The sequence below is a fragment of the Molothrus aeneus genome, chromosome Z, assembly GCF_037042795.1.
Source record: "Molothrus aeneus isolate 106 chromosome Z, BPBGC_Maene_1.0, whole genome shotgun sequence".
Lineage (NCBI taxonomy): Eukaryota > Metazoa > Chordata > Aves > Passeriformes > Icteridae > Molothrus > Molothrus aeneus.
The window spans coordinates 58,369,635-58,441,723 of NC_089680.1; positions in this window are offsets into that span (position 1 = coordinate 58,369,635).

A 72,089-nucleotide genomic window follows, 5' to 3' on the forward strand; every position below is an offset into this window, starting at 1 on the left:
TTGATCAGAGGAACATCAGGACAGTTAATGGAGAAATTTTTTTGCTATCTTTATCCTTCCTTTCTTTACAGTGTTGAGCATGAGCAGTATGGGACTAAAATCTACACGATGAAAGCAGCAAGGTCCACTTCATAAGAATTTTGCATGGAAAAATTTATTCAGTCACAAACCTATGCCTTGTGAAGTACCCAGTAGATGTCCAGAGGGCTCATTAAAAAAAAAAAAAGGAAAGATGTTTGCCTCAGTTTCTTTTTCTATTCAGCATGACATAGAGGTATTACTGATCAAATTTGTCTTTTTTGGTAGATATGGTAGGTTTCAGTAGAGGATTCCTGTAAATTGAAAATTGGTGATCGCTCTAATTTGAAAATTTAATAAAAGACACATTGCACAATGCGAAAAGCAACTGCACTGGAAGAAAAGCAGGAGAGGGCAACATGTTTGCCACCACAGGAATAAAATGAGTGAATAAACACTGATCTTTTGTGAGGCTGATCATCAATTCCTCAGGGTTACAATAATGAAAAGTTTCATTTAATTCAACAAAAATGGTGAGGGGAATCAGAGAAGGTAGCATATATCTTGTATAGGAGTTCTTGCACATCCTAAACGACGTACTCTCACAAAAGCTCCCTCTTTTAAATATATGACTTCCAGTACAAACTGGAAGCAAAGTAGCACACAAGTATGTGCAGTGGTATGAAAGCATATTTTCTTCTAGGAAGGACCAGTTTCACTGCAATTTATGGTTTCCAGTAGAGTAATACTCAATAGTAATAGTACTACTACAATTTGTGATTACAATAAAGAATTGTGTTATAATTGAGGAGATAGTTTCCCACAAGCCCTTGCCAGAGAGCTTTCTTTCATCAGACATCATCTTTCTGAAAGGGACTGATTTGTTTCCCCTAGTACCTTTACAGAGTGAAGTCCTATTAGTTACATTTAGCTCCTAGGACTCAAAATTTCTATAAAGAAACAAACTTGACTGATTTGCTTTTCTTGTGCTTTAGTATCAAACATCACCAAGTTTTTGCAAATGGCAATAATACTCCAGACTTCAAACCAGAAAGCTCAAATCTAATGTTTTTCCTTTAAAAAAAAACTTGAAAACCACATCTGTAGATTATCTTTTATCCAGTAAAAAGCCATACATCATTGAAAATTCTGTCCCTTCCCAGTCTTTAAAATTACTTCAAAAATCAGTAGCAGAGGTATTATCCCATGTACCGTTCCAAATGGAAGCAACTCTATTGCACACACCTATGTTCTTTCTTTAGTTTAATTGAATGGCTTAATTGAAGTGTTTTCACTTCCTGCACTAAAATCGTGTGCAACATCCCAGCTCAGATTTATCCACTTTCCTTCAATCAGCAGTGTGTTTCTGTGGAAATTCCATTATGTGTATAAAATAATTTGTGATCTCAGGTGCTATAGGCCACTGATCAAAAGCATTATTTAGATTATTCAAAAGCATTATTCAATTTAATAGAGTGGGCAGGATCATTGTCTGGGCTTTATGGCTTGCCAATGCTCCCAGTGACTCCAGCAAATGAGCCTACTCGAGAATTATAAAGAAACCTTCAACCTTTCACTTATTTAACATCCAAATAAATCAAACAGACATGGAAAATATTGATAAAGTTTGTGCAGAAAAGTGAGAGAACCAGAATTATTCTTGCCAGCCTTTGCCTACCAAACACATTAAGAAGTTATTTTACATCTAATATTAGAGAGTAGAATTGGACCTCTAGCTACAGTCTCCAGAAAGTCACTCAGCAGGAATGAATGTGGCTCCACGAGGGATGACACAAGAATACATATGTTGTGCCAGGCTATCTGTGAGCTTCAGATGGGTTATCAGAGATGATGCCGGAGGACGCATGCTGCCATGAGTTTTGCCTGTAGAAGGAGGGAAGTTGCTCCAATCAAGCATACCCTACCTACCATGATTTTGAAAAGGTCCCTTCAGTGTTTCAGGGGCCTTAGAGATGATGGGCTGGGGGCAGAGATAATAACTCATTAACTATTTCTCTCCAGTATATACCAAAAAATAGTTTCTAATTGAAAATTATCCCAACTACAGAGAAAATTATCTGAAAATAGCTCCTACTTCTTTTACTAGCTTCCCCCCCCCCCCTCCATATCTTCAAATTTCTTGGCTTTAAGACTTCCCACACTCCTCTCTCTGCTTCCCCCTCTCCCACCTCTCACCTCCTCCCTCTCCAATCTGTCTTCTCCGCCTCCCTTGGCAGGCTCTTTAGCTTTAATTCAATAGTTAAAAGGCTGAATCAAAACTATCAAAACTTGTATAACAGGCTTGAGCCAACTTTAATTCCATGTCAGAAAGGGAGAAGAGGCTAAGAACAGCCCAGATTTGATTTTGTGTCCATGGGAGGGAGCACAGTGACCCACCAATATTTTCCCCTTTGCGTGGATATATTATTTGCCAGGTGTTAGATATTGCCTGCATAGTCAAGAGCAGCAATAGGGGAATCTCAGTGACAGGTATGATGCACCACAGGTCTGTTCCTTAGGCCCTTCTCATCTGAGACATTTCATTAATGCTGTCATCTGAAACCCAAAACCTAGAGGCTGCTTTAGCTTTAGTGGAAGGCAAATTTCAGGGAGAAAAAAAAAGCAGAACAAGGGAAGGAAATTAGACAGATAGAATAATGAAAAAGCAGAGAAAGAATGTCCAGTTTTATTCTTTCTATCCAAAGCAGCTCAATTTCAGTTTAAATAAGTGCAGAACATGCAGATAGGCACTATGAGAAGTCTGCCATGCAGGGGAGAGCAGAAAATGCCTTGATTACCCTGATAAAAATGATGATGTGTGCTAGGACTGCTGAACGTAATTGTAAAGAATGAGCACAAGTCAGGGAGAAAATCCACCAGTGCTAGTAGACAGTATTAGCACAAAACCAAGTATAAACATGCTGTTGGTCAGCTTCAACACCCTGAATAATTCATATTATGCTGAGACCAGTAATAGGGTCACTATAACCTGCTAACCCCAATGCCTGATCCAGCAGCTGGCTTGTCGTAGGAGGATCACAATCTGATATTGATCAGGACTCAAGTAATTGGGTGTAATGAGGTTCAGGTATCAGAATAATGCAAACAAGGATCAGCAGGTGATGAGATAGCCATGTCTGAAACTGCTAGAAATGTATTAAATACCACTGTGGTTGATTTTATTTTTGCATAAACTTGCTATAAACCACTATGAATATGAGGAAGTCCTTTATTCTTTAGAGAAGTGGCTATGCACTGTAACAGATTACCCAGAGAGGTTGTGGGGTCTCCCTCAATGAAGATATTTAAGAACCGTCTGGACACAATTCAGTGCCATGTCCACTATGATGACTCTTCTTGAGGCAGAAAAGTTGCATCAGATGGTTAACTTTAGTACTTTCCAACCTGAACCATTCCGTGATTCTGGGATCTAGAAGATTTTGGGTAGAAAAAGAGAGAAACGAGCTTTACTTACTTGGGAGAATTGCATTGTTTTTAGCTTAAAAATTAGAAAAGGAAATAAATCATGCTTCTTTATAAAGCTAATATAAGGAACAAAACCACTACACAGATTTTTTCACCATGCCATGGAGAGTAGAATCAGGCTGGGTTTTTTTGTCAAAGGTCAGCATTGCACCATTTGATTTTCATGTAATATTAAAAAAAATAAAGTTACATATTATATGTGCTGGAGCCCAGGTACTTGTCTCATTAAACTATTTCCTTTAAGGTAAATCGTAACATTAGGAATAAGACTATATGAATTTATCCTGGCTGTACTTGGTGTTATTGGGTTTTTTTCCCCAGTAATTTAAGGATTTAAAAATAAATCAGCCATACTGCATTGCTTGAGAAGAAAAACTTAGAACTCAGATATAACTTCTAAAGAGAAATTTTAATTTTTTAAAATTAATCCTAGGGTCTAAAATCTGCAAAGCATGTGGGGAGTGCACACATATCTTCACATGCACTGAAGACAGACACTTGTACAAGGGCTAAATTTTAGTTGTAAGTGAGACTTACAAGGAGCTTCCGGGAAATGGGACACACACCACAGCAGCAGTGCCACACATCCCTCAGATCCTCACCACACACAGCCAAGTGTGTTTTGCATACAAAATATTCAAATTACACATACTTTAAAAAGCAGAATAAAGTTTTTGGCAAGTTGTAATCAGTGTCACAACTATTGCATATTTAGACTTTTCTTTGTGTTTGGATTTTTCTACCAATTCACCCTAGCTGTGTGTAGTGACAATATACATAACAAACCCATTATTTCTTTGTGATGGGAGAGAATAAAACAACTACAGCAATCAGAAAATACTTACATTAGTTCCCATCACCCAAAAACCAATTTTTTTTTTGAGACTGTGACTATATCCTGTTATTACAAGGGTGTTTTTTATTGCAAAGAAAAAGCCAAAAGTTGCATTCATTTCATCTCCTTCTCCCATGTTTTCATTTCCCCTTGAACATCCACATCCACCCTACACACAGTGCATGCATATGGGACATTGGAATTATTATTAGCTCGGTGTGGAAGCTTTGATGTGTGATTCTTTGCAGAGCTGCCAGGAGAATGACAGTCTACTTACCGCAATGCAAAGACTGTTCTTCATCTATTCAGCTCACTTCCCATAGTCTTATATCAGTGTCACAAAGAAGATTGTGCCTTCCAAAAGAAGAACTTGAACCCCTCAGGGTTAGTTCTTTCTCCCAGAGGATTGAATGTCAGTTCTGAAACTTTTTAGAATTTTTATGATATGAAAATAAGGGTTAAATGCAATAAATTAAGTGAAAACACACAGCCCAAAATATAATAAGTAATAAACTAGAATTCATGTTTCTAATACATTGTTTCCAGAGGTGAGAACTTGGTTTTTGTAGCATGGTGATTTTTTTGTAGCAGTGAAGCTGGGACTTCCTCTTTGAACATATAAAGAATATTGCACTATGAATTCAAATGTACAGATTGCAGCAGTTAAACATAAACTGCTTTCTCCTGAAAAATTAATTGCAATTTATTGTTCAATGAGATAGATTTGTTGCATTTAAAACTATAAATGATGCTACATATGGACACCAGAAGACCACGAGAAATACCTCAGAAGCTAACTCATCTCTTAGTACCTGTGTCTCCATTCTGGTACCAGCCCTCATGGCAAGCATAATTTTCCTTTGAGTGAGTTTGTGGATCCAAGGAGAGAAAGTGCCATGCTATTTGCCAAATATATTCTTGCTGAGATTATAGGACCACAATGCTAGGTGCTATAAAAAGAAAAAGGCATCTGTAAGACTTACAGAGAGACAAAATAGGATGGATAAGTAACCTCCTATATGATATAGCAATATAGTGTAGAGATAAGAACAAAGGTCCTCAATCTTATCCTAGCAGTTCCCTCCTCCCCACTCCATTTCCCATCATGGTATTAACTGTACATCTAAGGACTAATTTTTAAGGCTGTATTACCTGTAAGTGTGGGAGCATTTTGTGTGGAGGAGTGCTGCTAAAAGGCTATTTAAAAGAACAAAAATACCATATGCTTCCTGGATTAATTTTGAAGCCTCATTAAGGTCAACATAAAAGACTCAGATACACTACTGACTTGGTGTGTATTTTCATTCCATCAGAGAGGGGTGGTATTTTTGTAAACAAAGTTGCTAATTTAATCCGGTCCTTAATAAACTTGTGTGTAAATATTCTAAACTGCAATGTTGCTGTACCTTGGCAGAAGAAATGCCAAATAGATGCTAAGTTTACTCATCCTAAATAATAATGGCACTTCATTTATGAATACAACAGACAATAAAGAAAATTTGTATTATCTAGGAACTCCAAAGCTCTTTCCTACCAAACTAGCAGCCAGTTCTACAAACTGGTAATCCAAAACTGACACAGAGGCTGTGTCAGAAAGGGTGCGTAATGTTGTTCCTGTTAACAGAATATTATGTTTTAAATAAGGTTAACATCTTCAAATACTGTCATGCTATTCTTACTACTAAGAATAAATTAAATACTTGAGAAGCAAAGTCTGACAATCTACCCTGAAATATTCCAGTGATATCAAATTTATCCATGCATATTAAAAAAAGTAGCAAAATAACTAGACCCTTATAAAATTGAAATGCATGATTCTACCCCAGTATTGGTTCTGTAAATAAAGTAGTATTGATGTTATGAACATATAGTAGATTTTTTTCAGACTGAAAAATCTTTGCTTTCAAATTGCCAGCCAAAGGCCTATCATTCCATACTGAAAGCTTTGACATTTATTTTCATGTTAACAAAGCTTTTTTTGTTTTTAATTTCAGTTACCAATCAATGGAAAAAAAGGTAAAAAAAATTATTTCTAATCTGACAGAATTAACTGTTTTGCATAACCTTACCTTGAAACTAATATATTAATTATTTGAAGAACAACCTCTGCAGAAATTTCATATAATCCTACAGTCCTCAGAATTTTATTTGATGCTAAGAGAGAAGTAAGGACAGGCACATTTCATCAAACCAAAAGTATTTGTTCCTCTTTAATGCTATTGACTGAAAACTTGTATTCATAATTTGATTTTTAATAGGCAACTGAATCCAAATCATCTTAATTTAAAATCATCTTTAAAATGTACATTTTTAAGGTAACAATTACAATACTAAAGGCCAAAGGCTGGCAGGTTATATAAATAAATTTGATATTAAGGGAAAAATCAGACAGACAAAATAGTATATACAGCTGTTCAGCTTTTCCAACTTGCAAGTATATGCCTCTACTTACAATTTCTTTATGACCATATTTCCTTAAAAAAAAAAAAAATCTGTGCAAATCCAGTTTTCAGTCCTAAAACAGTCCTTACTTTCAGTCTAAAGAATGTTGAGTGACAAAAATCTTTAATTTAAAAAACCAATCAGTAACAAATGTGAAACTTTCCAAAGGGATATCTTGATTTCTTACATTGTTTGTAAGACCACCCTCTTTACTTCTAAATTTTTCTGTATTTTTCCCTATCTAATTGCTTCAACTGATGTTAATTTAGGATGTGTCCATTTGCTGCCAGAATTTGTACCAACATGTCAAAGCTATGCTACTTTAGTCACAGAATAATAATTATTCCATATAAGATGTTTAGGTGAAAATCATTGTGTAAGTGAATTTCACTTAAACTCAAGAAGAAGATCTGAATGTTGACAGGCCCTCAGGAAAATACTTCAACAGACCTACCCTATTGACTATGTGCTCTAATGTATTACATCCCTTTAAGTCACCTATGATGCAATTCAGAGTGTATTAGGACACCTTCTTTGAAGGAATTCTCAGCCAGTAGAAAAAATATAACTACTTTTATAAGGCTGAGTTTGAAACATATAAATATAGCAATGTAAAGTCAGCTACTTAGTTTGCTGTTAGGAACGTAGTAGCAGTAGGAGTTGTGGCAGGTCAATTGTTCTATGATGGCAAAAGCCCAATTCTCCCTCATCACACCTGGCACTTGTGTAAAATTTCCCACCTAAAGGCCTTTGATAAAAGATCCTGCCTGGAAAGGCTATGATATCTTTTCTAGTTTTTTTCTTTTCTGCTATCCCAATCCTAATAAACAGTTTAAATGTTTGCAGTTTAAATGCTTATTTTTTTATCTGCTCTTTGGGCACAGGGAAACTTTGTTAATCTTCTCACTGCAAAACTGGTGAATTATTAAACCCTTTGCTGTGGTAATATCATTCAAAGTTCCATAAGCTCAAACCACTCAGTCCTTCCTAGCAAATCATATTTTCTGGATCTCCAATCACTGTCATACAGCCATACTAATAGCCACAAATCCAGACTTTCATGGAGAAAGGCACAAATAATTGGACTTTTCTTCAACTACAATGTCATCAGACATAATAGAATGTTTTCTTTCTCTCTTATAGACAAATTTTTCTTCAGTAGAGATTTGAATATTTTGTCCTTTTTTCTTTCTTTTTTTCTAACACAATAATGCAGGCAACTCATTCCAGCTGCAAAGGACTGCACAGCCCTGTTTCATCCAGAGAGAAGGCATGTACAGATATTTAGCCTCACCCAAATATAGGTGTTTATACTTGTTCTTGTTGCATTGCATTAACGGTAGTCTTGACATCATCACAAATTTGCCAAGATTCTTTTTGTTTCTGAATGCCAGCCTGTAGGACTTCAACTTCCCATGTTATGCATAAAGCTAAAAAGACCACAATGGTAATCCAGGATTTCAGAGTTTCTGTTAATGACAGATCAAAAGTGATCCTTACAGAAACTTATTTTGACAGAAATAATTTGAAACAGCTTTGAGTGTCATTTTGCAAATAGATTTTTGCTTTTTGTCTTATGCTTTAATTTAGATAGATTGTAAGGAACTGTCAAAAACCTTACTATGTTAATGATATACATCTATGACAATTACCATGACTCTAAGTGCCATTCCTCTAAGCAAATAACTGGCTACCTTATTGTGGAACAGGAAATCAGAGAGAAAAATACCTGATTCCAAATTATTTGTTTAACTAGCAATCTGAAATGAATATTTTTTCTTATAAAACTGAAGATAAACAAATTTTAAGGAAAAAAAAATTCTTCCAATAATATGTAAACTCTTTTTGTACCAAGCATTACTGTGTTCTCTGCAATTTTGAGGAACCAGAAAATTGCTGATGGCATCACTACAAAAAGGGGAATGGAAAAGAAACACTCAAAATGTACATAAAAATGTACAGAACAGCTTTAAAAAGAACATGAAGGTTACTAATTGAGCATGTTCCAACAAATATAGGACAAGCTCATGGTAATGGGAGGATGATGGGAGAGGTGAGCAAACAATTTGAAGACCATACATCAAAGAAAAGCAGAACACATTACCACAGCATGAACAGGCAGTGCCTCACAGGAATTCTTTTTTTTTGTATGTACCTAAGACAATGAATAAATACATGGAGAATAGAACAATAATTGTTTCAATGCTAAAAACAAAAAAAAAAAGAGCAAAAGCATAACATAGCTTGTAACAGTCTGATGAGCTGATCAATCAGTAGAGTAGTAAAAGAAAAATAAATTCATATGCAAAAATTTCCTAAAAGTGCAAACAAAAAAAAATATTTAAAACACAATTAACACACATTGGGTATTGCATTCATATTTATTTTTTGATGAAAAGTAAGTGAACATGAGGCAAGGACTAATTATCTGGTTTTTTTTAGGCAAATCCCAAAGCCATTATCAGGTCTTGTTGAATTTAATCTTGATCAGCCTTTAAAATAGTGAGTGAGAATATTGTGTTTCCCATCCACATACCTGCTCAGCAGCACAGGAAGTCACTGGGCACACTTAACCATTATGTACATATAGAATCTCCTATATTAACAGATTTGGGGGCTGTTCAGGGGCCCGTCTAACTAAAGAGCAGGCACAATCTTCACTACATTTTGACTGCGACAGCAGAGCAGTGAACAGTAGGAGTCCCATCAACTTAATTTCCATGAACCCACAGTTTTCCCCTTCCATCCTCTGCTTGATGCAAACCATGTTTCTTTAATGCCAGTGTTGATCTTAATACTGCTTTAGACATTGACCTGTAATTTTTGCAAGAAAGTCTTTGCAATTCTCTGGAGCTATATAAACAATTGACAGCAATTAACTGCTGCTTCACCTGTGCAAAAAGTGAAGACAGTGATCTATCACCAGAAGTAGAAAATTACTGAAGGCACTACTTCAGCCAAGCTCTCCAAAAGGATGTTTCTATGTCCTTTTCTGTTGTGTTGTTTTGGGTTTTTTTTACAAAATATATATAATGAATGGTACTTTCTGCAGCAAAAATATTTCATTAGTGTTCAGAGATTTTCAGAGCTACAAGGAGCAGCTAGGGTGCTAATATCAATATGCTGCTGTTCATAATTCCTGCTTTTAACAATCAGCACAGTTCAGAGTTTGGAATGATGATTCTTTTACTTGATGATCTCAGAGGTCTTTTCCAACCTAGTTCATTCTGTGATTCTGTGTTTCTGTGATTCTGTGATTCTTATTTTACTCATGAGGAGTGCCAATTCTAAAAACACCACAGCATCTAACTTACATTCACACAACCCCGTTCCAGACATGAGCATTTATTAAACAGGTGATCAAGTGCAGCATCTTACCAGCAATAACTTTTCTTCTATGTTTGCATAGTCTAATGCAAGGAGATGTCATCTACAATTTTCTCTTGCCATAACATATTGCAAGTCATACTTGGTTAGAATGACAGCTGAGTTGTAGTTAGGAAAAATAATCTAACACCCTGCACTGAAAGAATAAACAAGCATCTATAGTTGGTCAAAATTCTAATTTCCAGCTGCTCTTGCCTTTCTTGTCAACTCCTGACCAGACAGATCTTGTAAGCACAGGTATAGCTGGCATGTCTATCAGGGCAATTGACACTTGAGATTGAAGAATTCCAAGTTTTCTTAGTAATTTAGACACAAAAAATGTGTATTCTCACCACAAATACAACAAAAGAAAAATATGAGACTCTCCTGTACTCTTTCCTCTGTGTTAATTTTGAAAAATGCTTGCAATCCTCCAGTACTAAAGACTAACAAAAGATAGATACAAAGTTATTTTAATTACTAGGAATGGAGAAAAAAACCCTTTGATATCTTTGAGGGTTGGGTGGTGCTTTTTCTTTTTTTTTTTTTTCTTAAGCAAAATTTCTGCGTTGGTGTAAGGCAGATTTTCCAGGCTTCAACAAACCAGATGGCCATCCAAAATTGTGATATGAAATTTTTATAGGAAGCTAAGAGCTGAACCCATCTATGGGAGAGATTTTTCAGAGATTCCAAACTTTTAAAAATAAATATTACAGCAAGATCTTATGTAGCTACATTTGAACTGCAATGAGTCAATAAATAACCACAGTGATAATTACCTAAATTCTATATTTAGAAGTAACAGAACACATGCAATAAACAATAGCACATTGTGATATTAATGAAGCACTTGCTTCCTCTAAATGCAGAAATTCAGCAATTATCACCAGAATTGGCATGTATAAAGGTGCTGGTGACAATTTTAAAAAGGCATATTGCTTATATGATAGACCAGAATGCATGCTTTGGACCCAGTGCATTCTGTTAGGAAGGATTCAGCGACACAGTCCCACACTGAGCCAAGCTTATGCTCAGCACAGCATTGGCTCTGGTGGAGAGGAAGAGGTGATTGCAAGCCTTCCTTCTGCTTGCCCCAACTATGAGTTGGCCAGAGGCCAACTCAGCCATCAGCACAAACTAGATCTGCTAAAAAGATGTTCTACTTTACATCAGCAGGTTTGGACCCCTGAGGAGCGCACCACTCAGGTATCAGAACATGTATTGAACTACAAACCTTTCCCATCAAACCTCTGTCAGACTCTTTCCCTGCTAAAAGGTGTCTTTGTGATGCTCTCAGGCATTTCTCCCACACAATTTAAACCCTGTCAGAAAAGCTGGCAGGGCTTGGCACACCAAGCTGAAATGTCTCTCAGGCACAGGACTTGCTCTCTTGCACTTTAGGGTCACTCTTAGTAACTCTCCTTTGTAGACCAAGATTTGGCCTGAACACCTGCAGTCAAAGAGATACTTCCAGGCAGCTTGCTTTTTCAGACCTGCATCACTGGCCTCAATGTGCACACAGAGGAGAGCTGCTTTGATGCCTGCACTTTGCACTGTGCCTTTCCAGCCTGCCTTTTTTTGTCCTTTCTAGCCTTTTTTTTTGTCCTTAACTCTATCCATCTTTTCTCCCTGGGTGAAAAATACTGCTTACATTTTTCCTTAGACATTTCCATACCATGTGGTTTCCTATAACCCCATCGTATTTCCCTCAAAGAAAGAAAATATACTTCACAGAATATAGAAAAGGGATCATTTACCACCTGGCTAACTGCAGGGTTTGAGTTTTGGCTTTCCACCCTATTACATGCCAAGAAAAGTCAGCCACAGAGCAGACATCTCAGTCAATGGATGAAGTCTTTAATTCTCTGAGCAAGGCTTCATACTCATACTTCTCCTTCACACAAGGAGAAGGCTTTATACTCATACTTCTCCTTCACACTATACCTGCTATGCAGAAAGCACTGCTGAACTGCTAGGAACAATTTCTTTACTGGGTACTACCTGGCCAAGGAATCTGCAGCAAAGCCTGCAGTGATCAGAAGGGTCTCCTTGTGTTTGGGAACTTGGTATAGGTTATAAAAGAGAATCAATTACTGAAAGGGAAGGCTAGCCATTTTCCAAATTACAGAATTCAGTTGTTTTGTTCATTCACCACCATTCTGAATGTGTATATTCTGCAATAGAGGTGTAAGTGACTCTGTGATTCTGCTCCTCTCAGTGCATCCTGAAAGATGAACTTCTGGACACTGCACACCCCTTGCACTCACACAGATGTGTGAAATGATTGCATACAGTCCTGATGAAGAGCATCAGAAGTCAGTCATGCTCTTTCAAACTCTCACCTCTGCCTCAGGAAGTATTGCCAGTAGTTGACTCCTATAGCTTCAGGGACATATTTGCAGGCAGATGCTCCCAGTCTCAGGGAGGTGACAAACATCACACATTGCCCGGATGGGAAGACAATTGCAATATTTTGGAGCATTATGTCACTGAACATACACAAGATCATATGGACAATATAACATGCCGGGAAGAATTCATATACCAGCCATGTCAAAAAAGGAGATGAATAAAAGGACTGTAGCTCGTGCTTTCCTTTTCTAAGAGATGATGCTTCCAGAGGATACAGGGTGTAGAAAGCTCTCCATAGGAATCAACAGAGTGTCATGGTTTAACCCCGGACAGTAACCAAGTTCCACACAGCTGCTCATTCACTGTTTCACCAGCAGGATCAGGGATAAAAACTGGAAAGGTAAAAGCCAGAAAACTCCTGGGTTGAGATGAAGACTGTTCAATAGGGAAAGTAAAACCCATGCACAAGTACAAATGCATGTACAAGTACTTTACACAAAGTAAAACCAGGAATTAATTCCCTGCTTGAGAGGAAGGAAGGTGTTCAGCCATCTCCAAGAGAGCGGGCCCCATTACATGTAATGGTTACTTGGGAAGAAAAGCATCATCACTCCAAATGCCCCCCCAGTGCTTCCTTCCTTACCTCACTTTATATATTGAGCATGATGTTACATGATTTGGAATATCCCTTTGGTCAGCTGGAGTCACCTGTCCCTGACATGTCTGATCTCAGCCTCCCAGGCACTTCCAACCTCTTCACCAGCATAGCAAGTATATGAGAAGCAGAAAAGGACTTAGTTCTGTGGAAGCCCTGCTCAGCAATAACAAAAACATCTCTATATTATCAACCCTGTGGTGATAATATCCAAATCCAAAACACAGCCAACTGTGAAGAAAATTAACCCTACCCCACCTGAAACCAATACAAGAGATAGCCTAAGCAGATTTTTAAGAGGAGAAATTGCATTATTTTCTTCATAAACTTGCAGAGATGATAGCATGCATGATAACATTCACATCACTGAGACTCTAAATATACCGATCTAAATGTCTGTTAACATAAACTGCTTACAACTGACCCCGCAGAATTAGAGCCCAGAAGATTGCAAGGTCTGTAAACTTACTCATTCAGCAGTTGTGCTGACTCTTACATCTCTGCTACTGCCATATAATGTCCTCCTCCCCAAAGGGCCAAAGACACCATAGTGAAAAAAATTGCCACAAGAATCATAGAATCATTAAGATTGGAAAAGGGTTCCAAAATCATCAAGTCCAACCTTTGACCAAATACCACCATGCCCACTGAACGATACCACAAAGTGCCACATCTATTCACCAAGGATGATAACTCTACCCCTGGGGACCCTGTTCCGATGCTGACCACCATTTCAGTGGTCATTTTTCATTTTTCCCAATATCCCACCTCAGCCTCTTCCAGTGCAACTCGTCCTGTCTGTAGTTGTGTAGGAAAAAATACTGAACCCCACCTTGCTACCACCTCCTTCAAGGTAGCAATAAGATCTCCTCCGAGCCTTCTTTTCTCCAAGCTAAAAACCCAGTCTGCAAGGACAGGAGAGATGTCCTTCTGACTTGGAAAAAGTAGTTGAAGTTCCCTTCCCAAACACTAAGCTGGGAGCTCCTATCACAGCAACCTGAAAGGGACTGCTCGTCTCACTCTCTCTCCATCTGTTTCCAAATAAAACCTGAATTCTTTCTTTCTTCCCATCAGTAAAGTGAACTCTTGAAAGTCATGTACTGTGTGGCATCTTGGTCAAATAACCTAATAAACACAGAATTTCTGTGTCTGAGAAAACATACACTTCCCCTCTGCCTGTGCTGGGTTGTAATGACAAAATACCTGCTGCAGGGGCATGTGTCCCAGCTATGACCATTGGGATGTATTGAATATGCATAGGCACTACTAAGTAAGTATGCAATATAACTCTGCCACTCTCCTCTTTGCTCACACAAACTCTTGTGTTTTCCACTTAGCAGTGGAAAGCACTGCACAATGACTCTACAAAAACATGAGCACACCAACTGGTTCTCAATACAGAACAGAGTAATTGGGTGGTGGAATGCACTGGGAAATTCCCCATCCTGCACCTTTCGTTCCAAGGCTGCTAATGTATTTTCCATGAGAATTTCTTCTGCAATGGAAAAAAACATTTTGGGAAAACAACTTATTTACTATTAGAATGGCAGGCAGAAAGCGGAGCATAACAGAGTTTTAAACAGAGATTCTGTGAGAAAAACATTTTAAAATGCAGAAACATTTCATGTTTCAACAGTAGACATATTTGATAAGAAGTGACATTTCAAGGCCTCACAGTCAAAATCTTCTGAACTGCATTCAGATTAGCTGAACCGCGGTCTGCAGCACTGTTATATGCATACAAAGTTGTAGAATCAAGTCTCTATTACTGCATATGGGACTAAACCACCTTAAGCATTTTTTCCACAATCAAACACACTGTCCCCATGAAGATGGAGCCATATACCTAGATGGAGCCAAAATTAAAATGGACACCACACTTCCTAACATGCCAGGCTACATTTAGTGTGCAATCTGCCATGACCTTATTGATGTTGCTCCTCTGAGGTCATCTAGTTGATGGATGAACACTAAGATGAGGTACCTACCTCTGGAGCAAAGTCTTGAAGCAGCCCTCCAAGAATTGCCTAGCTGTTGTTCAGCATCCTACCTATGAAAATTAAGCACAGCATGCAAGGAGAAAAAAATAGGAGAGTTGGTGAAATAAAAGGAGTAATTATGCAGCTGAAATGAAGTAGAGGAGGAGGGGTTGAAATGGAGATGAACACACACTTAAAAGAAGTGCTCAGAACTAATTCTGCAGTTAAAATACTGCCATTCCATGTGTTTTTCAAAACAGCCTTTTTGTAACAGATAATCTGTGACATTTGTCTCAATCCTCTCAGCATGCCTAAGCAGCATTGCAGTCTATTGAATCGCTACTGAATTGCTGCAAAACTAACCATAATTCCAATATCAACATCCTGCTACCTACAGCAGCCATAACCTCTGTAAAATAAAGTTCATGCACATAATAACATGTACAGGAGAATTACCTTTTAAATAACAACAGCTCTGTAAACATTCTATATGTTTGCACATAACTTTTAAACATATCTTGTCTGCAAGAAGTGCATAACTGAGGGTTACAAAACATCTTTTAGCCTTTTCTCAGTATTTGTGATATAGTTTTTTCCTCTGGCTATTTTCCTAAGGCACAATCTGTTTTTAGGCTATGCAAACAACAACAGTTTTTGGCTTTTCATTCAAGGAAGCAAGGCTTATAATGTCTGGAATGGCACCTGAAGTGAGCATCATTGGGCCCATCTCTTCTGCAGTGGCATAGTGGTTTTGCTACAGGGACAACCAAATGGAAAAATTGTATTAATAAACACAGTTCTATGCAATGCTCATTCTGAATATGTGACATAGGAGTCAAAATAATGGGACTGTACACTGTCCATAATTGATATTCTTGTGCTCACTCTGCTATACCCCAACCACATATCCTTTTACAGCAATCTTGTGTCCTGTTTACCATGCAAATTCAGCAAACATATACACAGCTGAATTCTTGTGCAAAACTTGATTTATGGTCACCAAATTCAGTTTTAATTAAAACTTTCCCAAAATATCAAGTGGTTTTGATTTTCCAAGAGCAGAAAGAAAAAAAACCACCAAAATCTTACTTCTTTAGCATGTCACAAATATTGTGTTTGCCTCTAAATTTGGACATAAGAGCTCATAGCATCAGCTTGCACGGAAAAGGCTACCTGTATCTTTAGCACAGCTACAGCCTTGGAAAAATATCTTCATCTTTCCAGCTGCAGGTTTGGCAGACAGATTTTAAGGGTGAAAGGATAAGAGAGGTACAATTAAGGAGTCACTAGCTAGTATTTTAAACTGCTGTCTTGCAGGGTGAGTAACCTGCCAAGGACTGGAGAAGATAGTTACTTACCATTGCCTAAGGTCACAGCATTTAAAATTTTGATTAAATAATGTAGCAAATTCTGAACAGCAGCTCTTTTCTGCTGTGTTGCCATGTTCATGGTCACACAGCCATGGATAGTACACTGAGGTCAAATCAGGATCTTGCTTTCTTGATAGTATTAAGACATAGTTTTTCCCCAAAGAGTCAAAATTAGATGAAGATTAAAGTTAATCAGAGTTTTTCCCCATCAAAGCTAGTTTATCCATAGCAAAACCTCCATATTTTCATTCTGATTATATTTCTTATGTAGAGTATCACTTGTTTGGTTTTTTTTTTTGGGGGGGGGGGAGGGGATGGCGGGAAGAGGACTACAGAAAAAAACCACAAACAGTAATTCCACAGGTTCCATAAAATTCAGGTTGGTTATACCATCTTCCAAGCAACAGAGCTCAGTCTATTCTTAAAAAGAAGGATCTTCTCAGACCCTCTCTGCCCCCATTATCACTACCCTGTCTCTCTTTTTTCTGACCTGAGCCTTTATCTGAGCAAATTCAGCTCAAAAGAGTTCCAGAAAGTTATCATTCTGCAGTTTTTCAGCAGGTCCCTGGGTTGAGATTACTCTGAGGAGAGTGGTAGTATAAAGCTCCAGAACAGGGCACTTGGGGATTTCATTCAATACAATATTCAAGCTGAGCACCATCTCTTATTGTCACATACCCATCAGTCCCCAGAAATTGAGTTTTTGGTTGTTTTTTTGTCAGTAATATTTGCACAGGTGGACAATATCTTTACAGAATCTATCGAAAGGACTGTGCTCTCAACCACAAAAGGACTCCACTGACAGCTTTGAAGAAAGGGAGGGAAGTGAATCTATCTAAGCCACCAGAACCTTGGCTGATTTCTGAAGCCCCAGGAGTTCATTGACTATCAGGTGCACTGTGCTGGGTAAGATTAGGGAGCATATCCCTGATCCTCATCACATAACCACTGTGAGGCTGTCAGGCAATACAATGAAGGCAGCACCTTAGAACAGAAAACAAAATCCTCTTCATCTGCTAAGACAGACTCAGATGTCAGGTTAAGGAAGTGCCTGGTAAACTGAGCTCATGGAAGAGGAAGTCTGACTTTTCTTATAGCTTTCTTGCAATCATATGCAGGATTGTCCATTGCCCTTCATTCGGGAAGGACTAAATTACTCTAAACCCTAATTTGACAAATCCGTTTTTGTTCCATGTATACCTTAAAACAGCAAGCAAAGAAAACAAACCCAGCAGTTAAAAAGGAGCCAGGGAGAGATCCTTGTAAGTAATATGACTATTATTCTCCTATCTAAGTAGGGTTATAGCTGCAACAGAGATAAAAAACAGCAAAAGGCTTAGCAATAATTATCACATCTTGGATGTGGCTAGGTTTTATTCAGGAAAAGTGCAACAACTTTGGGTTGCAAAGCACAGAAACAGGTTTGCACGAAATTAAAATTTTGTTCAATATGAATGATAAAGGAGTTAAAGGGAGAAAAACTTAAACTTTCCAGCTGAACTTGAACCTTAAATTAGTATTTTAAATATATTTAAAAGAAAAATTAATTCTAGTAAATGTATAGAATTTTGAAACAGGTGTTTTAATGGAGAATCAAACAGCCAAGAATTGCAGACCATCATTGTGCCAAAGGGGATTATCAAAAGCTATTCTTTTGGACAAGAGTATGCTTCTCATGCATGGGGAAAACAGCATGTCATCTTTTAGTATCCACTCCAAGACAGGACATGTAGTCATCTACAGGTTTTTCTTCAAAGGGAAGGATGACACACAAAAAAGTAGAAAAGCTCAGGAAAAATTATTCCATTGGGATTTTTTTCCAGAACTGGCAGGATGACCTTGGCTGAAAGAAGAGAGGATTTAGGACAGGAGCAACCTAAATCTTCCTTCCATCTCAATCCCTGTCTTTTTTTTTTTTAATGTTTCTTCTTACCTATTGACTTGAATTTCTCAGCTTTTTCTTTTTTCTGTAATTTGTTTGCTAGCTTATTCTGTTAGATGCCTAACAACTTGTGTGCTGATATGGCATTTTTGAATGCCTAGCCTCTTTTCTGATGCACAGAAGTTTTGCATTTGTTTGATGTGCTGGTACTTAGACTGTCTTAAAGCAAATCACAAATGTTTAATAAATAATAGAGTTCAAAATAATTTAGCACAGAAATTTAATTGTAAATACATTTTAGTAATATTAGCTTAGGTAGAAACAAACATTTGAGGGTGAATTTTTTCATTCTGTAATGCCAGTTTTGTAATTGCAGACAGGTTTTGCCATTGACGTCCTTCCCCCTTCTGCTGTATAGAACACAAAAGCAATATTTAAATATCTTATACCTGCTGGTCCAGGCAAAGAGGCAAAGATAGTAAAGATTCCCCTGGCCTGGCAGGGATTAAAGCACTGCACCCTTTCCTTTGCAATCCCTTAACAAATGCATGTATGTATCACTAGCAAGCTAGGACATATCAAGGTTTGTTCTGAACTATTACCTGAAGCAGTAACCCTGGTTTCTTGACCCTTAAAGCTACTTCTGCCTAGAAGTCCATTAGTTCAGCAAATTTTGAGGATCCCCATCCCAGTTCTTCTCACTCAGGATGAAGTGAATGTCCAGGCCTACTTTTCTCTTATCAGCTGGAGGTGTTCCATTCTCCAACTAAACTGTTAAACTGGAATTAACACAAATGGTGGGTATCAATAGACTGTGAATGAAACAAAAACAAAAAAACCCAAGCAACCAAATGCAAAACCCACCAAAACAAAACAACAAAACTCCCCCAAAACATCAAAATCCTTTTGGAAAGCATTGCCACTTGAAGACAGTTTAAATATTTTATCTTCTCGACCAAATACTAAAACAGGTGTGAAAAAAAAAGAGGTGGCTGAAAGGCAGATATCCTAATTTTCATCAGCACCATGAAGAAGAAAACAGAAAAAAATTTACTTAGTTTGTCTTAGCTAAATTTAAGGTGGTTTTATCTTTTGAAGTAACTCCAAACTAGGACTCCATCCAGTCTTTTATCCAGTTTATTGTCTCAATGGGTAAGGATTAATTATATTATTCAGATTAACTTCACAAGTAGCATGAAATGCCTTTCTATGCAGATATTATGTGGGGGGGGGCACATGTTTTGTGGAGACAGGGAAAACACACACCCAGATGTCCATGTGGCAGTGCAAAATGAGAGTGTTTTATTGCATGAACCCAGCCTTATATAGGGGGTTTTTAATGTCTCAATCTAAAACATTTACTGGTCTGCTCTTAGCACTGCCCAGCTCCCAGACCAGTGATATGTCTGCAGTTTAGGAAGGAATGTATTTGGGTGAAGTCTCTGTTTGTATTCAAATACATCCTATCATCACTCAGACAGGGACTAGTTTATGCAACCAAGCTGGGTTTCTTATTTATAGCCAAATTAATTGTCCAGTACAAGCCAGCCTGTACTGTGACATGAAGAAGCCTTCATTAAAATAAAGAAGCTACGCCAGCAGTTACACTGTCTCTTCTGTGCTTTTGAGTCAGCTCTTTTGTTGAAGGCCTTATTCTAGTTTCATTCAGGAAAGCCAGAAAGTTATATGTAGAATGAGAAGTGATTGCAACACCCAGAAACCATTGTTGTTTACCTTCAAAGAGACTCTCAAATGTACCATGCCTGGACTATTTTGGAAAGTGAAAGCATTCAGATTCTGACTCTCAGATGTATTTAATAAAATATACATGTTTAAATAATTTGCTGTCAGTGCCTCTGAGCCTACATTACATTACTAATGTAATTTAGCTCACAATGCAAAAACTGCAATAGGATTACTGGGAAAATCACATGTGGGGCTGAGATCCTAACCTTCTCCTGTGATTTGCCTCAGTTTTTTATAAGAAAGCATGTGTTATTCTGAACATGGTTTCTATATTTTTGTTGTACAAAGGGGAAAGACTTTTCCACATTAAGAAAAAATTCAACAAAAAAACCCTGACATGCTTGAATTGCAGACACAGTGAGACCAAAATATCATTCTGGTGCTAGTGATTACTGGCTTTGTCTTTCATGCAGTTCTTCTCTCCTCTTTTGTCTCTTTCTCTTTTCATTATAACATAGGAATAATAGCAGTCCATCACCTGTACTGGCAAAACTGAAATTATTTACTTTCCTTCCCCTGGGAGGCTGCTTTCCCATGGGCTGTCCTGCTGGGGTGACAGCAGAAATGAAGCACCCAGAGGGTTTATCCCTCTGCCCCAGTTAGACCCATGTGGTTCCCTAGGACAGGACAATTAACTCTGTCCCATTAAAGCATTGTGGCAGCTCATCAACCCTGGTACTTGATAGATCTGTCCTAGTTACTCACAGCAATGTCCATTCTGTTTTGAGACACAACTTCAGTAAAGCCTGGAAATAATATCGTTGCAATCAATGACTACTGAAGACTAAACTGTTAATTTTAAATTAAAAGTCAAAATGCCAATGATACTTAAAGGTAGAAGCTGCAACATTCCAGCAAGATGATGTTTGTGTGTCTCCAAGCTTCTGTCTGCAATATCATCTAGCACATAATGGGGAAGAGGAATACTGTAAAAGAGATTTCTCTTAAAAGTCATTTGACCAAAAATCTCAGACTTATCTTGATATATAATATAAAAAATTAAAGCCTGACTGTGCTGCAACATATTCCAACTAGCGGGAAATGTTATACAAAACACAATTGTGCTAAACTGATTTTAAGGTGAAAACCCCTACAATTATCCTTCTCCTTGGCACTTAATTTTACCGATTAACTTTTTAAAATTCTGCTCTTTCTAAAGGACATAGAGCAAAAATAAAAACTTAGAAATGCATCTGATTTTGAATATGAAATGTAACCTGTTTAACAGGCAATCTTTCATTTTTGGGATTCAAGATCTGCATGTATTGCAGTGTCACCTCCCAGCATTCCCCGCTGTGAACCTCAAGTTCATGGGAATGACCAATACTAATGATCTCTGAACTGTTTCCCACAGCGAAATGACAGCTGTGATTCTTTAGCCCCAGTTCTCTTCCTTAGAGCTGATTCAGTGATAAATTTAATGCACTTCCTCTGAAGCATCCCATGCTAGTTTGGACATTCATCACCCAACCTTACCATCAGAAGATGCATTTTCCTCATAACTCATAGTCTAGAGCCTACTTCACAAGACTGTGGGAAGTAGGAAAATGCAGGTTTGTGTATATTCTGGGAGATGACCAAGGCATTTATCTTTACCTTTATTACCATCTTTCTTCAGTGGAGGTCGAATAATGGTGGAACTTCATGCAAAACATGGAGGAACTCTGTCTGAAACAGTGGGTTCAAAGAAGCTTTGGGCATTTCTAAACCTGGATACTCTGCTAAATCTATTTCAGGTTTGAGACTTCTATACTGCCCACCTTAGAACTCATAAGAAATATCTGTATCAAAGAGTATCTGCTGGCATGGAGCCAGTAAAGTGCTGTAAAAGCTAAACAGGAATTATTCAGGTGTCATTTCTCAAATCTATGGCAGTTAATCAACACATCTCCGAGTAAATCCATTGCAGATTTAACATTTTCTATTATTTTCCTTATTACTCCATTATAATGCAAATAACACTAAGAATTGGTCTTTCCATGTTTAAAAATTATCCTTAAAGCCAGGATACATTTCTGTGTTTACTGCTCAATCTATTATAGCTCATGTGAAAAAAAAAACCTGCACCAGATAAGCAATATTCCCTCCAGCAAGAAATCTTCAATGCTTAACAAGTGAAATGGAGCTTCCCTGTTTAGCCATAGCTGAAAGTAAAATCAGTGTGAAATTCTGACCAGAAAGGGACTATCAAAACCCAAAAGTTGTTCTGATTGTTGCTTATTCTTGCAAAACAGGGTGATGCTTGGCCCCTACAGCTTTTTTACTTAGGTAGTAGAGACAAAGAGACTAATAGGAGAAACAGATTCCAGATTCAGATGTGGATTTCAAACCCTTTCTTTTCCCTCCCAGTCTCAGCTTTTCCGAAGAGTATTTTATTTTTAAATGAGGGCAAAACCCAGTGTCTTTAACTTCATAACTTCTTGCTCAGAAACTCTAGCAGTGTGTGATAGTCTGGTTAAGAGCTGTTTATCCTGCAGCCATGCCAGCAAAGCAGTGCACCCTTGATCTTTCCATATGAGCTGTTACACAGAGAGCAGGTTTCACAGCAGGTTCCATGGCACAAAAGACATCACGATGCAGAAATAATGCTCCAAACAGCCAGACACATTTTCACTTCTACAAATGTCTGAGAAAACATCCGCATCTGGTATTCTAATTTTTTTGGTTTTGTTGTTTCAAAGAATTATGAGTATTAGCTCTTGTAGTGTGCCATTTAGAAGTGATTTCAGTGACTCAAACAAAGAGTTCTTGCTTTGGATCTGGCTGGAATTTAGTCACTGTATCAGGAGAACATCTTCAGCATGTTCTGTGCTGAATAGATTTGAAATCCAAGGGCTATTTTTTCATGACAATAGAAACAGTTTATCCAAGAAATAGGATAAGCTATTCAAAGATGGCTATCAGAAAATCAGCATGTTTTTTGTAGTTTTGTGTAGCTGAATATTCAAATACCATTTTAATTTATACCAAGAAAAAACATTTTTTGTCCATTTTGAAATATCACTTAAGTTCTCATTCAAAGTGTTGCTATTCCATCTGGGTAGTCAAAATGAGACAAGTAAATCCTGAGCAAACAAATCAGACTTTTGCACCTCATTCTGTAAAGACAAATATTAAAATTGCCAACAGTAGATAAATAGAAACATTCTAAAATGCAAATTAATTGTTACCAGCAATATAAGGCCAAGACAGTAAAGTGATCTCATTAAGAAGCTTTATGGAGGCCATAGATTTAATTATCAGGGGCAGTTGTACTACTTGTTCTGACCTTCTAGCAGCATTTTTGGTTTGCACAGATGGGCCATGGTGCTGTCTCTTTCCTTCATTTATCTTTTCTGTTCCCCAGAACAGGCAAATTACTGAAATCTGTAAGTATTCTGCTCAGCAAAGCTCTCACACTTTCTTGTCATTCTTGAATTCAGCAAGCTTTCTGCTGGCAGTAGAGGTGGAGACAATTTTCAAGTCTGTGAAAATCTTATAAGTTTCATTCCTTAATAATTATTATTCTGCAATTGGCAAAGATTAAATGCAGCCTGTTCTCCCTGCTCATTTTCTGCTAGCAGCAGGAAGTGTCCTACATACTTAAACCATTTCTCATGAACATACAGGGTGGAGAACAGAGACAAAGCTTAAACCGTTGGCATTATAAATAAGGAGTTTCAACTGTTTCACCAAGAATATATAACTTTCACTCACCATGAAATAATGAAGTTTGGGTGCTGGTAAACGATATATACCGTACTTGGCCATGTTAGTTGTACAAAGAAGGGCAAGGAGTTGTGTGTCTTCACTGGACTTGTTTCTCTGAGAGGAAAAATTAAACTTCCACAGAACACACACACACACACACACAAAACAAAACAAACAAACAAATAAAATAACCAACCAAACAAAAAATCCAAACCAACCAAACAAACAAAAACCTCCAAAAACACACAAACTGAAAAACAAACAAACAACATCAAACACTAATAACAACCCAACTACAGAGTATTGCAAATTCCACAAAATTTCTTCCATATAATTTTTCTTTACAAAAATAAATTCACCCTGCTTGTGGGAAGAATGTCATCTGTGCTTCCAGCCAGGAGCCCCTCCTCCTATCATTCTGGTTATTCCTTTGTGTAATCACTTTTCTGTAACCTGTATTTCTGTTCTCTCACCAAGTAAATGCATTGAAAGTATGTGTTGGCATTCAATCCTTGTAATATTTACCTTGAAAGTTTTGGGCATATCAACACAGTCAGAAAACATTTTCCACTCTACTCCTTTGGCAAAAAAAAAAAAAAAAAAAAAGTGAGAGAGAAAATATCCTAAGTGTTGTGCCATCTTCAGAATTTTATTCTTGGAGCAAAGATCTTGTATCACCAACACATATGTGAAGAATGAAAACTTCTGCATAAAGTTCATAAAGTTTGTTATTGGTCATAAAGAACAAGAACAGTAGAAAGCACAACTTTCCTCTGCAACACTGTGTAAGTGGATAAACTAATATCTGACTTGACCAGTTCTGATGTATTGAAAAAATTCTGAGTGCCTGTAAATATACTGCCATATAATGAATATATAGAATTCCTCAAATCTCAGTTTTATATTTTTTATGTTAGAGGACCTGTCCTACCTTTGCCATGACACCTTCTTTCATCTTTTCTGATCCATTTCTCTTTTAACCTGAGAAATGGACCAGAAATGATGAAGGAAGGTGTCATGGCAAAGGTAGGACCAACACCACTGGGAAGTTAGGGTGTCATTTAAGGTAATAGTTTTCCCACAGAACCCAGTTTTGAACACTAGAGTTGCTTTTAATGAACTTAACTTTTAAAAACAATTTTCTTGACATTGATATATTCTTGTACTTAGCTACCATCAAAATATTTCTGTTTTTCCCAGGACTGATATTTAATTTCTCTTTGAGACATCCTAACTGCACTTTACTTTTCCTAATGCTGGGTGCCAGCCCTATATTGCCCAAGCTTCACACAGTGTGGTTGCATTCACTGTTTTAATATCAAATTACATTCATTTATTGTCACTCCAGGTGTTTCTAATTGGTTTCCCAAACACCTGCAGTAATACAGCTGCTCTATTTGGCAGTTGCCAGTGCCTACAAACTCCTTTGTCTTCTTCTTTGACACTGTTCTACATGTTGTCTTTTGGCACTAAAGAGAAAACAGTTATAATCGGATGTAAAGTATAAAAAACTCCAAAACATCTGCATATAAGCTATCTTCATATAAGAAATTACAAGCAAGATAACCACAACCAGAGAATAAATTTTCAAGATATTGATTGGTGATGGAGAAGACAAAGGCAAAGGTAGGGCTGACCACTGCACCCCTGTCTGAAAGCTCATCACACCTGCATCCAGGGCCGCCTGGCTTGGCTTAGGAGGTTGAGGTCTCTTCCTAAATAGTTCTGTGCATTTCCTGACTGGATAATGGCCCACTGGAGGTTGTTGCTTTATGGTGGAAAATGTAAATATTCTAAACTACTCAGGTTCCTGCATAAACAGCCAAAGAGCATCCTTTTAAAGCAATATCTTTTATGAATAGCAAGGGGTTGAGCACAGCAAGGTGCTTCTCAAACTGCCTGCAAAAGAGGACCAGTGAAATGCAGTGTGGGAGCCAATCAGAGAAAGGGCTGTGTTATTTTTACACAGATTAGGGTTAGGGTTAGGGTAAGGGTTATGCAGAGCATATGGGTCTTCATTTTGGTGGCTCTGATCCCACCTTGGGAAGGCATGAAACTGAAAAGTACAGTGCTCATTTTATCTCTCACACAAGAATGTGTGTGCAGCCAACTCCAGTACTGCCTGTACCTCTGGTTTGAGGAGGTCTAGGTATTTTAAAACCAGTTCCCAAACACCTGAGTATTCTGAGTGCAGAAGTCCTCAGTTCATAGGTACACTGGGCTGTGAGCACCAGTCTAGATCCAGGCTGGAAATCAAACTGCACCTAACGGCAGTTAAATAGCACTGCTCCTGTGTTTTTATCACCACAGTCTTGATTTACTAGGCTAAATAAATCTAGTAGGTCTGTAATATGAGTTTCTGGTAGAAGGTGAATTATTATTTACATGTAGGAAGGAACAGAAAAAAAAAGAATGAGTATGTCTCAATCTCATGTTCAGTTTTCATAGAAGATCCTGCAAAACAGCTTAAAAACAGTCACGTAGGACAGAAAAATCTTTGCTTAATAAGACAAGGCTGCACAATCCACACATGCAATCCTTGTGATATTTTTACAGAGCTGAACTTTATATGAGGGTAGGAAAGAACTTCTACAAAATATGCTGTAGCAATGTAAGTTTTCTATTTGACAACTTAATTAAGAGAAGAGTTAGTGTAGAGCATGCAGAATTCATGATGAATCACATGTATTCATACAGACTTCATTTCAGTGTTTCAATTATACACATTGCTAACTGATGAACACCACATAGAATTTTCTGGTAATAAATATGATATCTGTTGAAATTGATGATATTAGTTCAGTAATTACTGAGCCATTATTGTCAGGCATCAGGAAAAAAGAAGTGGAAGGATGTCCTAGTTATTAAAGTCTAGTGCCAGCACTGAAGAAATAAGTGTGAGGGGTATTTCCCTACAGGCGCAATACTTAGCACAAGTCCAAAAAGTGACAAAAGGTCCATATGGATCTAATTAAGAGGCAAGGGAGAGTGGAATGACTTAGCTTAACGAATGGAGAACCAGACTGAGGGTTGGGAGATTTGTGTTTGATTCTCACATCTATCACTTTCCACACAGCTTTCCTGTGTGGTTTAAGTCAAATTATTTCTTCTCTTAATGCCTCAACTCCCTATCTGAAATAAGATTAAATGCAATACACCCCTCACCCAGATTTTTTTGCGATTAACTCCTTCTCTTACAGAGTTGTCTTCCAATATTATGGGGAAGTATCAAATATGCTACCATAATATGAATAATTGCTAATCTGATTTTTCTTTTAAGTTATGGGGAGGTGGGGGGGGAGATGGGGAGGAATGCAGGAAGCAAATCCTTCCTATGTAGGCACTTGGAATTTGACTTTGAGACCTTGGAGGTATCCTTGCAGGAGAGAAAAGGAGTCAAATTTCAGGTCAAGAATCATTTCTAAAACAGTGTTCTTAAAATACCATTTTGCAGCCAAACTTCCAGAAAAGGAAAATTTCCTCTTTCTTTCTCCAAATATGGTAAGAAGGAAGGCAATATTGTCCCTGACAGAGCTGACAGCAGAGAGTGATGGATGAGAGCTGGGCTGCAAATTCAGCCAAATCCTTCAGTTTTGTTCCCAAAGAAAGGCTACTTTCTCAGCTACAGAAAATTAAAAATTTGCAAGAGGTGAGAACACCTGCAGATGCCAGGGGTCTTATATTACAGCAGGTTGCTTTCCTTTTAGAGTAACAGCAGCTTGAAATCAAGTATAGATGTTTATTTCTCCAGTAACCTATCCAAAGTTACTTATACTATCATAAATACTTACACATGAAATAGGCTTCTGCTATAATTGCCTTTGAGTGTGTTCATAATTACCTCTACCAGGATTACTGATCAAGAGCCTCACCTCAGAGAACAGCTGGAAATGGCTTCTTGTGCAACTTTCTAAGGAACAATATCTACTTCACCTCCTCTTTGTCAGAGTCCAATAATGCACAAAGCACCTACTCCTATATCCCAAAAAAATATCTTTTAGAAATTCATGTTGCCTTGATGAGAGGTTCTTTTTTCATCAAGTAAAGCATAGGATGCTAAATATAAGGAGCAACTCTAGTTAGGCATTTTGTATATTATAACAGCAACAAAAATTACATGCTCTGACACTTTAGTGCACAAAATAATACTAAGAAAGAGATGAAGAGGAAGATAAAGAAGCCTCACTCTTTAACCTACAAGTTTATATAATTTTTTGAAATCTACAGAGAAGACATGGAAACAAAGGCCACAAAGAAACAAGAGATTATTTCCTGAAAGGATTTAGGCAGAAAAAACAGGTAAGCATCAACACAAGATTTGAGCAAACTCCACCTGATATGGTAGACAATTGTGCTCAGCCTAGTGCTGTCATGGATGTCCAGTGCTAAAGCTGTTCTCCAGTTTAACCCACATTTGATTGTTACTAGAAATTACTCCAGTTGTTCCAACTGAATGTCTTTGTTTTTCCTTTTCCCTCTGAAAAATGCTGACTTCTCAAAATATAGGTGATCCATGGGAACAGATGATTTTAATGAAGTTCTTGTTGAAGCCAAGAAAACTGGAGCTATGCCATTTTTGAAAACCATACTTAGGAAGGTTTCTAAAATTATCCCATGTGACTTTCTGCCTGTTCACCTAATACACTGCTAAAGAAACCAAGCTCTCTCAAGTCCCAGGCCATGGACTAGCCAGACCTGGAAGCACAGATACTCAAGATGTCACCTCGGGAGCTTGCCAAGGCTTGGGAAAGTTCAGGTAGAAATATTTTGAAATTATTGACAAAAAAATAGAATTTTTATTTTTGTTAAGTGGAGCTGTGGACATATTTAGGAAGACATTTTGAAAGTTTGTTTTTCACTTGATTTTTTTACTTTATTTTTAATTTTTCCACTGAGTGCCTGACAGCAGAATATATTTCTTTGGCTTCAGTTACCATTGCAAAGCCATGTCAATTGATCAAAAAAAATTGCACCAGCCCTGGTGCCTTTCTCCTCAGACAAGCTGGCTCTGTGAAAGAACTGACCTGTGGAGATGCCTTTGTCATTTGCTGTCTGTGGACAGACCTGCATGGCTAACTGAAACTAGACTCATATAGAAATTTAAGACAGGTACAGTTCAGAAAGATAAATCCTATTCATAAACATTAAAATCCTCTGAATTTAGAACAGATTAAGCATGCTGCCTACTCTAACTGGAAGATATAATCTATTACTTATTTCTATTCAGCTGCCTAGTTTGATACTTTGTATTCAGAATATTACAAAGCAGAATTGGTAAACATGAGAGTTTGTGTCCTGAATTTAGTGTTTTTCCTAGTGTCTGAAGCTATTACTCCATTTTCTTTGCTTTTTAGTGTACCAAAATGGCAGCTATTTTCAAGTTCACCACCTTTATTAAATGTCTATTTAGCACCACTTGCTACCTTCCTCTTGTGCTTATTGTCTCACCTTTATCCTGAAGCTTTTTATGACTTTCCCCTCCTATTCCTATTGTAGCAAGTTACCCGGCAGTTATCCCTTTTCCGTCTCCACTGTGAATAAGGGATGTACCTTCCCAGTTTTGGCTATTTCAACAGCAGCTTTGTGACAGAAGCTGCTCATTTTGGTGCTGGAAAGTGGCTGTCAGAGGTTTAAAATTCCTCATTGTTTTCACAGGCCCTTTCTATGACATTCATGGTACACAACCTCTAAAGTACCCATGTGGTTTCTCTCCCTTCTTCCAAATGATGTGTAGGGTGCTGTAATCTATTGGAGAAAAAAAACCCTGGAATTCTGTTTTCATTCTGCCACTTCTTTTACAAGGAATATTCATAATAAGAAATTTTGTTTCCAGACTTAGAGGGTCTGCAGGCCTTTAGATGTCTGAAAGGATTGCATACTCAAACCTTTTTTATTTTAGATGATTGATGTTCCAGCTTCCTTAGCCTCACCAGACAGATCTGTTTCTTTGGGCACGGGAAAAGTTCTCCTTAGCTGTTCTTTAAAATGTGAAACAAGATTTTGCTCTTACAACAAAAAACACTGCATTAATCAGTTTACAGAGGTGTAAAATGTTTGTCAGAACACAATGCCAGCAAGATAATTTTGTTTAACAACAATCTTAACAGCAAGGGTCCCTGGGATGGAAATAAGTAATTAACAAAAACAGGGATGAAACTCTGAGAAGCCACCTCTTTCCTATGCATCTACAGTGCAATGAGACCTCACACAAAGCACTGTGGGAAACTGGCTTTTCTTTCTGTGATCCTGAAATCAGTATTTATGCCACAAAAGTAGACACATTCCTTAACATGAGAAATGAAGGACAGAAGAACCAAGTCTTTGCATAAATATGCCCACCTCTAACCTGGTCGTCCCCAAATTCAACAGTTTTATTGACAAGCACAATGAGATTAAATCCAAATCAGTTTTGGAAATCATGTTCTCAGAGTACAAAATTTACACTACTATCCATTTTAGATACAGTCAAACCAAACCAATTTTAATGCCTTGGTATGGAATTAATCTTGTGCCTATGCACATAGAGGAGTATCTTCATTATCCAAAGCATGAGGAAAGTTGAGAACATGTAATTTTCCTTCACCAGCTACTACATGGATGAGACAAAATTTATTAAATAAAAGCTGATCTTTTTTCCTACTAATTTGCCTTGCTTCTATCCTCAGATCATCACTGACCCCATTCCATTATCACAATCAGACTGCACACCAAAATGAACCGATTGAAACACAACTGTCAGCAGAACTGGAACAGCCCCTTAGTTTATTTTTTGCTTTCATGTGTGTGAGATGGGGAGAGATAGCAAGAAAGGGCTATTGAACTTTAAACTTTGCAATAAACTGTATTGTGGGAAAGTGCCATTTTTAGGTTTTCATGAAGGACCTACCTCTGAGAATGCCCTTTTAGCCTATGAAAAAACTAGAATCATCCCAGGAAGTCTCCAAAACATTGCAGCCCTGAGAGAATTTGTACAAAAATAAACACTAAATTATTTCAGTACTACTCCCTTGAGACAATGAGATCAAATTACTCAGAGCTACTAGCATAATCTTGACAGAGAAAAGGAAATTAGCAGCTGATGCCAGGGCTTTTTTTGTTTTGTTTGGGTTTTTTTCCTGTCTTCTTAGTGTAAAGTAATACTTGGAAGAGTCAGCAAAGGCAGATTTAAGCTTCTGATTTGAAATAGACTCTAAGCTGAGACCAAGCCCTGGAGGACAAAAAACCAAACAAGAAGGAGTGCTTTTAAAAGTTGTAAACTGAAATTCACAAAAATATGAGAGCTTGAAAAGTATCTACTGACAGACACAATTCAAAGGCAGAAAAATTCTGGTCTCTAGAGTTCAGGGTAATTTTTTTATGCTATTTGTCAAACATTTTTCTCAGGTGAAATTAAGACATGGAAGACGCAAGGAGTGATACAGGGTCCCATACCACTGTAAAAGATCTTTCTAAGCCTCGTCAGAGAAGTCCTTCATTTCATGGAAAAGTTATTATGCTGTGTTTTCACTGGAAGGGCTTACAATCCCACACACAGCATTGGTCCTGGTAAATGATGGTAAGAAAATACATGAGATGTTCTGATTTCAGTTATCTATTGATGATCTCTAATAATGAAGAGAAAGATGTGTAAAGCATGGAGCAGGAAGTCTGAAGCAGGGTGATCTGAAGCCATAATTCTAAAAGTTTATGTATAAAACAGGAATTAGAATGGAGGCATCTTCTTCACAGTTATGAACTGTTCCACAATACCAATCAAAGTTGAGCAAGTCTTTAATGGAAAATGTGTATCAAAACGCTTCTGAGAGGGCTTGTATTGACTCAGAGAAGAGAACAAGCTGGCATTGTCTGCAGTTCAGAGCAATGTTCCAAAGCAGAGACTTGATTAATGGTCTGACATTTGAGATCCGAGCTTGTTGCTCCCTTGCATGGCACTAGGAAGATCCGGAAGAGAGTATAACATAATAGGAAAAAAAAAAACAAACAAGGAGAAGGTGTTATGTCTGCTGTCTTGACTGATTCTGGATTCAACTGTCAAAAAGAGTTTCTTTAATCTGAGCTGGAAAGCCAGGATTTTTATCTGGACATGTTACAAACTTCATACTTCCCTTGCATGAAACACAGATGGGATCCCTCAGCAAGCATTGAAAAAGCATTGCAGAAGTAGACACTGCTGCAACCCTTTGGCAAAACTCCTTCCAGGCAACCCAAGAGTGAAAGTAAACAGACTTTGATCCCTTTGCTATCATACTGGCCAACAAAAGAAGATGAAGGCAAGAATCTCCAGTATGAATTAACAGAAAGCAAAGAAATTGGTTCACAACAGGGAGAAAATCAACACTTTCAGAAGGAGAAGGAAAAAAATATATGTTTTTAGCTTCACTGTCCAATCAAGTTAATAAAATCATTCAAAAATCACAATACAACTCTCCATCTAGAGTGAAAATTCAATATCTAATGGCATTAACAACATCATTAATAAGAAATGTCTGTTTAATTACTCTTGCTAAGATTAAAGGCCATTATTCTTGTAATACAAGAAATTTATTAGCTGAAAAGTCTTTTTCATGCCAAATGAACCACAGAGTTCATTAAAGGCACAGAGTTTATTATTTGAAGGTACCTCTGACATCCAGGCATTTGTGTTGCTTGAAGGGGTACTACCCAGCTGGACTGAAGTTCATGTTGTGACAATGAGGAAGTGCTGTTACATTTGAGAAGATCTGACAAAGCTACAGGTCATTTGATAACAGTGACTTTCATTTAGAACTCTTTAAAATGCACAAGGACAGAATAGGGTTCTCAGAAGTAACTAAATCACTTATGACCCTTCATTTAAGTGAAGAAAAAAGTAAATTTTTCTGAAAGATGGATATATTCCCCAGCAAATTTTGGAAATACTGCCCTATAATCATCAGCTTTTCTTGTCATGTGCTGAAAGGGACTTGTACTAATACTATAAGCCCTAATGCTGTGGATTATGCAATGTGCACCTTCTGTAACCAGATCCTCGGGAAGATAAACACAACTGTTTGCCTTGTTATTCAAGGGAGGAAAATATGGCTAACGCCATAGTGCCATGATCTATGTGCCATGATCAGTCTGTCTGATATCAATTTTTTTACTGGTAGTAAACAATGTGTATTCCATCTTTAGAACTGAATGTGGTTGTGAATTTTGACAAACAATCCCATTTGTCTGCAGCTGCAGAAGTAATTACATCCTCCTAAAGCTTGAAACATTGCACTTCTGGAGTCCAGGGCAATCAGAAAATCTGATCTGGGGCAGATGGAAAGGTAAATGCATTTCCCACTCTAAGCTCTATGGATGGTGCTGGAAGGTTATAGAGAAAAATTATTGCAGTTCACAGCAATAGCAAAGAGGGATGTGTTTAGGAGGGTAATTCACTCTGAGATCAAAAGTAGCCCTCAGTTTGTGTGCCCCTCAACTGGCTCACCTCCACATCATGCATGCTCTGAAGTCACAGCAACAAGGAAGGAGACATACTAAAACAGCAGTAAGAAGTGTAGCTGTTAGATACTCAAGTGATCCATATCTCAAAAACAATGCTGAAAAATGCTCCCTGCTCAGCCTGTTTCACTAACCAGAGGCTATACACTGATGTCTGTGAAATATCTTTCGTATTTTAAAACAATTCAATTAACTCTCCATTGAAATACATTTTTGGCTGGGTTGAGGGGTGTTAGAAAATATAGAGCAGCATTATACAGTCAAGATTTGTAGAATGCTATATTTGTCTTTGAGACAAGGACAGTCAATGACTTACCCTCTTTCCCTCATTTCCTTAGAAAATACTAACAATCATAGATAGAATTGTCTTTGATGTGATGGTAACAGGAAACCATGAAGAGTTCTTCTGCTACTTGATGCAATACCAGGATGACAAATTGAGGATAAGTATCACATTATTAGAGCAAGAGATTTATGCCAGATTTTAAGAATAATTCAGAGCCACTAGTCCTACTTCTTGGGCATATTTGCTGTTTTTCTGCTTCTGACAGAGACATCTACCAATACCAATACCCCCATTTCATGTCTACTTGGAGGCGATTCCATTTTTCCCATCATGATGACTTGGGACTTCTACTATGGTGGGATGTAGATAGTTCCCTATAAAAAAAAAACAACTTGCCATGATAACACATCATTGATTAGCAGTTACAGCTCAGGGATACACCTCCCATACACCTCCCATGTGACACACTGGATGCTTTTACATACTGAAAGCAGACTGAGTTGATGTTATGAGAAAGTAGATGTCAGGGAACCTCAGTAGTAGTTTGGAAAACCACTAAGTTTGGCTCCTAAATAGAAATCTATCTGTCTCACCCTACTTACAGATGTTCAAAAGCCTTGTTTTGCCACCACTCTCCAGCAGCATTTAAAAGCACCTCCCTCACACCAGGCACTAATATATGAGTATCTGCCACGAAGTCACAAATACATGCTAAAAGAGCTTTTTATAAACTTCTCTCCCATTTCTAGGTCATGCAAGAAGGGACACTAATTCAGTGTCAAAAGTAGTAGTATTGTGGGTCAGTAATTCTGTTAACACAAATAACGATATGTATTTGTATTAGAAAATATTTTTTTCATATTTAATTTTGCAGTCAAGCAACTGGTTTGCTCTGTTTAGCTTTTCATATGGATAACAGATGGATTAAAACAACGGTAACTTTGGTAAGAAAGGAGTTGTCAGTTCAAGAAGGAAGGGGTTATATGCAAACAGAGGGCATAAACTATTTTTTTTCTTCCTTAGTTTTCAATGCTTTGCTCCACTTCCTAAGCCTTTGATAGGTAGATTTGAAATGCCATATTCATTCAGTTGTACCTTATTTATGTAAGAAATTTTACATCAGAAGCAAGAATTAGACTTCCCAAAGAGCAAACAAAATCACTACAGATTAATTGTAGTGATTAACTGCTTTCTGAATTAGGTAAGGAACTCACAATAAGCCTTGAAGTGTCTGTCACTGACCAGAGTTGTCAGGTATGCTGGTGTATTTCTTAGTCACAAATGAATGAGTAGGTTGTCTAGGCTTCCAGTTTAATTTTTAGAGCTTAAACCTGACTATGATAGGTAGACATAAAATCTAACCACATTCTTGTTAACGTCATCAGTCAACTAACAGTCAGATATGTATGCAAACATAATATACAAGAGATAATGATAGAAATGAAAAAGAATTATGTGTGTATTTGATTGCCACATTCTTTTCCTTGAGAGCAGTATGATTACCATACACATCCAGCTATCATTCACTCTAGGTTAAATTAAACAACAGCACAAACACAACCAGTTTAAATTATATCACCCAGGGGTCACTTTGGCCAATCACATGCCAATTACATCACTGAAAATCAATACTTTTCTTTTTAAAGGTAAATAGTGTTTTCTAAAATTAGTTTTAGAAAAATTGGGTTTGTTTGTTTTTTCAAGAAAGTCACATATTTGTGGAGTTCCTGGACTTCTTATGCCATTTAAAGTTACATCTGTTTTTCTCCATTTGTGTTGTCCAAGCCAGTTTAAAGGTAAAACTAATCCAGAGCAAGCCAAAGATCTGACTAAATTCTACAAGGTAAGAAACAGCCAAGCCACAGAAAATATTTAGGCATGAGGTTCCTGCCCACAGCCCGGCACAGCAATCCCCAGGAATCTACTGCAATTGCTCTACAGCTGGATCCTGGCTGCAGACCCCATGGCTGAAGCATGGCTTTCTTCCCATTCCTGTCCAGGATAGCCCCAAAACACAAGCTGTTGTTAGATTTGGGTGTCTCCCCTTTTCCCCTTCACCTCACAGTGGCTGTTTATCACCACCCAGCAGACATAGGCAGGAGGATGGACAAACTTCTGATGTTTGAGGACCTGCAAACAGTTGCTCTTCCTTCTTTGCAAAAATAACCCAGGTCTCCACAAGTGTTTCTCCTTGCAAAGTTAAACACCTGACCAGGCAGCATGATTTTGTCTGCTTATTAGTTTGTTATTAAGTGAAAGAGTGAGATGTGTATTTCCACATTGTAAAAGCTGGGTTGGCAGAAGGGGATTATGTGGATATAAAGTGTCTAACCATAACTCTGACTAATTTCTTTATTATATTTTTTGTCTGTCTTTGCCCTTTGTGATTTCACTGTCCCCAGGACAACTCAAATACTAAAAGTGAATCTGAGCTTGCTAAGCAAAAATCTGGCCCCAAAAGAGTTTTGGAGCTGATTTCATGAGCACAAAGCAAGTACAGATATTTATCCCTTACAAAATACTTAATAACTATATATCTATATATCTATATATCTATATATCTATATATCTATATATCTATATATCTATATATCTATCTATATATATATATTAATGAAACCATGAAACCTCTGTGTTTTTTGCAGAGAAGGGACATGGAAATCACTGTGTTGTCATAGCTGCAGAGCAGTATTCACTGGAAAATATTACTTTACCCCATGATAAGAATCCCTGGGCAATTGAACATTCACCATGAAAAATGGCAATGTAACTGAAAGAAAGATTCTTACTTCTGTCTCTCCTTTCTAGAGCTGTAACATTTGAACATATATTCTTCCTACACCTTTCTTCAAAAAGCAGATCACATGCAGGAAAAGATGAGAAAAACAATGAAAACTTTTACGAGGAAAAAGTGCACACTGAAGTAGTGGGAAGAATCAATTTATTGAATGATTGTGCTTATGGTTCCCAGTTTCAGCCACCCACTCAAGTTACTTGTGTATGTCTATGTATACAGATGTGAGTATATCTCTAGGCATACACAAAGATTATGTGCGTTGTATTCTGCTTTCCCCATGGAAGATTTTAACATCCCACCAAGATGCCCTTTTGGCATTCCACTTCTGTTTTTTTCTCTAATACCTCCCCCATTCTCCTGACAACATAGTTTGCCTGTCTTTCCACAGCTGTTACAAAGCTGAAAGGCTCATAATATTAGCTGATACAGCCAGACAGGGTCATGACCCCTGGTGCTCTCACTCATGGAAACCCCACGTGCTGCTCACGATCTTTCCTGTCCTTCCTGTGTGTCTGCTCTCATGTCACTCTTGGGTAGGCTATTCCCATCCTCTTCCCTTTGCTTTCTCAGTGATTCATCAGCTGTTTCTGTTTCCTCTGTCACTGTTGCCCAAAAGAAAAAAAATAGCATTTCTTACTGCAGCGGGCTTATTCAGATGGGTTCTGCAGGGACATGCACCACAGAGGAGAAACCTCTGTGCTCCACAAGACTGAAAGTAAAAGTGGGAAAGACTTTACTCATTTTGAAATTTTATGTCTGGGAGAGATGCACCTCTGAAAAAATTTCCCTAAAGTGACCACACACTTGATGTATCCTTAAGTTTGGTGAGGCTGTTCCCCTTTCCTGAGTACCTATGCCTCCCCTTCAGGAACCCTTTCTCTTCTCACCTTTCCCAAATGTCTTAGCAGGGCTCTTGTGCTTCCAAAATGCCTGCTTCCAAAAATGAACTGCCAGAAACTACAATTATTTGTATTAACACTTCAGCAGATTTTCTGTCTCACATTTTCTACCTATCCAAAAGGAAGATTACAGGGCTAGAACTGATAATATTTTTTTTACTTTTTTATTTTTATAATAAATTGCCAATCGGGATTATAGAAAAAATAACAATTGCAAAATCCGACCACTCACATATGTCTTTTATCACATTTTCACTGACTTACTCACCTGGCACATGCAGAGTTTTACCTTGTACTAGTAGCCTGGGTCTCTATCAATTTCATGCAATTTACAAAGGAAAATCATGTTATTTGATTCTTGTTTGTAATTTAAGCTAATTGCAAACTAGTTGTTCTTAAGGAGGAACATTTTCCATTTGAGAAAGTAAGAATCAATGGATTTTGCCTTAAAATGTCAGATCCTTGCTTTGTTAAGACAGATGTGTCCTATTAACTAGGAAAAAAACCAATTGCAAATCTGAAGGCCATGCAGTCTAAACATATTTTTTCAAGCTATTTGGGGAAATGCCTGGTGAAATAGAGATGAAGGAAAACCAGTTCAAATTTTAGGTGCATTTTAAAAATGTGTCCCTTTAAACATATAAGTTTTTTCCATGTTACAAATGGCTAGCTTACATTTTAATCTTCTTTAAACTAGTTGTTCTTAACCTTTTTAAAGATTGGTTAAAATAATATCAATAGTTTCAAGTTAAGCCTAAGTTTATATGAAACACCTTCTGTGCTGGTTGCATTCCAGGCTGGTGGTTTGTTGTTTTGGATTTGTTTTTTAATTAACAAGGTTCTAGCAGTCATTTTTGACTGCTGTAGCAGTGTAGCATCTCTGCTACACTGAGTTTATTTGTGTCATTCAAATCTTTGCTTTTTAAATATCCTCTTATAAATTTATTATTGCAATGCATTCATATCTTTAAGCTTAATCTCAAACTTCAATAACATGAATAAATAAATAGAAAGGAACCCAGATAAAAATTAAATTACTGTTTTATAATTGCCACATAAACTATTAGGGATACTTACAGGATAGTATTTTAACTTTGTCCTCTTTTGAGTTGCTTTCTCCACCTCACTTCACTCTTCCATCTTCAGCTTTTTGCCAAAGCTTCTGATTAAGCACAGGAACAGGATACCTACACAACATGCCCTGAACATCTTTAAAAAGCAGGAGAAGTAGTGACATCAGTTAAGAATCACTGTGCCTCAACCCAGAAGAAAGGATCTTTTCTTTCATTAACTAAGTACCAAGTGATCCCCACAGAAAAACACTCTTACTATCAAAATAATTTTGAAAAAGGGTATCTTGTAACACTAGCTCTCCACCTGTCCATGATTTAGTTATATTATGTGACCAATTGCTTTTTCATGCTCATGCAAAATCTATTTGCAGGCCTCTCCACCAAGCCTCCCTAAAACAAATAGTTCAGAAGTACTTTCACCCCATAACTAAGAATCTGAATTTTGTTGGATTTTTTTAACTTGCAGGTATGACTGTTTTCTCTTTCCCTCAGTTAAGAGAGAAGAAAACTAGTCTTTTTTCAGATTTCTTATTTATTGAATATCCAGGTAACAAACTGCTTAAAATCAAGCAAACAAAACTTGATAATTGGCCCCCATCCTCACCTGAGCTGCAAAAGGATGTAACCATGGCAACATGCAGTTTAAAGAGGACCATTTAATGTACCTTTCAGGATTTAAGCTTGTCAAAGTCTATCCATCCCTAAGTAGAATTATCACTCTAGAAGCAGTTTGGTCTTTATTTAAATGATGGTTAAATCTGATGTCAGAAATAGTCTTGACAACATGTTCTGGGGTGGAGGGAAGAAGTATTGAAGGTGATATGGATGTACACACAAAAAGTAAAACAAAACAAAAAAACCCCAAAGTTCCTCTCCAACAAGGAATTAACGGGAACAGACATTGCAAAGCAAAAGATGGTAATTAAGGAAGAGTTAAGCAGGTTGTCAAAAAGCTTACCTGCAAGTGAGTCTTCTCTTAAGAAGCCTGGAACAGCCCTAAGGTCTGGTGTTACTTTCCTTCCTGAAAGTAATTCTTATTGTAAATTTATGCATTTATATCAATAAAGAAATATATCTTTGGAAAGAAATTTAAGGCAAGAGACCACAAAACAACAGTTGTTTGACACTGGCCAAAGACCAGGCAACCACAAAAGCTATTCACTCACCCTTTCTTGCTCTCATCTGGCCAGAGGAGAGGGAAAAAAATTAATGAAGGGTTCATGAGTTGAGGTGACAACTGGGAGAAAACACTCTAAGGGGGCAAAACAGGTTCAAATGTAATGGTATAAAGTAAAATTATTATTAACAGCAGAGGATGACAATGAGAAGTAAAAAGAGCCTTTAAAACATCTTTTTCCCCTAGCTCCTCCCTTCTTCCCATCGATAGTACAGGTACACACAGCGTGGGGGTTTTGGTCAGTTCGTCACTCGAGATCTTCTGTTTGCTCAGGGAGATGAGTCCTTCCTCTGCTATGCTGTGGGATCCTTCCCATAGAAGACAGTTCCACATGAATTTCTCCAGCATGGCTCTAATTTCACAAGGAGCAGTCCTGCCAAAACTGATATAAAGTGAGTCTTTGCCATGGGCAAACAGTCTTCCCAAAACTGCTGCTTTGTGGGTCACTCAACCATGGCGTGCACTCCTCTAAAGATAGGCTGCTTTATTTTGGAAGCAGAGTCTCTCTCTCTCTCTCTCTCTCTCTCACTCTATCTCTGGAAGCAGGGCTCTCTCTCTCTCTCTCCTTGGTTCTCCCACTAGATTACAGCTTTCTACAGCATCCACTCACTCTGGCATGAGCACTTTTCACATGGGCTGCAAATAGATCTCTGCATCCCCTGTGGACTTCATGGGCTGCAGAGGGACAGCTGCTTCACCAGAGTCCTCACCACAGCTTGCAGAGGAGTCTTGGCTTCAACTCTTGCAGCACTTCTTCCCCCTCCTTCTCCACTGACCTTGGTGCCACTGTGTTGTTCTCCCTAACGCATCCTCTCTTCTTCCTCTTCTCGTATTAGAAGAAAAACTGCTGCGTGTAGGTATCACTGCCAACAAGTTCTACCAATTCAAAGATTCTTGGAGGATCCTGTGGCACCAAGTTGATCTCATTAGGATCTGTGTTGGGGAATCAATTGCCATATTTCCACCGCCAGCCAGGCGGCCCCAACACCATTGTGAGGGCAGTGGTGGCTGCTGTGGCACTGGCACTATGTAATGCCTCTCTTCAAGCTGCGTGCTGGGAAGGGGAAGCTGCTGCTGCCCCTGCCCTTCTGCCCATGGCACAGCTGGCTAGGGGTGGCCAGGCAGGCAAGACTCACTGCGGCCTGAGATGGCAGCAGCCACAGTGGCAGTACCACGGGCTGTGCTGGGATGGCCCTAGCAATGGCACCTCTCCACCCCTAGGAAAAACTGTGCCTGCATGGTGTTGATTTTCTTCTTAAATAGGTCATCACAGAGACATTACCAACCTCTCTAACTGGGCCAGCAGCATGTCCATCTTCAGAGCCATCAGAGATTGGCACTGTTGGACTCAGAGGAAGCTCCTAGCAGCTTCTCACAGAAGCAACTTCTGTGGCCTTCCACCCCTGCCAAAAAAACAGGCTGTCACAAATCTACACACCCACATTGGTAACATGGTAACTTCTTTTTTTTATTATGGGGACTCAGGATCTAATGAAACTTAGTCAATTTAATACTTTTTCCCCTTACATAATGTTTTGTAGGTTTTTCCTATCTGTGTAATCCAGCCTTCCTTATGTATTTACAGCTAATAACTCTGTAACATTACTGTTTTCATATAGCCCTGCATATAATTTTGCTTTCTCCTTGCATTTCACTAATTAAATTTTTGTTTTGTAATGTAATTAAGAGTTGGTCTTGAAATCCGTTCTGCTAATGTTGGGGTTTTTTTTTTCCTTTTGAAACAGAAACTACAAACAACAGATTTTAGCTGTCTCTTTGCATAAGATAAGTTGCATTGTTTAACCAGAGCCTGATTAATCAAATTAACTGACATGAGAATAAGTAGTTGCTCTGAAGAGAAGAGGTAATGCACAAGACAATGCTCAGAAATTTCTTGACATGGAAATCTAAGGGAGGCATATGTATTCAGATTTTGAAATCATTAGATTTGAATCAGAATAAAAATAGTCTAAGTCAGAATGAAATATATTCCTGAATCCTCATATTCTATTAGCCCCTGCAGCACAGGAACAGGGAAACATTAATGGAGGCAGCTTTATTATTGACTAGAGTATGTGTCATGGAAAACTACATTCCAGAGTGTATATTGCCATAAAACGTAATGTACACAGGAACACTTTCTTCTAACTGCTCAGTAATCAACTAGTGCTTTTCACTCATAGTACACACTATGCTTCCTCTAGTTAGCACATTCCATGCAACGTCTCCTTTTCTTTCTATTTTTTTTCTTTCTCTTCTTTTTTGCAACATATTCTACTGTAGGTGTCCTGTGCATCTTTCTTAAAAACAGCAGTTTAAAATAAAAAATAAATTAATGGAAAGACAATTACAACATTTAAAGGTGACCTACAGTCAAGTCTGAGTTTTACATGGCTAAGATCAGATTTTAGGCCTGCAGGAATAGGTATGCTTGTTATCAGTTCTCTAACTTCAAGGAGCAACAAAAATAGACCATCCAGTTAGATTATAATTACTGTGCTCCTACCAGTCTTACTGCCATCACTATTGCTGCTACTGATACTACTGTTACTAATCTTTTTTTCAAAGAATAAGCAGGATTTTATTAATCAGCAAATAAATATTTCTTGCTATTTAATTTTATCCTCAGAGAATTTTGCATCTTGTACACTTTGATAGAAATATAAGCTCATTAACAGAATATTTTTTAGCTAGACCATTATGGCTTAATTTTGAATCAAAGCTCATTAAAACAATTATAATCAAATGTTTCATTTTCTTTTTCCCTTGTGACGAACAGCTGAAAAGGTTATGTTTGTTTTTCTTTATCTGAATCTCTAGGGCTATATAAGCAGACTATATGGACCTGGTTTTGCTTTTTTATTTTTCCATTTAAGGGTTTGCTCAGCAGAGTATGCATGGATGCTGCTACTGGGATCCAAGAACAGTTGTAGCATGAGTTGCCACCCAAGCCACGCTCAAATCAGAGATAGTTTTCAGGCTGTGTGCTTAACTATGCTGCTTCACTAACAAAGGTCCAAACAGGGGCCATGTCTTGATGCAGCATCATTGGAAAGTAAACACATCTGGGATAGGTTTGCTTTTCCTTGCCTTGCAGGAACCTACACACTGTAAGCAGGAAGAAAGGGTAAGATGGTACAGGTGAGAAGAACTGCCTCAGTTCTATCTTAGATTAAGTAGTTCATCATTCAAGACAAGAACGACCAACTAAGAGAAAATGTATGCTCAAAACCCAGTAAATCAATGTAACAATAAATTTAGAAGTAATAAACCTTCCTCTCACAAAGCATTACCTTCATATGGAAAATGGTATTTTTTTTTCTTCTGAAATAGCTAACAATTATACATCATCTGCAAACCAGAAGATCAGCACTTGGCTATAGTCCAGAACCACTTACTTCACATTAAACATTAATTTTTTTTCAGTAATGAGATTAAAACCAGAAAGTTGAAGAGGGGATACTAGCCTGAAAGCTCCAAGTTTTTTCAGATTTTCCTGTTTCTGTTGAAAACAACAATTCTTACTATCCTAATATCGTATAATTTCTGTACCAGCTCAGTGTAACTACATTTTCCATGCAACAAAAAACACATAATACAAAGCAGATTATGTGCAAAGTTCTAAAAGGACAAAAAATAAGTAACACAATTGCAAAATGATTAAAAAAAAAAAAACCAAAACTTTATTGCACAGTTTTTCTACTGCTAATTGTCCTAGAATTCTTTGTCTAATTTTAAGGGGAGAGGTAATACAATATATATGGCCATATCTTAAAGTAAATAATACTTGAGCACTTTCTAGAGGCAAACTTCTTTATAAAGATGTCTTTCTGGCAAACATATTACCCAGTGGTTAGGATGTTCTTTTGGACTTACAGCTTAAAGCCATCAGTTTCTGGAGTGAAAGGAGAGAGCCTGTTATCCATCTCTTCTACCTCAGGACAAGACAAGGAGGCAACAATCTCAAGGTTTTTTCAACACCATGAAGGCCTGAGTTGTTCAGTCTGCTCTCTCAGACCTATTAATTATCCTTTTCTTTTTTCCAATTTATGGATAATTTCCTAGGTTGTGAGGTTTTTCATGACATCGCAGCAATAAATACAAATAGCTTTCACAAAATCTTCTGGACTAGTATACTAGAGAATCATTTAATCTAAGTATAGATATGCATATCCACAATTCTCTATTTTCATTTAACTTTTAAATGCTGTCTAACCACATTGCTAGCTCAAGCAGGAAGAACACCGTCATTTTTATTTTTTTCCTTATGTCTTTTCCTTCTTTTTCTTAATTTTTTTTTTCTTTTTTTCTGTCCATTCTTTTTTTTTTCTTTTTTTTCCTTCCTCCTTTCTCCTCCAGGCTCTACCAAGACCAAAAAATTTCCAAACCACAGATAAAGAATTGATTTGGACATGAATGTGCAAGGAAATCTCCTTGCACAGTAATGGACATGAGAGCTCTCTTCTTTCCGGGGTGCAACAGACCTGTCTGTTTTTCTATAGAAAGATTTTCCATTGATTACAGGTGTGAGCCAGGTGGGCAAGCAACAGTATTTTAAAGCACGGCGCATAAGAGTAAGACAATGTGTTATGTCTAGAGTCCTGCTAATTCTTTACAATAAACCAGAAAAACAGTAAAATTAATGGGGGGGTTAGTTGTAGTTACAGTTCATTTCTAAGACTGTTTCCAAATGCAGACCTCTAAACCAATGAACATTAGATTTATTTCAGTTTTATACCAGTTTAACTTTCAGGGTAGAACTGTCAACTCCCTAGTTGACATCAATCATCCCTAGTCAGTTGTCAGGGGTGAGGTAGAGAGGAATGGGAGAGCAAAATACAGAAGGAAGCAAAGCAAGAAATATCTTGCAGTTTCCAGATTTTACTTTGACCCTTCCTAATTAAATAGTTTTTTTCCCAAGAGACAAGATATGGACATTGCATTGTGTGATGGAGTATGTGAAATTTTTTTTTAACTCTGTTATTTAGGAAGGCCAAGCATGACCCTTGTGTCAAATCTGTTCTGCATCTGGGGTATTTTGCAGCAGTCCAAAGAAGAGCTGCTTCTCTCAGGACAGTGCTACTCTGTCTATACTTCTCCAGCTCCCACACCATGGCTGTAGTCTTTGCACCCTACTCACCAGTGGCCAAGTGTATTCAAGACTCTCTTGCCTGCATAAAGCTAATATTTTCCCCATCACAATGATATTTTCCTGGAGATCCAATTTTTCATTGAGCAAGAGTATTTATTTTAAAATTTTTGTTGTTGTGGTTGGTTTTGTTGTTGTTGTTAACTATTTCTTTTAAGGACAGCAGCAGACTAAAAGACAGTGACCTACTCATGAATGATGAGATCATTTAAATGAAGGCAGTATGGCCAAACCTAGACATTCCAAAGTTATAAATCAGGCCTCATAAATCATGACATAGCCTCAAAATAATGATTAAAAAAAATTGAGTTCTTGTTTTTCTCCTCTATCTTCTGGCTTTTTCATCTTTTAAGGTACACGTTAGGTCAAAAAATTTCAAATTCTCATCTAACACGAGTAGTATGTACTTTTTGTTTATAAGCAAAACTGATGTTAAAATACTAAATGATATGCAGAACTTTCGTTTTCAAGAAAAACATCAAATATGACCTCTCTTGTGTTAATATCACAAGAGCTAGAAACAAAAGTATAGTGTATATACATTGCAATAGTCTTTCCTAACACTTTTATAAGACAAACATTTTATGTCCTAGCTGTGCTTTAATTAGAACCAGTTACTTTCTTTTGTTTGTAAAAGCTTAAACATTTCAGCACTTAAAAAGAAAGGAAAAAAATGGAAGAAGCTATCTGGATGGGCTTCTAATAGCGGCTGTAAATCCAGTCATAATCAAGATTTATTTGTATATGTAATTTCAGTGGGAAAATACAGCCTCCAAAATGCGCATTCAATTAAGTGTCATACCAAACCTTTCTAATCTTTATTTAGACCTGGCTAGTGTCTATGTACTTTGTAAGTCAAACATAACAATATCATAATAATAAATAAATTCAATTTATCATGAAAAGGTATGGATTTCATGATAAATTCAACTTATCAAGAAAAGCTGAGTCCAGTGTCAATAATTGGGCATCTGCATTTCTGTTGGTACTTGTAAATGCCTAAAGACAAAAGCAACTTTATTATTACAGATTAAATCACTGTAAAATATTAATTTCTGAACCCTTTTTATACTTCAAAAGTTGGGCACCATTTTTTGCCTCTTATCTGAATTCCTGAATAATGCATTAGAAGATCAAAATTTCAGAAGAATTTGTTTGAGATTTCTTCTTTTGCTTCACTTCAGTTCTCAATGAGCAATGCATCATCCAAACACATTATAGAAATTAGAGTCTGCATTCCATTATGCACTCAGACATTCATAGCAGAATGATAAACCTGTCTGTACCTCAGGGAGTTGGCTTTATAAATCAAGGCTTCCTTTAAAAAGATTACATTCTTATTTGAAATTATTTGGTTTCTGAATGTTCTTTCCATATCACGTTATAGTACATATCAGAAAAAGAAAGGAGAATGGAATTAAAGTGGAGGAAAAGTGAGGTTTTATTAGAGGCAAAATGTGTTACTACTTTATTTTGATTTTCTGAAAGAAAACTGAGATTCTGAAGGTTTAGGTTTGAATGCTTCACTATTATGGAACTTATTAAAAAAAACCCAAAAACCCCCGAACAAACAAACAAACAAACAAAAAACCCCACAAAAACCAACCAACCAAACAAACAAAAAAAAAAAAAAAGAAAAAAAGGAAAAACCTCTCATCTCTTAATCTATTTTTGAAACTTATCTGCTTCTACAGTACTAGAAAAAATCTGATGTCTTTCGTGGATTTATCATCACTGAATTCCTCTGAGGGAGGAAAATGGTGTTATCACTATTTTAGATATCAAACGTTAGAGCACAACTCCTCAGATCTCGCAGGTGAGCTCTGACACAGCCAGGGATTGAGCCACTGTCTCCCAACCCAAAGGTCACACAGAACATGGAGAAATTAGAAATGCAGTCACAGAATTACAGAATGTTCTGAGTTAGAAGGAATCCACAAAGATGATTGAGTTAATCTTTGAGTGAATGGTCCACAGGAAAGCATCCCTTTTCAGCAAGCAGGACACAGTGGGTCAGGACGCACTCTCATTAGCAATAGGAGGGGATTTGGATGGGACATTTTGTGGTGTGAATGTCCTCAAGGCACCACAGCACAGTGCTCTAAGTGCCATGTCATCTGTCCTACGGTAAGATGCTTCTGTTGAGCTCAAATTTCACTGCCTTAGTAAATGCAGTGAGAAATTAGTCTGCTAATGTGTGAGGAATGGAAATTTGACTTCCACAGAGGGCATTCACTTATGACCGTCCCCATGTCTTCTACGACACATCAAATATCCCCCTCATGCCTCAATGGAACCTTTCTGAGATGTCTGTATTGCAAATTATGGTCAATATAACAACGATGGTCACACAAAACCAGGTGAATAGATATGAAACCAGGTCTTGCTTTTCTTGAAAAAGAAAGTTTTTCTCTCTGGTGTCAAGTGAGCATAACATCCTCTAAAATATTTGGTATACCTTAAATTAAGAAACCTGTATACATGGCAGGGCTCATTAGGATGAGACTTAGAATAAGAAATATTAAAACTGAAAGGAATTAAGGAATATAAGAAATTGGATGGAGAATGTGAAATTATCTATGGTTTTCTGCTTTCGTGTTGCAGAAAACAATTTCATGTCATTTATGTCTGTAAATTCAATAACTGCTCCTCAGCAGACATGCCTTTCTCTTGGCAATCTGCCACAAAACACTTTGTTAATTGTACCCTCTGTATATTCAATAGCTGGAAGGAAACTTCAGGATGGAGATGAATGAAAGCAGTAAATTAGGAGGTAGGTGAATCTCAAAAGTCACCTCCCATAGTTGTTAACACTGGAATGTACACGTGAACTGCAAATTTTCTTAATTTTGTTATTTAAAATTCTGCAACAGAATTTCAGACCTCAGAATAAAAAACCACTAAGGTAAACTGATGAAATCTTGTTCTTGTAGGTCAAATTACTTAGTCCAGTAAATGGCCTGAGATCCTATTAATACAGTGAAGTCAGATGTTTTGGGTTCTTTAAGTTATACCCCACAGTGATTTCAGTATCTATACGTTACCTTCTTTAAAGTCGCAATGACTTATCATCTATGTATTAACTGTATTTTATTAACTGAATGAAACAGAGCTCTCTAGGGCTGAAACGCCTCCTGAGAGCTACAGTTTACATCCACCTTGAAGTAATTGAAAGGCTTCATGGCTCTGCAAACCACCAAAGGACACCACTATATGTGTTCATATAACACTAGAAGCTCACCTGAAAAAATAAATTTTTTCACGTGTATAAATAAAACCATCCTTCCTAATTTTTTTCTTTTTTTCCCAAGAAATAAAGTCTTGTTCCATATTTTTGCTATTAAAAGATTTTGCATCTCTGTTTTTCTATCTGGAATCAAAGGTTTCATGCGCCACCCTTAATCTTCTTAAAACTTGAAACACTTTTTTATTGAATGACACATCGATATTCCATGTTAAGTGTAAGCTATTTGCCACTCTATCATTAAAAACCTACTCAAAACCAAAGTCTGATAAGTTAATTTGAGCAAGAAAATTTATCCTACATTGTTCACTTAATTTTAGAATCAGGAAGCTGTGGAAATAAAATCTGCCAGAGGAATCAGATTTGACAATCAGTAGTCCTTACTCTTTCCTAGTTTGTTGAATTAGAGATGTAGCACAATATACATAAGGACCCACGATCATGTAGAGTATTGATTCTCTTCTGTGCTTGTTTCTTATTTTATTTTTATACTGTGAAGTACTCCCAAGAGATACACACAAACTCTGAGGTGGCCAGACAGAGATGCTGTACCAGCACTACAGAACAAAATAATTCAGTGTATGCAATCTTAAAACCATAACCATTAATCTTTTGATGCAGTGCAACTCTGAGTGTAGACTTATAAGCATATAATAAAACACAGATGTGCAACAACGATTGGAGTCAAGTCCTGTCTTTTCTCAGCCATTTGACTTACAACAGCAGAGTAAGAGCATGGGAATGAGCTCAGGGAAAAGTCTAAGGGTGCAAATAATCAAATCTAAGACATTTGTTCTCTAAGACATTAAATCCCTTTAAGGGCTAATTTTTAGTTTTGCAGGTTGACTATAAAACCACCTATTCTACAGTGATGCTCTACTTTGGTTTATTGACATTTTCCACTGTCAAGCTGTCAGTTTTACTGTTTAAAATCTTTAAAAATTTAATCGTCTGAGTGAAACTCTTCTAAACCTTATGTTGGAATTCGGGAATATTTCAGAATATTTCAGAATATTTCATTAGCCATATCTGAGATTGGGTTAATGAAAAAATGGTTGAATTTGTCAGCTTCTAGGGAATGTAATTGAAATTTGACAAAGGTTGGCATTTGAATCACTTGTATGACTTTGACTGTTTCTGGGAAACTGTACCCAAATTTATATAAAATCAAAAGCCTATTTTACAGCTCAAGGGACCAGAAAGAAAACATAAAGAAATTCTGTGAAAGCTCTTTGTACTGCTATGTAAAACCAAAGGCACTAAAACAACAGGAAACAGCATATCTGCCTGGGCATCTTCTTTTTAATATGTGTTTATGTGGGATTATTAGTTACAGCTTTTTATACCACTTCTTTTTCATGAAGTGGTGATGAGATCCACACAAGAAAATGTTAATAAATAAATTACAGTGGTTTAGAACAAAGCTTTAAACAAAGCAAAGGCTGATAGGAAAGAAAGCAAAATATCAGATAACTCATAATTAATCAGTAACGATTCCAGTAACTGAATGAGATAGTCATCTTTGAAAAAACTGGGATGTGATCATAAAATTTAAAAGTAAATAATAAAGCTCGGGCACCTTTTTATGTTATGTTTATGTTATTTTCTCATCTTCAGGTGCCTAACTTTGTGATCTTATTAATGTAATCTTGGTGACAATTGCATTTTACTCATAGTGAGAGATAATAAGAAAAGCTGGATTTCTGGGAAAATATTGAATTTTATCACACAAAGTTCAGATAGCCATGCCTACAATCTGTTCCTCTGATGCTCCTCAACAGGGTATGCATAAAATACGTGCATGTGTGTGCATGTTTATGTGTATGCATGTCTCATAGATAGATAATATAAGAAAGACATCGTTCATGAGTGAGAGAAAAATCCCATTTAACTATAACAGTCCCAGATGTTTGGTTTTCTCAGTACAGTGTATATGCAGAGAGTAGCTTCCCCTTAAATAGCTTGCAAACTTTCTAGATTGTTCACTGTACTCATCAATCCGGAGCCACCAGAAAACAGCCAGACCAATAATATATATATATAACCAGGCCTTGGATGTTTGTATATTTTTAGCAAACATAGTTATTTTGTACCCAACTGTGCCCCTATGCTATTTTTCATATTTGTTTTGTTGTTTAAAGATCAAAAAAAGCACAGGAATAAACTGTATATTGCAAAGAAAGGAAATGAGGAGGCAAAACTTCAATAAAAAACCTCTCTGGCACCTCTCCAAAACACAAAATACAATTGTAGAGATATTCTTGAATATTACATTATATACCTTGTGCAGGACAAGAATATCTGCACTGTTTGTCTTATGTTACTCATAGTGAAATTCTCTTAGTATTGACTTCCACAGTCTCATTATCTTTTGTACCATCAGCTACATGAGCCTCAAAAAAACAATTTTAACTTTCAATATGGCTAATGTAATAATTTAATGTTAAAAGGACTTTTGTATCCTGTCTGAATGTGAATATGTTTTTCTTCTAGTCTCCTCTCCTTGACAATAATTAAAACTGTGTAACAGACTGTTGAGAATTTTTCTCAGTGAAAGAATATTACTGATCTCCCCATTTATTCTGTGGGATCTTAAATCACAGGAAAGTATCTCATAAAAGGAAAATAAATATAGAACTGGAAGGTGATTGAGAGGTGTAAAGGTAATATCAGTGAGAACTTTTAGTTTGAGCACAAATGGCAAGACTGAGAAAGTTGCTCTATGTGCCCAAAACTTGTGAGGCCTGTCCAGGCTGTTGTGTTCATAGTAGGGTGAAGTTATATGGGTTATATGGGTTCAAGAGTTCAATAGGGATCAACTGCAAACACAATAGACTGCAAAATAGCTGGTTGTTGAAGGAAAGCATGCCAGGGAAAGATATAAGAAACAGTTATGCATGGGAAGAGGTCACTTTTACATAGTGACCCACAAAGATAAACTCAGATTTATGAGCAAGGAATTTCCATAGTGCTTGCTTCTACTGCATGCCGAAAAGATTTTTAGACCAAGAAATAACTTCTTTCTCTTTCTTAATTCATGTGGATGTTTTTGTTGGTTGAGTTGCGTTGGGTTTCCTTGTGGTAGAAACTACATCTAAAGTCTTGAAATCTTACCACTTGAACCAAAATCACCAACATTACTATGTTTGAGTTCTGAAATCATCATAAGAGATTTATAACATAAATCTGTAATGCTCAAATACAATCTCTTGTATTCTCTGAATCTTATAATTTATGCAAATAGAACCAGCCAAAGTAAGTAAATCCTTATGCAGCAAAAGATGCAATTACTTTTCTGTGTGTTCCACTTGAAGAAAGGCTTCTTGATATGGACAGGAAAAGTACTTTTACTTCCTATTCAACTTCATTAGGCTGTAAAAAAAGCATGTGGGCATGTGCTGATGTACTCCTGTAGAAAATCCAAATGCCATGCATATTCTAGATTATTGCATGCAGATAGTGGCAAAGTGTATGTAGATCTAGATTTTTTACTAAATGAAGTCTCAGAAGAAAAACATGGGTTAAAGATACATATTAAGCTCCTGTTGACAGCGAAAGTATCTGAAGGCATTCACATGCAAAGGTAAGGTCTGGACCACAGTCACATCATAGGAGAAGTTCTGACACTGAAAATGGGTTTATTTAAGTTCACAAAAACACTGAGCAATATATCAAAATGCAGTGCAAGCACACAGGGAGGGAAATGCATAAGATAGGCTGTGGAGTGAGCACTAGGGAAGAAAGATGCAAAGTGACGTGCTAGAAAAGCAAACATCTGGCACACGTGGAACCAAAGGTTTTCTGGATAAAGCAAAAAAAATGTGCCTCAAAAACTGGAGGATCAAAAGGCATTTGAAATTTAAATGAGAGCTCAGTAGCTGATATACTAAAAAGTAAAGGAAATTTTAAAGGTACATTCTCTGTGTGTCAAAATAAGCAGCAATGGAGCTGAGTTGTCTGGTGTTTAATTTATCTGCATAGAGAAGGAAAACAAATGGAAATTTTGTTGAGATCATGCTGTTTCTAGACACTTCCATTTAAAATATAGAATCAGAGGGACTTTTATTTCTTTAGGTATCTATCACTTTCCAAAACAGATATTGAACTAGAGAAAGGAAAAAAAAAAGACGACAAACTAGTATTTACTTCAAATTCCAGCAATAGAAATTGTTTGACTTGAAATGTGGAAAATTATTTAGAGAATGATTTTGTAGGTATGTAAGTCATAAAGACTGATAGGTATATTCGTATATTAATAGACAGACATCTATAAATTTACAGTGACAGCAGAGGAGAATTTTAGATTTAAACAATACAAGTAAAAATACAGGGCTTTTCTGAAATACCAATGTTAGTAGTGCAGAGTCTTTTATCTCCTGTAGATGAATCCTGTGCAGGACAATTCTGAAGTACTCATTATTGCTGCGAGAGTTCATGCACAAATTAATCTTTTTCATTTCTTTTTCCTAAATCTCCTCTCCAAGGAATCAGTGTCCACATTCAAAAACAAATTTTCTGCAGCAAAACTGCTGCTCTCAGGGGTCTACCTGAGAAATCTGCCCTTCTCCTTGGACCAAGAAATTCCAGAGCTACTGCTAAAGGACCTGCAGCCCATCCCGCAGGGCTGGCCCATCCATATATTACAACCTGCCTTGAAGGTGAGGTTACAGAAGTTCTTTGTAGTAGATACCTTGGGGTAAGTTAGAGTGAAACAACACTGAATGACCAGTGTTTACATATACACATATGTAAGGTTTATTTTAGCACAATTTGCTTGCGATGGAAGGGTGGTAGGTAACCATTTTGGCTATTTTTATTATCTATAGAAATATAGCAGTATAAAAGTAAGAAAATTAAGAGAATATATTAGGAAAAGAAAGAAAAAGAAAGAAAAGATATGAGAAGAGTAGATAGAGGACAGGAAATATATCACCACCTGTGGATTCAGTGACAAGATTTATTTGTTGCAATTTCAGTGTCCATTTGTAGAGGTGATGGCCACAGTCTTTATCTGTCAAGGGCTGCAAAAAGCCTATGAAACACAAAGATCAATTGTTAATGTACATTTAGGCTTAGGTGGAATATACCTCCCCTGGGTGGGAAGAAGAAGTATTGCACTGTCTATTTCAGCACTGTGTTTCTGTTGTAACACTTGTGCAGTCCTCTGGTGGCAGACCTCAGGAGGAAAGTCTGGGGGGTACTCTGGGAGTATTTGATGATTTATGAGCCTTTCTAAGAGATGACAACTCCCTGTGTCATCCGTGTAGTTGAGCCAGCTATGCCCCATCAAAAGAGATTAATTAACCTCCAGCCTTCCTGTGAATGTGACCTTTTCTGGAGCTGGAGGGTGAGGGGGAGAGTTTTACAATCGAGCCAGTTGTGTAAGGGAGGACATTGGCATGATAAAAAGCACAACCCCACCTCATCAGGGTCTGCTTCTTATCAGTCTCCTCCTTTATCTGGTTCAAAATCCAGAGGCTCCAGTGCTCACCCTCTCTGTCTTACACAGATCAAAGGTTTCACCACCACGTACAAAAACCTCTCCTCTTCCATTTTTGTTTGGGGAGGTGCAAACCTTGCCCCAGAAAAGCACACTCTGCCTTTGCAAATGGCCAACTCTTTGAGTCAAGGCCAGTTATCATGTCAGTCTCTCAACGCATCCCAAAAAACATGAAGCATTAAATCAGCTAGCAAGCCATACTTATGGTTTTAAGGATAAGCAGATGGAAGGTTGAGGGCTTTGGAAAGAAGGTTTCACCTTCACTCATAGTCCTTCGCCTGCCTCACTCCTCCATTTCCCATTTGCTCCCACTCTCCAGCCCCTGAATCCCACCTCTGCTCTAAAGAAACAGAAACTGAGAGAAAAAGCACTGTAATGCCAAAAGTGAAAGAAAAGACTTAGGCTAAAAGGAATCATTCTTCTTCTCAATGAGACATTTGTTTTCACAAGGAAATTCCTTCTCAGCTAAAAAGGCAAAGTCATGGCCTTCTTTTCAAATAAAATCTATTTTCAGACAAATCTTGAAAATAGAAGAACATTTTCTACAAACATTTCAATAGGGAAAATAGCCTTCTGACTTCTACTAATGTAAGTTTCTGTGGGTTTATCTCCTAATTCCTTTTTGGGCAACACTCTCTTTGACCTTACTGATGAGTAAAGTCTCAGGATTTGGCATGAAAAGTTTCATTATTGCCCTGGTACAAGGAACATATATAGGTTGTTTTATTCATTAGCACACAAAAGCACTCCCCAGTCCCCAATATCTACATTTATAGATGGAAAAAAATAACCTGTTTTAATATAATCTCACATACTAAAGAAAAGAAATACACTTTTTCTATCTGTCAATTAAAATAGTCACCTGATGTTAATAGTAACCTTTTAGGTAATTCTCCTTAATCTCATTGCTCAAAACCAAATATATTTGTTTGCCTATAATAAAAAAAATCCACAACTACTAGGTACAGCATGCATAAAATGTTAAGAACTATTATTACATCCAGAAAGTTTCCATTTACACTACCCTTACCATATACTTGTTCTAGAGTTCCCTGTGTAAGGATCCTTTGTAAGGATCAATTGGTCTATTGTTTTAAGACTTTTATCTCTTTGTCTTTTATTCTCTAATACAGTATTTCACTTAATGCATCACATTTTCTAAAGCTGTCTTACAATAAAATTCTTAATAATTTCAGACATTTTAGCAGGCAATGACTTATTCATGTATATATGTATGTTAATAATTAAGGATAATAATATTAACCTAATCAAGCCCCAGTTTGTGGTTAAATAGTCATCATTTTTTCTTCAGTAAGTTCCTTTCTTTTATATTATTTAACATGTATACATACATACATAAAATAAAGTATACTAAAGGGCAGAAAAAAATTTTCTTTGGTTATATTTTCTCCTTGTTTTCCTAAGTGTATTTTCAAAAAAAAGAAATTCCATTCATAGCCTATCTAGACTTGAGAATAAAGAAGCATTCATGCTGTTATTGTCTCAAGCCTGCTTTCCCCTAACAGCACTTTGTTCCAGATGTTAGATGGAATAATGGGTTTTAAGAAGTGGCTGATGACTGTGCACTTGTTTCAGAAGGAGGAAGGAAAAATCCCCAAAATCTACTTTGCCCAGGAAAATTGTATGTAGCATCCTACTACTACAGCAGCAAGGACTTGAACTGAAATATCACAAGAATACTGAAATTGCCCTTCCTCAGGGATGAGGCACACTTAGATATTTTCAAATCCCTGCTTGTTCACACAGTGATGGAGGGAGGTTTCTCACTGACCACTGCTGGGCCTGCTGCTGAGTACTGAAGAAAGGGAAGCAGGAGAATCTGCGACATGAGAAATGCTCTTACTTGTGAGTGAAAAATAATCTGCAAAATCACTGAGTTGGACAGTATCATGGACAACTTGCTGGTTTGCCTGGCAGAGGAGTTGTACATGGAGATGGCTTTTCAGGGTGCTAAACATAATTAGTGTATTTTACCTGGAAGATCAAGGGAGGATGAATGCTCTACTTCAAAAATCTTTCAGGGAATTCTCAGTTTACTCACACACTTGCATCACTGTGCTGCTTTCTCAACATAGTGGAAATCCCTTCAGTCTCCAGATTCAGAGTTTAGAATAGCCTTCAATGCCTTTCACAGATCAGATCTGAAAGGTTTATTGAAAAACACCTCAAAAATAAAAAATCTTCCTACAGAAGGAAATGCTGCATTCCACACATTAAAAAAAAGGCAATTTACTTCTTCTTTACAATGATTAGAGGACAGAACAGGGAAAAGAGAGATATTCTCAAAGGAAAGCATTATTTCATCATATAGATAATCACCTTTGTTTAATGCAATTTAGAAATTCCTGATATTGGATAGATAAATTAGGAAGATAAATTGCTGGTGACAGAGACAGGATCAGAGAGATTCTAAGGACTTCAGGATGTATGTTTTATCTCCACAAACACATATTTTAATACCCTGTGCTTTTTTTCTGTACAAAATTAGGCAAGGTTACCTTTGCCTAGAAGAGATAATTATTTTTTATAGAAGAGAAGAGTGCATAAATTCTGAGGGAAATGCAATATCTTTTGACATAGCTTTAGACCACCCACACAGCAAGCTAAGGGAATCAATATTCTTAAGCCAAAATATGTTTAAATCACTAAAAAAAGCTTTTGGCCTTCTACATGTCTTGTTTTGTCTAATAAAAAAACTGAGCTGGTTGTGAACGATTTAGAATTTTTGAGCTCATTCGTCTGGGCTATAAGAAGCCGGATATGATATAGTAATTATTTTTCCAAATATAAAATTAATTTTCAGTACAAATATACAATCCAGTCTATTCTGAAAACTGGCCTCCAATTTAGAAGGCAAAAATTGTCATCTATTTTTAGGGCTGTATATCTTTTACTACTTGATAGCAAGTAAAAATTCACTTTGATGTAAAGGATGAAAGAAAAGGATGCAAGTGTTTAATGCTTCTTATTAGAAACTGTCTTTTCTCTTTACCTAAAATTGAAAATTACTGTGCACCTTATCCTCCCCATACTTATCACAGATTTTAGAGATTACTGCTGCAAGAAAAATCTCACAGCACTGCACAGGATGTAATTTATGGTTGAGAGGTAGAAAGGGCATGTTCTGTGTAAGGTAACTACCATCCACCCCCATTCATGTGCCCAGAGAAGGGACATAGAAACTTGGGAGCTGAATTTAAGGCCAGTTTTCCTCAGACAAGAATGTTTCTCAACCAAAACCCCTGAAGGCACTGGGAAGAGTTTACCTGAATTCAAACGAGACTTTGATTGTCTTCCTAGATAGTAAGGAAAGAGCATTAACAAACCTTATTTGTGAATCATACAATCATAAAGTATGGAAAAATCCTCTAGGATCCTCAAGTCCAACCATTAACCTAAAACTGCCAAGTTCACCACTAAATCATGTCCCTAGGCACTAAGTCTACAGTAATGAGGCAACTCTAACACTGCCCTAGGTAGCCTGCTCCAGTGCTTAACCACCCTTTCAGTGAAGAAATTTTCTTAATAATTTGAAGATTGTTCATGGTGGTTCTTGGAGCTACCCTATGTTGGACCAGAACTGGATTTTGTGGGCCCCTTCAAACTCAGGATATTTTCTGATTCTATGACTTTTCCAAAAATGGGCACAAAATCTGGTTGACAAATATTTGCACTTATCCAAAAAGCTCAGAATATAACCTTCTCTAGTTAAAGTAAGAATATGTTCATCAGCTCGAAGTTCCACTGGCTTCAACAGAGCCACCAGGGGAAGAAGCAGTCAACAACTTCATGCATATCCAGATTGCAAACCCTACAGTTTTATTTCTGTACATTAGCTCTTTCCTCCTGATTGCTTCTCAGGGCAGGAAGCTCCTAGGGTTAAGGAAAGCAGTGATCTCTTTCCTTGACCCTGCTTTCTCCTGTTGTACAGTGGAATTCAGTGGACATTCTCCTGTCCAAACAGTGGAATAAAAACATATCTTTTCCTTTAATAAAAAAAAATTATAAGCTTTTTAAATAGAACTTAAAACAACTGTTGTGAATTAAATTTTTGTTGTGACCTCAGGTACTGCTGTTTTTCCTTGTAAATCCTGGGAGCTGCAAGCTATTTGGCTAAAAAATCAGTGAAATCTTGAATTAACCAGATTCTCTAACTCATATTTTTGCACAAGATAAAGAAATTAGTTGTGTGAAGTCAGATAAAATGGTGAAACCAGGTAAAAGGCAGTAGCAAAGAGAGGTATGAGGAGAAACACTTCTTTATCTTTCTCTTCAAGTTATTTAGCACAAATGAGAGCACACTCGTATATAAGGTAAAGAAATTGCATGCTAAAGCACACTGTTCATATGAGAGAGGTTTAATTCATTTTCCTATGACTCTTGTAGTGATGAAAGTGAAAGCGTCAGGACATATCCCAAACACTATCATCATTGTGCAGAAGTGGGGTATCTAAAGCTAATCTGGGTTCAAACACTTGGTTAGGTGCTGGGATTTCATTGTCTCTTCCTCAGTTGCACAGAAGAAAGCACAGGCTGCCTTTCCCCAGGTCCCCATGCCTGAAATGAAAGGAAATTTCTTCACTTTGTTTTATTATTTGTATACATAAATACAATGTGCCTTGTACCTGAAGCCTGGATTCATGGAATTCACAGCAATAATACCAAGTTGCAAGAAACCTACATTTTGATAGAACAGTTACTTTCTAACATTTTTTCAATTACATTAACTTTGTTCCAACTCAAACAGTAGATGTAGAAACATTTCCCCTTCACCAAAAGAAACCAGCTCATCTTAGTTCACATCTGTGAGCTAAAGACATCTTAAATGCTGTTGAGACACAGATTTTATGCAGAGATGCACACAAACCTGCAAAACTTTACAGTTTTAGATCTGGAGAACTCAGCATTTCACTGGGGCTACTCATGTGGATGTGATAATGGGTTCAAATGCTTTGCTGTCTGAGGCTTCTAGGTTTACTCTTCTTTTTAGGTATACACCGGTATTCTTCCTCTGCAGAGTAAGGTTATACCACTGCTAAGGCTGTTACTTTTAAAACAGTGGCAGCAGAAAGATGTTAAAAAGTCTGTTTTCTGTAAATTGCACTAATTGTGTAGCTGCAAAGGAGTTTCATGAGATGACAGGCATTGAAGGCATGTGCTGCCTTGTAGGTGCATGCCTTTGCCTCTGGCATGTGGATGCATCATGTAAAGAAACCAAATGAGGATCTCTTTCTCATAAAAGGTGTTCATGCACAGTTGGCCATGCATGGAATCACAGAATCACAAACTTATAGAGTGATTTGGGTTGGAAGGGACCTTAAAGACCATCTAGTTGCAATACTCCTGCTGTGTGGGACTCTAGGATAATATTGGACCCAACAGCAGTACCGTAAAGTGTTGACACTTATGTCACAGATATGGGCACATTTGGTGGTATTATCAGAAGAAAAATCTTCCCCAGCTATACTCTGCTTGAATTTGCACTTTTTGTTACCAAAATATATCACTATGTGCCACTAAATCTTCATCAAAAGTAATGCATGAGAGACTAAAAGCTGCTTTGAAGTCTGATCGAGTCCCAGGAAATAGGTCTCTTTAATTTCAAGCTACAAGAAATTTTGCTCATAAGAACTTTGTTAAAACAGAACAATCTTAATTCTCTCTGGTCTGAAGGAATGAATTTGTCTGCGAAGTAACATCTAATGGCAGAGCTTTTAGTGTTTAAATCATTCCACCTCATTTCAGCATTTAAGGGTCTGCCTCCTAGAGGAGAGAAGTCCCCAAGTGCCAGCAGCTGATCTACACAACCGCAGCTCCTCAAAATTTAGCAATGAGGAATTTGTGTTGTTTCAATCAAACATCCATTCTTCTTTCCCCAGTCCAAGATGTGAGGCTGTCCTAAATACATATCACCATTTCCCAAATTTTACCTGCTGCTTTTTAAAAAAGGGTAAAACCATTTTATTTGTGCATGTTCTCATGAGTTCACAATGATTTAAAACATTTCACCAGTATATTGCAATTTTTACCTATTAGTTTACATTTTAAAGTGGGACAGTGCAGTACTGGAAATAGTGAGGGTTTAAGGTAGAGATCTGTTTAAAAAAGATTTGAACATGGTAAAATCAATCTAAAATCTATACTAGGCAGGGAAGTGGCAGGGAATAACATGAGCAAAGGGAATAAAAAAGCTCTGAAGAGCCCACACCAGTTGCTAATACTTAATCTCTTTAAATAATGAATTAGCTGCTCATATCTAGTCACTGCAAAGAGAAAGCACTTTCTTTGTGAAGTGAAGCTTGAATAGCCATGAATTATTCAGTATAAAGTGTGCCAGTTAAAATGCCTTGATATTTGAAGTCAAGTGTAAGATTATCTTTTGTCTGTCAGAAAGCATCTCTCCCATGTTACTGAGACTTGAGGGGGGTGGAAAAAGGGGCCAACCAGGGCACAAACATGTCAAGAAAAATAAGGGAGGTATTGTAGTAACATGCAGAAGCATTTCCACTAATGTATGAGCTCCAATCCTATGCAGGAAATGTTCTGCTAGACTTTTTTCTGCTTACTGTTTCTCTTCTTTACCTTCATCACTGCTCCATTGTCTGTGACTCTGAGAGAAGCACTCATGATGCAGCAACAATACACCAAGGCTCCTTCCAGCAGGGACGCTATCAGTTATTGATCTGTCAGCCTTTGCTGACATGCAGAAATGTGTTTCTGTACTCAACTTTCTAACAGACCTTTTTACTGTATCACAATGTTTAATTTAAAAGAATGCAGGAAAGTCTTGCACAGAAAATTACTGTTTCTCAGGAAAGTTGAGGTCACCTAGCCTTTTAGTATAACAGGATTTCCAAAATCTCAGGTATGTTATATTTTGAAGTAGGGGGAGAAGCGGGGGAGAAAGGGGGTGGTGTTTCCTTTTGAAACTGTCCACATTGTTGATGGTACCTCCACATATGTCAAACATGTCTTTTATTTTATTTTCTACCTGTGTTTTAAATAGATTACATATATCTTTTCTTTTTCTTTTTCTTTTTCTTTTTCTTTTTCTTTTTCTTTTTCTTTTTCTTTTTCTTTTTCTTTTTCTTTTTCTTTTTCTTTTTCTTTTTCTTTTTCTTTTTCTCTTTTTCTTTTTCTTTTTTTTTTCTTTTTCTTTTTCTTTTTCTTTTTCTTTTTCTTTTTCTTTTTCTTTTTCTTTTTCTTTTTCTTTTTTTCTCTTTCTTTCTTTTGCTCTCCTCTGTAGTTGGTTTTTTTTTTCTCATGATTGCAATTGAGTTCAAAATATCACAACATTCTGAAGCTGCAGAGAAAAACAGGTTGGTGTTTGGGAGCACATTTTTTTTCAGTCCTTCTTTCTCATTTTTCCTCCTCAAATTTCTCCAATAATCTCCACCTAACCAATGCCTTCATCGTGTCTTTCTATTTCATGGGTATGTGATCTGTATTTGGTGGCTTTTCAGATTCAGCAGTACAACATTGGCAACTAACCCACAGATGTAGCATCCAAAACAATCAGTAAATTGGACAATCTTTATGGGCTATATACAGCTTACCACTTAAAATCCCCAATTTAAGCATCTTACTCTTCCCATCATTGATTACACTGGCAGGCAGGAAATAGCAGGTCTGACCAGAGGTTAGTCTGTGTGCCTCATCAGGGATGCTACCCTATGACAATAACACTGAGCCTCTGTAAGAAATGTGAGTACAGTTGGGTGTGAGAACAAGTCAAGATTGCTTAATCACTTCTAGAATATTTTAACTACCATAATTCTCTACAATCCACTTTATATTGATTTTGACAAGAATTTATGCAAGCCTGACACTTCTGAGAATTACAGCCTTGGACTTTGAGATCAGACTAGAGAACACAAGGGGTATCTTTTGTTTCTGGATCACTGATAGTGCTCTGTGGAGTCCTCAGTGAAGGACCATACTAGTACTCCCAAGGCTGAGACTGAGAATTATCACTTCCCTACCTATTAACTGAAAAAAGAAAAAAAAAAAAAAGCTGTAACAACACTGAAAAGTAGTGCTGGCTGTAAAAAATGTCATAAAAGAATTACACTTTGAATTAACTTACTTAAAAGAGATGGAAGAGTTACTGCATACTTTTTGGAAACACCTACAAACTCTTCCATATCTGTATTAATGTAAAACTACTAGTGCTATTGATCAGTCCATGTTTGGATAAATTTTCCACAACATAAAAGTAACTTACCTTTTTGTCTAAACAGAACAATCCATCTGTCGTCTCTTCTGTTTATTTTCATGTTTTTGTTGAAACTCAAAGAACCAGACTTTTCTAGCCAGACCAAGCCCAGGACAGAGAAAAAAAATCATCGTCTGTTTCACCTGTGCTGACTACAGATTAAAAAATAAGCTGCAATTTTAAGTATTTATTATTTCTCTTTTCTCAGACATCTTTCTGCATGTTGGGTGATACTCAATTTTATTTTTAACAGATATTAACCAAATAAACAGCACCAGATTAGCTCTCTTTTCTTCAGCTTCAAATGGGATCGGATTCAGAATAAAATCTGAATTACACCACAGAATGAAAATAGGAGAAAGAAATCACATTAGGGTTCAGAACTTTCCCTCTGGACAAAGATAGCTGTGTGATTATATGGTTAGAACGAAAGTATTTGGAGTTAGAATTTTCTGGTAATACAGCACTGATTTAAAATTAATATAAAGAATCTAGTATTAGGATGATGAATCAGAATTGAGAAAAAATTCACTAATTTATTTGTTTTGAAAGGAGATATTTGTATGATGTCTTTTAAGGTATATCTTGAAATGTCCTCATTCAACAGATTAAGAATATACAACATGTTGCATGACAAAAAATGCAGTCTTTAGAGTAATTTAAGATTGATGTTTAGTAACAAATGAAAACCATTTGCCACTCTTCCCAGAGAAATTTTGGAATGAAAGATTAATTATTCATATTATTGTGGAAGCTTGATCCAGAAAAACTCTCTTTTGTTCCAGAAATTAATTTAAATGTATTGAAATGATTTCTCAGAATTTATATGGTGCCTTTCCTCATTAAAATCTATGGATATATATTTGATATTAAAAGAACACAGATTTTAGCAAGGAAAGTTAGAGGCTTGTTGCCTTTTAAACATCACGGACCATATCATAGTCTCCATTGTATGAAACTAATTCTTGCTGAAATGAATATAAGTCCCACATATATGCTGTTTTCATAATCAGAACCAATTGTTTTTCTGCTTGCACAATTCAGGCAGGGTAAAGGAGAAGACTTAGGAAACTGAGCATCACAAGGCAGTTACATTCTTTGGTTCTCAGAATGTGCAACACACTAAATCTGATTGTTCTCACTTGTGGCTTTAACAGAATTTTATTAGATCTTCCATATTTTTACAATGAGAAGAACCTCCATGATTTTGTTCTGCAACTCTGTATAATTTGCCACTATTTGAATTTTGTTGAAATAGTCACATTTTTCATGCATCTTGCTGAATAAACAGATTTTCCTTAGCTAGCTTAAGTGAATGTGCTTTTGTGACTTTAAAGCTACCAAAGTAGAAAATAGACCCATAACCAGTTTATTCCACTACAATGATGTTTGGGACTTGAGCATGGTTTGTTTTGGGGTGGGGCAGACCTGAAATTTTACCCCAGAGTGCCTCCCCAGAGGCATTATGTGTCTTGCTTCTAAGAAGTTTGTGGTCTGCTTGCACTATATGGCTTCTTGTTTAGGTTTTGGGGCTATTATGTGTGGAGTTTTGTGTGTTTTTTACAAATTAACAGCAGCTCCTGACTATTTGCACACTATGCAATATGAATGTCAGACTGACCTTGTTCTTTAAGAATTATGCCAGATGTCCCATGCTCAAAAATACCCACACTAATTCTACAATCACCACTATCAGAGTTTATGTTGTAATCAGGTGTCACAATGTCTTTTTATATCAGCACTTGTATCGTTTTTGAATAAATCTAGAAGAGAGAGAAAAAAGCATACACTATAACTGGGCCCCTAGCATATTTGTAGAAAATATTCAGGAAAAAACCCCAAACAGTTTTTAAAGTACTAGAGCCCTTTGACATCTTTGACCTCTGTAGTACCTACAAAAGAGGCCAAATGATACCCTTAAAATGCCATATCTTAAGAGGACACTTCAGAATCCTATTTCATAGTGTATATTTGAAACAGATTTTTTTTCTAGGCAAGGCCAAAGGTTAGATTCTTATTTTTCCCCTGATACATTTTCTCGGCCACCAAAACTTAAATAATTGCACATGCACATATTAGCAGTCAGGATTTGTTAAGGTCCATGTATTAGCCAAACTTTTCCTCTGTAGGCTCATCTGAATAACTGACCCATCTCTATTGACTCCTAAGCCACAAAAATTCACATTTTGAATAAACCTTTCAACAAAAAACTTTATTCTGGGGGTTTGAATGAATCCACAAACAAATTTAATGGGAAAATATATAATTACGTTGGAGGAATACATTACAGGACAAAAGTGTTCTGTTGCCTTCTTTAAAAACAGCATTTCTTAACTGGATTTTCATAATACCTTCTAGACTGAAAAATCTCTGATAATAGGTTTGAGTACATCTTGTGCTGGCATGGAAACACAATATCTGTTTTTTAAGAAAAGGTTCCACTGATCATTTAAAATGAATGCCTGTCACAGCTAAAAGGGTGTTAGCCTTAGTTGTTACCTTTAATCTGCAGTCCATACCCAAATAAAAGAACCCATCTGTAAATCCTATTCACCTGTAGTAAAAAAATTCTAGCCTTGCTAAAATGAAAGATATTATTGTTACTTTTTCTATGTCTATAATAAATGTAAAATGCTCCAGTACAAATCTAGTATGCTGTAAGTATAACAGGTTGAATTTCTTACCCCATTCAAGAACAATAGTGATATATGAAAAAAAAACAGGTGGAAAAATGACCTGCATTGAGAAAATTATCCTTCAGATTCAGACATAGAAGAAAAACATCGCACAAAAAGTATTGACACTTTTCTTTCAGTGGAGCTTTATTCATCATTTTGGGGGGAACACATTATGAAATTATTAACATAGCTGAAAATGATTGTTCTTTCTACCTTCATTCTTTCTCTTCTTTTTTTATTCTTTCCTTTCTTTCTTCTTTTCTTTCTTGTTACCTTTCTTTCTCTCTCCCCACCATTTCTCTCCCTCTCTCTTTCTTTTTTTTCTGTCTTTCAAAGAGCAACCTATTAAACCAGTAAATCAAGGAGGAGACGATAAACATGCCCATTCCAAATAGTAAATAATTCTTTTGTCCAACCAGCTGCTGGCAGTTATAAAATCTGCGACAGCTAGTTAGTCATCCCCTTAGGCCTAACTGCTCTAAAAATCACTTCTTTTCCTTTCCTCACTCTCTTGTTTTTTTCTCCCTTTTTTTTTTCTTTTCAGAGCACATATCCCGATACAGAATCTCTGAGCTAATTATCAGGGCTGGGATTCTCAACTTAATCATCACTACCAATTCCTGGAGAACAGTGGCATCTAAGAGCTAACCCCTGCCATGCTGAATCACAGTCATACAGATGAAGAATCAAAGCCCACTGAGATTTTCAAAGGAGGAGTCCTGTACACAAACTTCATATAATTCTATACTTTACAATTGAAGTGTAAAGTAGGAGAGAGTAGCTGATAAAATGTTATTTATAGTTAAAAACATTAATATTATAGATGGTTAGTTTAATAAGGAGTCAGGAAAGAGAGAGTCCATCTGCCTGCATTGTCTAAAAGCAGTTCTACAGTGCACTATCTGTAAGAATTAACTCGTTTTACGTTCATCATTAATGGAAAAAAAGGTGGAAAGAGACACAATCTACTAATTTGCTGTAACTTTGCATCAAGTATTAAATTAAGAGAAGAGAAGGATAGACTACAGAATCATTTCTCTCCATCATCCTCATTAAATTTCTTTTCAGCAGGGAATTGTGTCGCTGGTGCTTTAGTTATCTGCTGTGATTTCAATCCAATATTCAGTTTGAGTGCTCTTTGTATGTAACTGCCTGTATTTGCAGGTACACAGGATGACATGCAGTTACATGATGCCAGTAAATGCCAGGCTTAATTGTTTCATAATCATTTCATGAAATCATTTATTTTGCATGAATAAACACAGATGCTTATAGTCTCTGCTGGTGTAAATCGTAATCGTTCCACTGACACCAGTGGAGGTGTGCTAATTTACACCAGATGGAGATTTGGCCCGATTATTTAAGGACCTGAGGTGTTTGGCAAAGGCTCAACAGGCACAACTGAATTGTGAAGTTTCCTCCTAGGGTATTTCAGCAGTAAATTACATTTTATATAGAAATTTCAGCTATCTGGATGTAAAATCTTCCTGGAATAACTGCAGCAAATTAGTTGGTCTGTCAGATGAATGATATTTGCTACAGCACTTGCAGATGTTCAGTCTTATGTTAGATTCCTTTGATGCAACTGCTTATAACAAAGATACATTTATCACACTTACAGCTGTCTGACCTTTAAATAACATTGCTCAGATGCAAAAACTTTCTGAATTTCAAACTATGCTGTTATATTTTATTAAGGTTTGGGTATCACTAGCAACATTGGCAGGTTACAGGATGTTCATAGTGAACTGTTTGCTGTGTTGTTTAAGACTGCAGTTTCAGGAGTTTTTAAAATATGTTGGAATTTATGGTTAAGCTTTTTAAGTATAAATGTCTTTTTAGCATGCATCATAGAACAAAGAAATTAAGAAAATGTCCTAAATAAACAGGCAAAGTTAAAATCAATCATTTAAGAAACTCAGCTTAGATATTTTCTGTCCATCTTACAGTAGTTATTATTTAATAACCTTGGAGCACCTTACATATTGCTTGATTTGTGACTTTAGCAGTACAGTACAGTAAGATGGAAGGCACTCTTTTTCACAAAATTGTAGTGTAAGATATGAACTTTATGCCAAGAAACCACAGTGAGATTTGAGAGTCGGTGGAGAAGTCATACATACATTGGCACAATTTTATACATCTATACAGAGGATAACAAAATAAATTAAACTTGAATGATTAAAGAACATGAAAGAGAAAAAGAATTTTATTCTCAATACTGCCACAAACACCTTTATTCTCATTTTCTTTCCTTTTCTCTGCCCAAAAATTAGGTAAAACAATGTTTTATCATCCCTATTAATTTGTGTAATTTTGGAAAACCCTCCAGAATGCAGTCAGTCTTACTAAGTATCATAATAACTTCAAGAGATTCTGCTCTATAAGCCCAAAAAGAGCTGTTTCTCTGAACATCGTTAGGACATAGTTATTGTGTCAAACCTGTCCTCACCTGTTGCTAGAGGAAATTCTATAACCAGGGGAGTATGGCAGCAGTCAGATTAAACTATGGGAAAATTTGATTAGATTTTTAACTGCTTCCAAAAGGAAAAATAAACAGTTTTATTTCATTATTTCAGTAATCAGTGCAGATATGATTGTCAGAAGGACCAGCCTGTATCAATTATGCATTTTTTCTGGTATATGTCTAGCTCTCTTTAGCACCATGGCTCCATATTATAAGTAGAGATGTATTTTATTTGGGTTCATTCCACCTGCTGGAGAAGGATCTGATCCCTACTTGTGTTTTCCTGAAAAGCAATAGAGGAGATATTATTTCAGGAGGTGTTATTTTCATCCCCTTTTCCTTCCTGAACACATACAAACAGTTTAGAGCTTTGCTTATAAATTACTCTTAGATGGGGAAGAAGCTGACTTGGCACGTTTTTCTGTTGCATGGATTATAGCAGATGGGCAACCAGCAACCCCCTTTAAAGAACCATCTCCTGTTGATTATTCTGGTCCAACCAGACAAGCTGTTGTAATGGGAGACATCTTCTTTAATCATATATACCATATTTCTAAATATTTATATGTATTTATATTAATTCATAGATCTCAGGAGATTCTGAAGAGCTCTTTGTCAAATGTTTCTGAAATTCATCCTGTGAAATCGTTCTTATCTTGACTTATTAAATATTTTTACAAAAAATCCAGTCCCTAATCTCCACCAGTGGAAAGTGCCAAAGGTGAATGCTTTATCTGTTTGGATCCTCATTCTGTTGTCCCTGTCCACAAAGCTGCATCATGGATGTTTCATGGTGATCCTGCTGATGTTACTTGCACAATTGCATACATATATATTACAGTGTATGGACTATCATTGCCCCCCTTATTTCATGCAAATTAAATTCCAAGGTTGGTGATGTAAAGGTCTCCTTGAGGGATTTGCATGAGTTTGGAAGCAGGCTTATCCATTTAAAAATATCTTCCAGCTATTTTACTGTCTTAAGATTAAACATTTTCATGGAATTTTTAACCAAAATATGATGAGCACTCAGGATTTTACATCAGATATTCATGTGATGAAGACTGAACCTCTCCATTGTGAATTCACATATCTTTTATCTATCTGTTTCTAAAAAACAACTACGGTTTGCAGTAGCCTTCCACTTGAGGAATGAACTGTTTCCTTCTGAATAAAATCATCAGTAGCTCCAGTGGCTAAATTCCACAGATGGGCAAGGACTAACATGGAACTGGAGAAGAGTCTGGAGCACAGGTACTACAAGGAGCTCCTGAAGAAATTGGGGGTGCTGGTGCTCAACCTGGAGAAAAAGAAGTTCAGGGGAAACCTTCTCACTCTCTACAACTACCCGAAAAGAGGCTGTAGCCGGGTGGGAGTTGGTCTCTGCTCCCAGGTTGCAAGTGATAGAACAAAAAGAAACAATCTCAAGTTGAGCCAGGGAGGTTTAGTTTGGATATTAGGGAAAATTTCCTCACCAAAACAGTGGGCAAGTCCTGGCACGGACTGCACAGGGCAATGGTGGAGGCACCATGCCCAGAAAGTCTTCAAAACTATGTATAGACATAGTGCTTAAGGACGTGCTCCAGTGGTGGGCTTGAAAGTGCTGGGTTAATGTTTGGATTTGATGGTATTAGAGGTCTTTTCCAATCTAAATTATTCTATGATTCTGTGACTTTGCTAAGGAGTTTTTCACAAACAGTTTTGTAGGTGCAAATCCACTGGATACCGCTAACTCTTCATTACAAGCAGCTCTGCCCTCCTTGTAAAGCCATTTAAACTCAGTCTGAAAAGGAGTGCCTAGCTCTGATCTCTTGTCCTGTTTCCCACTGATTTTTCTTTAGGCAAGCTGGTAATGACTATAACATACAGTGTGTAACAAGCATAAGGCAACATGTTCAAAATCACTTTGATCTTTTGGCACAGAGTTGGGTATCCTGCCAAGCTGTCCTCTGACAGGAGGACTGTCTCAAAACAACAGCCAAATGTACCAGAGGGTTTAGCTGGCAAAGGAGAGCAGCTTCAGGACAGAGTAGTAGGTAGACATGTCCTGGAGGGCCTTGAACTGTTGGAAAACTGAGAAACACTGAAATCAAGGAATAGAAAATTTATTACGAGACCCTGTGGGCAGATAAAGGGTCTGTGAGGCCTCATGGAACTTCAGCTGGTTTAGAGAATATCTTAAACTTCTGCATATCCACCTAAAACATGCTTCTGCTAATAGTGTTATCTGCTAATATCACTATCCCCACTTTCTGTTCCCTTGTCTAGCTACAAAATGTCATGTTATTCTTGTAGACATAATTATCTAATTGTTATTTTAATCTTCCTAAAGCCTTTTGCTGTTCATTTAGCAAGTTGCCAGTGAGGCTAATGACATCAAGAAAATTGCTCTGAAAGGAGTTGCCTGTACACTGTGATGTATCATAAATATAGATGAATGCAAAGATGCTACACACAAAATGCAAATGAACAGGGAATGAGATTCAGTTGTTCACCAGAGGTTCAGATCTTGAGGAAGAAGCCTCTGTAGGGCTACTAAGCGAAAAACAGGCTTATGTTTCAACTCTCCAGGTGCTGCTGAGTAGGGACTGAAACCTGTCATAGAGCACTAATTGAACAGGATGCTGCTGGAAGGAAATATGTGTCAGTGCCAGTCCCCCAGTGAAAAGCCATAAGGCAGATTAATGGAGGAACAACAAACAATGAACTGCTTGGGTCAAAAGTGTAGCCTGAAATGCGAAAAAAGTCAGGAGGGTGAGCAGCAACAGGAGAACTCTCCAGTGGCTGCGGAAAGTAAAAGATGGTTAAAATACCTCAAAGATTAAAGTGGCCTCTGCAGAAGTGTCAGAAAGACCACTGAAGAGAATAAACAGTTGTCATGGGAGGCAGTAACTCGTTATAACAAAACTTTATTTTACTGTACATCTTTAATGCAAACCAACATCCACACTGCTTCCCTGGCTTAAGTACCGCAAGACAGTCGGAAAAATAAGCAGAAAATTGCAGGAGAAAATGGACAGGGAGCAGGCACTGCATCCCTGTCCCATCTACCTCTACAGCAATCAGGGGTGCAGAAAGGACAGGAACACAGGCACTTCAGGCAACAATTTTGGAAGTGCCAAAAGTCCATGCACCTAAAGTACCTTTATGTTTCATGGTATTTTAAATTATTGTCATTATCTAGTTTCTTCCAAACTAGAACCAGTGCTTGAAGCACTGAGATCTCCCAGATAGCTGGGATGATGCACCTGAAAAGACTTCGAGTTCCAAAGAGTTTTCTATTAGCCTACAAAATCTCACATATATAGCTGACAAAATAATCGCAGCTGTTCTGAAACGACAGCGGTAATTTGAAGAGGTAAATCAATGGAACCTGCAATCTTTAATCAGCTTGCTCTAAAAACATCATTCCGTAAACAAAGACATTTGTTTGTGGAGGAGTGGCTATGTGACAGGGGCCACGTTCTGGACCAAGAATCGGGAGGATGCAGCTAATCTGGGTCCCTGCACCTGCAAAACACTGTGTCCTTGAGCACAGCTGTGGTACAATAACAAGTAGTGAGAGAGACATGAGAAAAGAAAGATGTAACCCCTAAGACATGAGGAAGAGCTGATATTGTAGTATAGCCAATAGATTGCTTAGCTCGCAGAATATGTATGAGCTTATTACTTGTTGTGCATAAAAGTCTGATACTCTCGTCAATAAATGAAGCTTGCTAAACACTCATATTGAGCGTCCAAGTTTCCCTCACCGCAACAAGACTGAAAAACTTTTTCATATGTGTTCATGTCCATGTCTCTATTTGGGCATATAGGACAGTCAATTTCATTCTTACCTGCAATGCAGGAACCACAAGAGTACACAGAAGTTTTGAGGCAAGTGCATTTCAACAACATCTCAGAAGTTGGAGGACAGCTGTGGACAGCTTAGATATGAGTTTTCTGCTTCAGGACTGAAAAAACTTTTATCAGCTTCCTAATTTTCTGCAATAATTAATATTTGCAATTCATATTTTTTGAATACATTATAAATTAGTTCCTAGGTCATCAGCACCCAGGACTGGCATCAAGAAGCCTATCTAGAGCACTGTTACGAAAAATTTTTTGTTACCATTTATTTGATGAAAATGTTGTATGTGGTCAGATGACTTGTTCAGATACATAAAATTTACAAGCTGAGGTTTTTTAGCATTAGCCCCAAATCTCTCTTTATTTGTAGAAAACATGATACTCTTGTGCATTTTTCTCAATATTATGATGCCCACTGAGAGAGTCTGATGTTCCTTAAACAGACCAACAGTTTATTAATACTAGCCATTCCTTCATTAACAAAGAGAGATACTAGGAATCTGCAAATCACTTTCACTAAGGAAAGAGATTTTGTATTTTTCATATTGTTTTTGTTCCCTAAAATTTCCAAAAGTTCCAAAATCAGGTAGGTTCCTGATATCATCTTTATTGCAGAGATATTAGGGAGAAGCCCAGGGAAATAATTTCTGTTCCAGTAATGTGGAAAAGTTGCTGAATCCCATTTTTTTTAGGGGTAGCCCGGTTAACAACCCTATCTACATCTTACAGAAGAAGAAAATTAACCACAAGCCTAGTTGAAAGGGGATGGATACAAAGGAAAACATGAAGGGGAAATATGGAAACCTAATTTTCAAAGTTGTTGCATTTTCTGGGCTAGCATCTATTTGAATATGACTGTTGTATAAGAATACACTGGTATGATTTAAAAATAAAAAGCCCAGCAAAATAATAGTGGTTTTCATTATTTCTCCTTTGGGAATTTCTGGCTTCATTAGTAGATTCTGGCTTCACTGTTAGCAGACAAATGTTGAACAATAAACAAAGCATTTCTTCCTAAATTAAATGAAGTTTTTGAATGGTGCAGCTATAATGCTCACTCCTCTGCTAAGAACAAAGGGTTAAACAGTGTGAAATATTGCCTCTCTGTGAGGGAAGAGGGATTGAATTTCAGAAGGCAAAGTCTTACAGCAGATCCTGATTCAGATAGGCTTTCATTGATTCAGCCATAGCATTCACTTGGAGAGGTTTACATCATGGCCTTGGCAGACTCCTAGGCTTTCCCAGCGCAAGCTGCTTTTCTTTAGCTTACCAAAAGTAGCCATGAATTTGGTGTACTTGGCTTGCTGGTGTTTACAGGCATGAAGGTGTCTTCAGGATGGCTCTGGGCAGTCAGAGACTGTTACAGTTGGAAACAAATGGGGAAAATATTGAATTCCTTTGTAGGCAGAGACATCCACTCTAGAGTCTGGTACTTTGCTACTTTG